We start from the raw sequence: 52,438 nt of genomic DNA on the forward strand, positions 1-52,438 counted from the left end.
TCTAAAGTCTATTGGATAATTTAAGAAATTATATTATATAAATATGATAATATTATTCGGTTTTATCTTTTTTATACCCCAGTATAAAGTTAAAAAAATTCAAAATTCATATAAATTTAATATATACTCGCTGAGTTTCACAAAATTCAGCTTGTAATTGTGTAATTTTCTATTTGCCAAATTTTTACTAAAAGAATTATGTCTAAAGGCCAAGGGCACTTTTTTGTACCCAATAAGCTAATGAAGTCCCTAACATAATAGCCGAAACAAAGATTATTTACATTCGGATTTGCATCTCATCCTCGCCCCTCTTTAATTTGTAATCTCATTCTCACATAAGTAATTGAGAAATGTTGCAACCAAATATAAAAAATCAACAAATTAATTCAGAAGTATTAAATTTCTTACAAGGTAATAGATAAATGTTACGATCAAATATAGAAAAATCATCCTGTACTTGATAACTCTAAATGAAAAAATGAGTTATATTTGTTAATTGTCCATGTATTTACCATAAACAACATGTTATGTCTTTATGTAGCAACATATCCATCGAACAGTGACTCTCTTTTTTTCGGTAAGTGCAAAGTAATAGCAAATTTAAGATTCTAATTATTTCCTGACAATAAATAACTTATATATATCTATAATATCTATAATATATATAAAAGTGGAAATGGATGGAGAAACATTAAGATTGCCAAAAATATCCATACTAAGTTTATGAATTGACAAAGATATCATTACGTATTTTAATTTGATTGGTTGAAAAGATAAATGCAATTTAATTTTGATTGGCATATTAATTTTCTATTTAAATCTAAATTCTACTGGATAAAATAAGAAATTATATTATACTATATAAGGTATATATAAAATATGGTAATAATATTCAGTTCCACCTTTCTTATAACTCAATATAAAGTTTAAAAAAAATTCAAAATCCATATAAAATTTGATGTATGATCATTGAATTTTCATAAATTTAGCCTTGAGATGTGTAATTTTCAATTTGTGTCAAATTTTACTAATACAAATTCTATTTAAAATGGCCAAGTGCACCTTTTTTGTACCCCTATAAGTCAATGAAGTCCTAATCTAATAGCCAAAATAAAGATCATTTCCGTCCCGATTTGAAACTCATTCTCACCCCTCTTTAATTTGTAACCTCATTAAAAATACTAGATTTCTCACAAAAGTAATTGAGAAATGTTGCAGCCAAAAATAGAAAATCAACATTTTGCTTAAGGAGTATTAAATTTCTTACAAGGTAATAAATAAACGTCACAATCAAATATAGAAAAATCAAAACGTGCTTGACAAATCTAAAGGAAAAAAATCAGCAATATCAATTAATTGTCCATAGATTTACCATAAGCAACATGTTATGCCTTTATGTAACAAATTATAGATCAAATAGCAACACTTTTTTTTTTCCCGCAAAGTGCAAAGCAATAGCAAATCTAAGACTCCCTTTATTTCGTGACAATAAATAATTTTTATATATCAATAATAACTATAATATATATAAAAGTGAGAATGGGAGGGGAACATTAGGATTCTCAAAAATGTCCCTACTAAGTTTATGTATTAACAAAAATATCATTTAAAGATTTTAATTTGATTGGTTAAAAAAACCGGAAATTTAATTTTGATTGATATATTAATTTTATATTTAAATCTAAAATTTATTGGATAAAATAAGAAATTATATTATATACTATATAAAGTATATAGAAAATAAGATAATACTATTCGTTTCTACATTTCTTATGACGCAATATAAAGTTAAAAAAAAATTTTAAAATCCATATAAAATTTAATATATAATTATTGAATTTCATAAAATTCAGGCTTTAGACGTATAATTTTCTATTTGTATCAAAATTTACTAATAAAAATTATGTCTAAAATGCTAAAGGACACTTTTTTGTACGCTAACAAGCCAATAAAGTCCTAGACTAACAGCCAAAATAAAGATCCTTTACATCCAGATTTGGACCTCACCCTTACCCCTCTTTAATTTGTTGCCTCATTAAAGAATACAAAATTTCTAGCAAAAGTAATTGTGATTTGTTGCTACGAAATATAAAAAATTAACATATTGATTAAGGAGTATTAAATTTCTTACAAGATAACAAATAAACATTGGAATCAAATAAAAAAGAATTAATTTGTATTTGACAACTCTAAATGAAAAAAACTCAGCTATAACAATTAATTGTCTATATATTTACTATAAACAATATGTTATGTCTTTATGTAGAAAACTATCCATTAAATAGTGACACTCTTCCGCCCACAAAGTGCAAAGTAATAAGAAATCTAACATTCCCTGTATTTGTCGATGATAAATAACTTTCATAGATATATAAGTGGGAATTGGTAGGTATATATTGAGATTATCGAAAACCACTCCATTTATATATATTATAAATATTATTATAATTTTGTCATGAAATTTGATTGTTAAATTATAATAATATTTTTTACTATAAATATGTCTAAAATCCGTATAAAATTTAATATATAATCATTAATTTTCATCAAACTTAATATGTACTTGACAATTTAATTTAATATAGAAAATCAACCTATTCATCGATGAGTATTAAATTTCTTATAATGTAATAGATAAATGTTCCAATCAAATATAAAAAAAATCAATTTGACTTGACAATTCTAAAGGAAAGAATCAGCTATATCAATTAATTATCCATATATGGGAAAATAATTTTTTAGTCCTTCAAATTTACCATAATTGTCTAAGTAGTCCCTCACATTTTATATAATATTTAAGTCATCCCTCACATTTGTCTCCGTCTGATTAAAAGGTCCCTCCATCCAGTTTAAATTGTTTTAGCCATTAAAATGAGGTAAAAAGACAAAAACACCCTTATGCTGATGTGGACAACTTCTTAATAAAGTTAGTCTCCTCCCCACATGAAGACTTCTCTCTCACAGACGCTCTCAATTTCTAGAAACTACAATGTACCATTCATCTCAGATTCTTTGTGTTTTCATTATTTCAAAGTGATTGCAAAATGAAAATGACCTCTTCGGTTGGCCAATTCGCAGGTGGGGGCTGTACTAGTTGGGTGTCCAATTGGCAGGTTCGATTCTGAATTGAACCAAACCAAAAAAAAAATACTGAAAAGATTTAATTTAATTGATTTCGTTTAATTTTAGCTATTTCTAACAGATGTTAGGCTTATTTTCTGCATTCAATTTTTGAGTTTTAACCAAAGTTTACTCACTACTAACCCTAAATGACTGATCTTAAGTATATTGCAATTTAACCCGGTGGATTCAATATAATATACTTTCTTCATCTATTTTTATTTCTTGTTCAATGTTTTTTATAATGATTAAAGAAACAATTAAATCTCATAAATTATAACAAAATACTCTTTAGTTTAACTAAATTACTTCTTATGTCACCTCGTTATTCCGATTTTAATTTTCACTCTTTTAATTTGTTACTATATTTTTAAATTATCCTAGTTGAAACCGCAAATTATATTTTTAAATGTGACAAATATTACGTAACAGAGATAGTAATTAGATGTGTATTTGTTATATTTTTAAATGTGACAAATATTTCGCAATAGAGATAGTAATTAGATGTGTATTTGTAAACTTTCTCTCTTCTCTTTTAAAATCTTAATTTCGATGTAAGTTCTTGTTTTACCTTTTTTCCCCCAAGAAGTTGGGTTTTTTTTTTTTATTCATTTCATACAAAGTTGAGGTGATAAATGATTGAAAAGTTAATTTTTGTGCAAATTATATATCTCAAAATAAGTTTAGGGGCAAATAAAATAATATTATTTTTGTATGAAATGAATAGTAACTTTTAAAGAGAAAACTATAGTAGTATTGACTTCAATTCGTTACTGTGTTTAGTAGATATAAGAATAAAATGAGAAAAAAAATTAATTAAATTATCCTCTATATCCTGTATAAGCAAGTCTTATCCTAATGTTTTTTTTTTTTTTTTAAGAAGAGTCTTATCCTAATGTTTAGATGTCACAAATAGTAATATATGTACAAAGCTGTTCAACCACATTTTAGCATGAAAAACTACTCTCCGTGTAAAAGAGCAATCTGAAAAAAAACAAACAAGAAAAAAAAAAAATCAACTACTACCATGAAAATGCTTTTGGCAAGCTACTTCTTCTTCGTGCTATTTTTACGACAACCTTCTTCTTCATCCCAAGGCACCATTAATCCCGGTCAATCCTAAAACAGAGTCACGAATAATGACTGTTTAACTTGTGTATTTCCCATTCATCTCAATAATCATATATACATATGTTACAGTTACAACAGATAAGCACAAGAGGTTTACAAGAGATAAAGCTAATCTAGCTGTGTACATATTTAAAAATAACTAACTTTTAGTCTTATCATTCTGTTCAATACTCCCCCGCAAGATGGAGGTACCATTGCGTACTCCTATCTTGTATCGATTTGAGATAAATGCTGATTTTGGCAATGGCTTTGTCAGTAAATCAGCCAACTGATCGTTAGTTGAAACATGGGATATCCGAAGTTTACCCTTCTGAACTAGATCCCGCACAAAATAGAGGTCAATCTCTATGTGTTTCATTCTCGAATGATAGACAGGATTTTGGCAAGCATAAGTGGTAGATATATTATCACAATACAGCACAGGTGTCGACACCACCGTCCCAAGTTCATGTAATAAAGAGCTTACCCAAACAACTTCAGATGCAGCTGCTGCCACTGCTCGATACTCAGCCTCTGTTGAAGAGCGAGCCACGGATTTCTGCTTTCTGGAAATCCAAGAAATAGGAACAGTTCCAAGATAGAGAACATAACCTGTTGTAGAATGTCTATCAGTAGGATCACCAGCCCAATCCGCATCAGAAAATGCATGAAAAGCAATAGAAGATTGGGGTGTGATCATAATGCCATAATCAATTGTACACTTAAGATACCTTAACAGCCTTTTAAGTGCTTCCCAATGTTGAGTAGTCGGACTTTGCATAAATTGGGACAACCGATTGACAGAAAAGCAAATGTCCGGTCTAGTCCAGGTTAAATACTGTAGTGCGCCAACTGTCTTTCTGAATTCGGTGGGATTAACTGCCAAAGAGTTGGAATCATTCTTTGTCAAACATGTTGATGGCGCAAACGGCGTAGAAATAGATTTTGCTCCATCCATGCCCGAAACAGTTAACAGTTTTTGGACATAATGATGTTGTGACATGAATAGACCACCACTTATATGCTGAATATCTATGCCCAAAAATAAACTCAACTGCTGTGGATCTTTGAGCGAAAACTTAGAGGACAACCGAGCTATGAACAACTTTATGAACTTATTACAATTGCCAGTAAGTAACAAGTCATCCACATACACAAGAAAGAAGCAAGTAAGATTGTCGTTTTTGTAAATGAAGAGGGAATGATCACTCTTTGACTGTTCAAAACCAAACTGTAACGCACACCCTCGTAGAGCTTCATACCACGCTCTTGGAGCTTGGCGAAGACCATATAGTGCCTTGACCAGTTTACACACATATGTAGGTTTTTCAGAATCCACAAATCCAGGAGGTTGTTGCATAAATACCTGCTCTTGCAATGGGCCATGAAGAAATGCATTATTAACGTCCAGTTGACAAATGTTCCAGTTATTCGAAACAGCCAAGGTGAGAACTATTCGAATTGTTGCTGGCTTCAATACTGGACTGAAAGTATCTCCAAAATCTACTCCTGGTCTCTGATTATATCCTTTAGCTACCAGACGCGCTTTATACTTTGCAATGGAGCCATCTGCATTTCGTTTCACCCGAAATATCCACTTGCAACCCACCAAATGTTGATAACTGCAAGAAGGAACAAGCTCCCAAGTGCCATTAGCCATTAAAGCATCAAATTCATTAGACATGGCCTTCCTCCATTCTGGAATTTTCAAAGCCTGGGTTACACATGTTGGTTCAATGGAAGGAGGCATAGGATGTTTGGTAACAGAATTGATAACTTTTGGCTTAAAAATATTATTCTGAGACCTTGTAACCATAGGATGAGTGCGAGCAAGTTGAGTAGTTTCAGTAGGAACAGAATTAAGAGAAGACAAAGTACCTGGAGTGGGCAATGGAGGAGCTGAACTCGAAGATGACACTGACTGAGAAGACGCAACCGAAGCAGACAATGGAGACGATTCAGATGAAATAGAAGCAACCAAAACAGGACTCGTTGTTGAACTTGTAGAAGCAACAGTAGACTCAGATGGAGAAATTAAATCGACGGAAGGAGTTAGGGATTCGACAATTTGGGGAATCGATGGAACCCGAGAATGAAAGGGAGAAATAATAAAGCCATCAGATGGAAACGACACTGTTTCAGGTTGCCCACCAGGTGTACCTAAGTCGTTAACTGAACAGGGCAACGGTTGATCACTGACACCAATTTTATCATTAAAATCATACCACATAGCAGCACCTGGTTCCTTTCTCCATAGCTTTTTACCAGGAAATTGATTTTCCACAAAAATCACATGCCTAGACACATACACCCTCTGACTTTGAGGTTCATAACACAAATAAGCACTTTGGCTCAAAGAATAGCCTATAAACACACACGGTGTGGACTTTGCTTCAAACTTAGTATGACTATACGGCCGAAGAAAAGGATAACACAGGCATCCGAAAATTTTAAGCTTAGCATAATTGGGTTGCTGGTTAAACAATTTGTGAAATGGTGAGGACATATTAATAATCGGTGTTGGTAGTCTATTAATAAGATAAGTAGCTGCTTGAAAGGCATAGGTCCAAAACTTAAATGGTAAGGCTGCAGATTGGAGTAAAGTAAGACCAGTTTCTACCAAGTGGCGATGACGTCTCTCTGCAGCTCCATTATGCTGCGGTGTGTGAGGTGGTGTCTTAAGATGACTAATTCCACTCTTCTGAAATATGGTTTTCAAAGCAATAAACTCACCACCGCCATCTGTATATACAGAAATAATTTTTGTTTTAAACATATTCTCAACTAAGCTTTGGAATACTGAAAATACATTTTCAACATCAGATTTTGCTTTCAAGGGGTAAAACCATATGTATTTAGTGTAGTGATCAACTAAAATTAAATAATAATTGAATCCATCAATTGACTTAACGGGAGCTGGCCCCCAAACATCTGAATACAATAATTCAAGAGGACGAGTACTACGAAGTGAGGAGACACCAAATGCGAGTCTATGACTCTTATTACACAAGCATGAATTGCAATCAAAACTAGAAGATGACGCTGATAAATTAAATTTGGACAAAACATAACGACAAACTCGAGCAGCAGGATGACCGAGGCGTTGATGCCAGACAAACGATGACCCACGAACAATGGAATGAGCAACTGGAGACCGATTTTTGGGAAGTGACGAAAGACGATAAAGAGAATTTTTAATTTGCCCCTTTGTGAGTATCTCCCCCGTGAACAGGTCCTTAACAAGAAAACAATCAAAGAAGAATTCAACCGAAACATTATTATTTAGACAGAAAGCAGAAACTGAAATCAAATTTTCTTTTGCACTGGGAACACACAAAACATTATCAAGAGAGCAATTTTTGAATGGAAAAGAAATTAACTGTGAACCAACATGTGTAATGCGTAAACCAGTACCATCAGTAAGATGGAGCTCATCCAAACCTTCATATGGAGCATGTAATGCCAGGTTCTGCAGATCATTAATTACATGGTGAGAGGCACCGGTATCCAGAATCCAGTTCTGAGGCTCTTGAGCAGCAGCATGATGAGCTCTAGGCATGGGAAAATTATCTTTGAAGTAATCTTTAGCACCAAAGCACTGTTTAGCTATATGACCAGGTCGTTCACAGATTTGGCAAACAACTCGTGAACCACCAGAACCCCTTTTATACCTTGTTGAATTTTCAGAATAATTTCGATGTCCATCAGAATTAGAATTTTCAGTCGAAACTCTGTGATTCTGTCCTTGAGAATTTTGTCGAAAGTTGGTTCTTTTCCGCACAAAATTGGCTGTGATGGGTGAGGAATCAAACGAGGGATCAACCTTTTTGAGATATAACTCATGAGCTTGGAGTTTGTCTTGAAGTTCTTCAAAGGAGATAACCGTATCGCGAGCTCTAACTGCCGCTGCAATATCACGATACTCAGATCCTACACCATTTAGAACATGAATTACCAAATCAATATCTGAAACTGGATTCCCAGAGAGTGCTAAATCTTCGGAAATAGCTTTCACCGATTGCAAATAATCAGAAATAGGACAAGACTCTCTCTTGAGATTGGTCAGCTTGTCTCTAAGAGAGAGAATCCTTGTAGCCGACTTATTGGCACAAGATGTTTGAATCTTTTCCCAGGCATCAGCTGCGGACTCAGCAGAAGAAACAATATGCATAGCGGAAAAGCTTGTTGCTGCAATAATGGCAGCCAAAACTAGTTGGTCTTGACAGATCCAAAACTCATAGTCTTTATTAATTTCATCTTTATCATTTGTACGAACAATTGGAGATGGACACTTAAGAGACCGATCAACGTATCCCATTAAGTTATGCCCTTTAAGAACAGGGAGAACCTGTGCACGCCAAGCAGGATAATTCTGCTGCGTCAATTTTAATGGAAATTGAGACGCACTGAAAGAAATAAGAGTTCTTCCAGAGGAGTGAGTGAGATTTGGAACATTGGATGAAGAAGCCATTAAAATGAGACAAATAACTTAGGTCCAAACCGAAAAATACGAAAAGTCTAAGAAAAACGAAAACCAGTGGGTTTTCGGCTCTGATACCATAAAACAGAGTCACAAATAATGACTGTTTAACTTGTGTATTTCCCATTCATCTCAATAATCATATATACATATGTTACAGTTACAACAGATAAGCACAAGAGGTTTACAAGAGATAAAGCTAATCTAGCTGTGTACATATTTAAAAATAACTAACTTTTAGTCTTATCATTCTGTTCAATAAATCCATCAAAGACGGTAAGACTCTAGTTTCAGCTGGTGGAAAGTTTGAGCTGGGATTTTTCGAACCAGAAAATTCAAAAAAGCGTTATTTAGGAATATGGTACAAAGATCCATCAGCTTATGCAGTAATTTGGGTAGCAAACAGAGAAACCCCACTTATTGATCGCTCAGGAGTTTTGCTTATCTCTAACCAAAGCCTTCTAATCATCTTAAATAGCAAAAATAACACAGTTTGGTCATCTAACAAAACAAGCAATGTCCAAAATCCAGTTGTGCAGCTTTTGGACTCGGGAAATTTAGTTGTCCAAGACAGGAATGGTACTAATTTGCTGTGGCAGAGTTTTGATTCTCCATGTGATACATTACTTCCTGGAATGAAAATAGGAAGGAATTTTTTAACTGGTCAAGAGACGTTCCTAACATCTTGGAAGAGTGAAGATAATCCTGGCCACGGCCAATTTTCATTCTGGATAGATCCTGCTGGATTTCGTCAGCTTGTTGTGAGAAATGGAACTTCTAAGCATTACAGACTTGGTTCGTGGAATGGCGTTCGATTTACAGGAACTCCCCAGTTGCCATCAAATTCTAATATCTTCACATATGAATTTGAATTGAATAAAAATGGAGTCTATTATAGTTATCAGGTTGAAGGTGCTCTATTGTCCAGGTTATTAATGAATCGATCGGGCTTCTTGGAGCGTTTTGTAAGAATACTCTTCCTTGGACAAATATATATTCTGCACCATTAGATGAATGTGATAAGTACTCAGTTTGTGGTGCTAATATGAAATGTAATATTATTGATAATTCTCATACATGTGATTGCTTAGAGGGCTTTATATTGGAATCTTCCAAAAATAGGAGCAATCACTGTGTTCGAAAAACTCCATTGTATTGCAAAAAGGGTTACGTTTTTCATAAGTATATAGGATTGAAGTTACCAGATACATCTGATTCTTAGTATGATATGAATATGACACTTGCAGAATGTAAAGAAATGTGTTCAAAAAACTGTTCTTGCACTGCATATGCAAATTCAAACATCATTGGAGATGGCAGTGGCTGCGTGCTATGGTTTGGTGAACTGATTGATATGAGATATTACACTCAAGGTGGTCAAGATATCAATATTAAAATGTCCTCTTCAAAACGATCAGGTACATAAAAAACTCTTTTTTTTCCTCTAATTCTTTCAACTTGGCTCCGGGGAGGATTCAAACTCGAAACTCACAGCACTGAATACAGTAAAATCGAGTCTGGGCTCATTGGTCCAAATCTTTCTTTCTACCAAAAAATTTGTCTGTTTCAAGAAAAGGAATTAGCTAGTAAGGTTAGTGCCATATTATCTCATGAATATACCCACTGAGAATACTTGATTTGCCAATATGTGATTATGAAGGTTATGAAGATGGAGAGGTAAAGGAAGACATGGAATTGCCAATATTTGATTTGCCTACAATAGCTAAAGCCACAGATAATTTTTCAACAAACTGGGGCAAGGTGGTTTTGGACCTGTCTACAAGGTAAAGTAACGATTTTCAACTGTTTAGGGCTACGTCCACGGGACAAACTCCGAATAATTCTTCTACTATTTTTCTCTCCCCTAGTTTTAGGAAACCTATCCTAAAACTAAAAAACTAGCTCGCTACATTTTTTCTCTTTCTGGTGTGTGCATTGTGAGGTGCATCTGCCTCTATTTATAGGCAGGATATGAGAGAATTTGAGAGAGCCGTGCATTACCAATGCACGGCACTCCTCTGTCAAATGGCATGCCAACCTTTGAAAAAAAAAAATAACACATTTTTTCCCTTTTTTTTTTTTCTTTTCATTTGTGTGTGGGTCCCACTTGAGTGGGCACCACCACAACAAATCTCCCCCTGCACACTCAAGTGGAGACGTTAGCCATCATCTCCCCTGCAGCTATAATATATTAGATCTGCCCACCATCTTGTACCGCCGCTACAACTTTACGGGACACGCCGCCCGACCTCCTTTTGTCGGGAAGACTTTCGACACAAGGCACCACCTGTAGATCTTTTTCTGGTCTTGGTCCTATTGTTACACAGCAACTCTTTGCACGCTTCAGTAATCTTGATTGCCACGAGACGGCTCCCCCTGCAAATGTGATTGGTTATCCTGAAAATCCATTTCATTGCAGTCCAGTGTTCCTTTTTAGAATTTAAAAGAAACCGACTCACTACTCCGACTGAGTGAGCAATATCTGGCCGTGTACAAACCACGGCATACATCAAGCTTCCAACTGCTGAAGCATATGGAATCTTTTCCATCTCTTCCTTCTCTCCATCCGTAGAAGGGCACTGTTTAGAACTCAATTTAAAGTGATTAGTAAGAAGATAACTAACCGCTTTAGCGTTTTCCATTCTAAACCTTTGCAGTACTTTCTCAATGTACTTCTCCTGTGACAACCATAATTTCTTGGCTCTTCTATCTTCATGCCAAGAATTTGCTTTGCTGGTCCTAAGTCTTTCATGAAAAAGACTTACTTAGCTGTATCTTCAAGCCATGAATTCTGACCAACAGTCACCATATCAACCACATAGAGCAAAAACAATGTAGTCATCATCAGAGAATAGAAACACAATGATCTGAAGTAGTATTTCCATAGCCATGCTCCCCCATAACAGACTCAAGCTTCTTGTACCACTGTCTCAGTGCTTGCTTCAAGCCATACAGGCTCTTCTTCAGTTTGCAAACACAATCCTCTTTATCTACGAAACCCTCTGACTGCTCCATGTATATTTCTTCTTCCAAATCTCCATGTAGGAAGGTAGTCTTTCCATCCATTTGCTCGATTTCCAGTTCAAAACTGGCAGCCATTCCAAGCACTTTTCGAATGGATGTCATTTTCACAACTGGTGAAAAGATCAAAATCAATACCCTTTCTTTGATTGAATCCTTTCACAACCAGTCTAACTTTGACTCGTGGTTGGGAGCTATGTTCTTCATGCTTGATCCTGAACACCCACTTGTTCTTCAAAGCTTTCTTGCCTTTAGGCAACTTCACCAGCTCAAATGTTTCATCCTTATGCAAGGATTTCATTTCATCTTGCATGGCTTCAATCCAGTTCCTCTTGTGTTCATTTCCCATAGCTTCTTCAAAGCTTTCACGTTCTCCCCAGTCAGTCGTCAGTACATACTCTTTGACTGGATATCTAGTAGATGGTTGTCAAACTCTACTAGATCTTCTTAATGTTTGAGAACCTTCCGGTGCTGGTAGCTGAACATGAACACCATAATCTTCATCTGGTGCATTCTGATTAGGAACTTCTGGATTTTCTAACTCTGGCACTTGTTCTTGTGGAACATTTTCTTCATCTCCAATTCGTCTGCGTTCTATTGGAGGAACTCTCTGTATGTCTGTTGAGTCTTCATCAGATCTATTGGCATTCTGCTTCAATATCTTCAATAGTCTGATCTTCAACAAATACAGCATCACGATTTCTTATAATCATCTTCTAGATTGGGTCATAAAACTTATAGCCAAATTGGTCTTGGCCATAGCCAATGAATACACACTGTCTAGTCTTGACATCAAGCTTCGACCGTTCATCCTTTGGGACATGTACGAAGGCTTTGCAATCAAACACCCGCAAATGATCATAGGAAACATCCTTTCCTAACCATACTCTCTTTGGAGTATCATACTGTAGAGGGAAACAGAGTGAACGGCGAACTGCTGTGAGTAACGCTTCACCCCAAATCTTTTAGACAACTTTGCATGTGAGAGTAAACATCTGACTCTCTCCATCAAAGTTCTGTTCATCCTCTCAGCCAAACCATTCACTTGCGGCGTCTTGGGAGGTGTCGTTTGATGTCGAATGCCATGCTCTTTGCAGAAAGCATCAAATGGCCCGGTGTATTCTCCACCATTATCTGTCCTGATACACTTCAGCTTCTTGCCTGTCTGTCTCTCAACCAGGTTTAGAAGACTTCAATGTGCATACCCAAGTCTTCCTAGAATGGTCATCGATAATTATCACAAAATATCGATTTCCACCATACGACATCGTCAATGGTCCACACAAATCTGAATGAATCAGATCTAATACATTCTTCATTCTAGAAGGAGGGGTAATCTTGAAAGCTACTCTGTTTAGCTTTCCCGTCATACAATCAGGACACTTGTCTAGGTGAACTTCATCCGATCTAGGTAGTACATTCCTTCTTGCTAGAGTTTTCTTACTCATGTGGCGTAGTTGTTTATGCCACAATTCAACTGTACTGTCATTCTCCGCTACACTCAAAGTGTCTTACATGCATCACGTACAGCTTTCGGTCTTTAGCTACCACAAATGAACCTTTTGTGAGCTTCCACTGACCATTTCTGAAGGTGCTACAGAAACCTTCATCATCAAATCTACCAACTGAGATTTGGACGCATGCTCAAAAACCCATTCCTCATCAGTCTTGTCTTCTGGTTTAGTTGAACTAAACACAGGCAAATGCATTTTAATTACCATAAGGAGATCTCTCATTTCTCCATATATGGTAATTCCCGCCATTTAGATTGATCATTTTGCTTGTCCATTTTGACTTGCGCAGAAAATCATCACCAACATAAACCGTATACGTGAACAGCAGTATATGTGAATAGTGACTATGAATAGTAACAGTACACTCAAATAGTAACTGTATACATGAATAGTAACTGTGCACGTGAATAGTACTATGCGTGAATAGTGCTGGGCTTACTTGAAACTCAGCAACAGTAACGCCAATAGTACTGTTCACCATCAACTTTGAGTTACTATTTTACTATTCATTACTAAGTCGATTCTGCAATATTTTTTCGAGCGGACAACACCAATGGACTCGTCGTAATTTTCTCTTCATCATGGTATATTTATTTTCAAAATATATCCACGGATCCGGTACCTCTATCTGATCAGCTGGACCTGCCGAAACCTTCGGCTCTGATACCATTTGTTAGGATACCGACAATAAAATTACGAAAATAATTAAGCAGTGGAAATATTAAAATGGGACACATAGAAATTTACGTGGTTCACCCTCAACTGTTTAGGGCTACGTCCACGAGACAAACTCCAAATAATTCTTCTACTATTAAAAATAATAGGTGCAAAAAGAGAGTAATACAAAATAGTGGCACACAAAGTATTTCCCAAAAACACCCCATAATATTTCCTCACTATTTTTCTCTCCCCTAGTTTTAGGAAACCCATCCTAAAACTAAAAAACTCGCTCGCTACATTTTTTCTCTTTCTGGTGTGTGCATTGTGAGGTGCATCTGCCTCTATTTATAGGCAGGATATGAGAGAATTTGAGAGAGCCGTGCATTACCAATGCACGGCACTCCTTTGTCAAATGGCATGCCAACCTTTGAATGGTTGGCTGCCAACCTTTGAAAAAAAAATAACACGTTTTTCCCCCTTTTTTTTTCTTTTTCTTTTCATTTGTGTGTGGGTCCCACTTGAGTGTACACCACCACAACAGATTTGAATATTAAATATGGTACATAACATATTATCTCTGCAACTACAAAGATCTTCAGTTTCTGTAACAATGGTTTTCAGGGTACATTGACTAATGGGCAAGAAATAGCATTGAAAAGGCTTTCAAAGAGTTCTGGAAAAGGGTTAACAGAGTTCAAAAATGAAGTTACTTTGATTGCAAAACTTCAGCACAGAAATCTTGTTAAACTTCTTGGCTGTTGCATTGAGAAAGATGAAAAAATGTTGATATATGAATTCATGCCGAACAAGAGCTTAGATTTTTTCATTTTCGGTTTGAACTTCTCTCTTGTCTATAATTACTATTTCACAACTTGTTTTATGTTAATCTAGTTAAACATTCTACTAATAGATGACAAATATATCAGATCAAATGAGAAGCAATTTTCTAGATTGGAAAAAGCGCTTTCACATTATTGGAGGAATTGCCGGAGGGCTTCTTTATCTTCATCAAGACTCTAGACTAAGGATTATACACAGAGATCTCAAAGCAAGCAATGTGTTATTGGATAAGGACATGAATCCCAAAATTTCTGACTTTGGTTTGGCTACAATATTTGGGGGAGACCAAACAGAGGCTAATACAAATAGAGTGGCAGGAACATAGTAAGTACACATCTGCACTTATTATTCATTTTCAGTTCTCCCCTGTTGGGAATTTCAAATTTAAGATAGCAAAAAATATAGTTCCATTACTATGTTTCACTTTGCAGTGGTTACATGTCGACGGAGTACGCAGTGGACGGGCTTTTCTCCATGAAATCAGACGTCTTCAGCTTTGGCGTATTAGTACTGGAGATAGTAAGTGGAAAGAAAAACAGAGGGTTCTTCCACCAAGAACACAACCACAATCTACTTGGACATGTAAGAACTTTTGCTGGCACAGTCACTCAATTACTAATTGGAATAAATTTTTAATCTTTATTGTTCTTGATTTTACAGGCATGGAAACTGTGGATAGAAGAGAGTTCAATGGAATTAGTTGATAGAAAGCTAGAATCTTTAGCCATGTCTGAAGTGTTACGATGCATTCAAGTGGGTCTTTTATGTGTTCAACAGCGTCCAGAAGACAGACCAAGCATGGCATCTGTAGTTGTAATGTTAAGCAGTGAGAGTTTATTGCCGAAACCGAAGCAGCCTGGCTTTTTCACAGAAAGGAATAAGCCTGAAGCAGATTCTTCATCCACCAACCATGGAACATCCTCAGTAAATGGGATGAGTACAACTCAGCTGCTGCCAAGGTAGAATATTAAAGAATATACAGTCTATCGGTTGAACTGTCTCAACATAATTTGCATACTAGAAAATTAAGGATTTAAGATTAAAAAAAATGTCAGTCTTATAAGTTAAGAACTTGAGGAAGGTATCGCATAGTCTTTATTGGTGGAATAAAGCTTTATTGCAAAATTTGTATAATTATTTTGCATAGTCTCAAAATGAGAACCTCCTTTATAACAGTTTTTTACTAAATTAATAATAATTTGACTATATATATTATTAATCTTAAAAATTAAAAAAGTTTTTTTTTTATCAGCAATGAGAATATTAAAAATTTATTAAAGGTAGTAATAGGACAAAACTTACCAAAACGGAGTAACTACTCCCAAGCCAACATGCTTACCCTATGCACCCGAATCCAAACTCGAAATTGACAAGAAAACCCAAAACAAATGGAGCAGAAGAACCACATTAAAAACATCTCCCAAGACAAGAGAAGAGTACTAAAAATGCTAGAACTGCTGATAGTACAAAGAGAGAAAATCCAAAAAAAAAAAAAAAAAAACAATGAAGTTAAATCCAATCTAAGAATGGACTTGAAGGAGAAACACCTTTCTTAGTTTAAAATCTGCAAAATGATTGTCATCGCTTGAAACAAAAACAAACTGAACCTGGTTGAGTTGAGACAAAATCTTATCAAACTTGTTAAACTTCTCCCACCATTTCCATGCCCTCATAATCTTCTGAATAATCCAGCACAAAGTATTTTTAGCATCAGACTTCACAATCAAAGGAAAATTCTTAACATTTGAATACTAATAAAACTCAATAGCTGAAAAGAAAGCAAGGAGTTCCCCCTTATTCGAATTCAAAATACCAACTGAGTGATAAAAAATACATTTAACTACTCTGTTGTCATACCTTAGCTCGCCTCTAACCCCTGCTGGACTCAACTTACGAGAAGAATTAGGATTTTTTCATGCTAAAAATATAAACAAATAAAAAAATATAAAATAAAAGATTATATTTTATTAATTTAATTTTTATATCATACTTGGAGATTTTTTTGGTAAATATCAAAAATGTATGTTATTTAAATGTTGCATTATTTGTTTAAACTAATAGAATATTTAAAAGCTTTTTTTAAAAAAAATTTTATGAGTCACATTATGATTAAAAAAATGATGGAAATAATTTTTTGTTTTTAATTTCATTTTTAATTGTAATTGAAGTTATAAAAGGTTGAAATTAGGATAAAATTGAAAAAAAATAATAAAATTCTGAGTATTCTAATATATTATGTCTTTTTTAAGATAAAAATATATGCATTAAATTTTCATTTCCCAAATCTTCGAAAATCTTACCATCTTTTTTACAACTACAACAAAGTCAATAAGGAAATGTCGACTTGCACACTGGTTTTCATTCCCCGTTATTTCAAATTCATGGATTGTTATAAGTAAACTAATTAATTCGGTTTGACCAAAATTAGTAATAGTAAAACTATTTTTCTAAGGAAGATTGATCTCAACATTGCAATAATCGGTTTGACCTAAATCCAAGAATACTTTCCAACAATTTCTCTAGTCTTTGCGAGCATTTATTAAGTTTTTTCAAGTAAGAGTAAAGTGTAATTTTTACGCTCAATTCAGTTCGATTTAATATCTTAAAAATTAGTTCCATTTTGATTTTAATAAAGAATAGAAAACTTTTTAATATGAGTCAGTTTGATTAAATCCAAAAGAAAAGTTGAAACATGCCACAAATAATTGAAAATGAATTGAATCATACCCTTTTGGTTTATATGCTGTTCGATTTCAGATTTTAGTCCATCAGAAAAATTTCATTCAGTTTAGTTCGCAATTTTTTTGAATTTTGAACTAAAACAAACAAGTGCTTATCTCTCTGCTACTAATTACTGGTTAGAAATTAGTTTAATTCATATTTTGGTGCTGCATTTGAAATTTTAAGTATTTCAGTTGTTAAGAAAACTTTAAAAGGTTTGAAAATGACTAAAACCTGCTCTGTTAGACTTGGAAATGAACTTATTTGGACAAGCCGAAATGGAATATTACGAACAAGGGCCGAGCTAGGACAATTATTTTGGGAAGTGAAACAAAATTTTTTTAAGCTTTTAGGGAAGCCAAATTAATTTTTCTATATTTTTAAATATTTAAAATGTAATTTTTCACGAGGGAAATTTTTCATGACGACTTGTAGTTTAACAAAATAAAATACCTAATTAATAAACTAAATCTAACTTTTAAGAAACGAAGACTTATCTATGCTTGTAGTATACAATCGGGAAAAAGAAAAAGACTATATATATATATATATATATATTAGTGAGAATAGGTGGACAACATTAATATTGTCAAAAATGCCTTTACTAAGTTTGACAAAAATATTATTAACGATTTAATTTGATTCGTTGAAAAACCAAAGGTAATTTTGATTGACATATTAATTTTCTATTTAAATCTAAATTATATTAAATAGTATATAAGATATATAAAAAATATGGTAATACTATTTAGTTACACATCTCTTATAACCAAATATAAAATTTAATATATAATCATTGACTTTCATAAAATCCAGCATGTAGATATGTAATTTTCTATTTGAGTCAAACTTACTAATAAAAATTATGTCTAAAATGGCTAAGAGCACTTTTTTTGTACCTGACAAGCTAATGACATCCTAACCTAATAGACAAAACAAAGATTCTTTTGCATGATTTGAATCTCACCCTCACCCCTCTTTAATTAGTAACCTCATTAAAAATACAAAATTTCTTATAGAAATAATTGAGAACTGCTACAACCAAATATAAAAATCAACATATTGATTAAGGAGTATTAAATTTCTTACAAGGTAATAGATAAATATTGCAATTAAGTATAGAAAAATCAACATGAAAACTCTTAAGAAAAAAAATAGTTATATCTATTAATTGTCCATATATTTACTATAAGCAACATATTATGTCTCTATGTAGCAACCTATGCATTCAACAGTGATTTTCTTCTTTGTGAAAAATGCAAAGCAGTAAAAATCTAAGACTATTTATTTCCTCGTGATAAATAACTTATATGTATATATATATATATAAGAGGAAATGGGTGGAGGAACATTAAGATGTTATGAATTAATCTCAAATAATTCCACAATAACCTAGATCGTGCAAACCACTAGATTCAACAAAATAGATTGAATAAGAAAAGGTTGCGTACCTGACATCGTTGTTCGTCGATCTTGATGTATAAAATTAGGTTTGCAGCCTTCCAGAGAATTGAAGAATCGATTTAGCGGAAGCAATACGAAAGGAACGTAAAACTGAATCGTATTCGACTCCTCTGGGGACCACGACCTTTATATACCTGTAGGGTTAGTACAATTCCTATTTCGGTCCTTTAACGAAATAGGAATTATATAATGGTCTCTACACTTAATATCTATAATTAGTTGATACCTCAATAGTCAATTATTCACAATCAAGACCACATTTGAAATTGACTTTACAATTGGACTGCTGTACATATTTAATTTTACATATTAAGCCCACAATAGAAAATTAAATCCAACAATCTCCCACTTGGGCGAACATATGTTAAATAAAATACATACACCAAAATGAGCTCAACAAACGCAGTCATACAAGGTATCCAAAAACAATCTCGTCCATTAGTTATATTGATAAAGAGCTGAAGAAACATTCGTCATAGATCTCATGACTAAGTTCATCATCAACTACATTACCAATACCCCTAAATGACACAGATTCATTATAGAAGTGTAGCATGAAAACTACATGTAATGTGATCATCATGTCTGTTTCCAACTGGTCACCAACAAAAGTGAGATCAAGCAAAACAATAATAATAATACAGAGTGTAACCATCAACCAAAATGAGTACTCAACAAAATTTCATAATAAAACATGTCCAAAATAAAATAGAGCATTCAAAAACATAATGTATGCATAAAGAGCAAACTCCCACTAAAACTAGACAGTCTCAAACAAAACGATACCCATATGAGCGGTGTGCTCATGGAAAACTTTCGGTATCACTGCCTTTGTAAGCGGATCCGCAATCATAGAGTTTGTTCCAATATGCTCTAAGGATATCTGTCCACTCTGTACCCTCTCCTTCACAGCCAAGAACTTAATCTCAATGTGTTTTGATCGAGAAGAGTTCCTGTTGTTGTTGGAGAATAAAACGGCTGACTTGCTGTCACAATACAACTTCAGTGGTCTTTCTATTCCACCTACTACACGCAGCCCAGTGACAAGGTTTTTCAGCCAAATAGCTTGATTGGATGCCTCATAAGATGCTACAAATTCAGCTTCCATGGTGGAGGTTGCCACTAGAGTTTGTTTCACACTCTTCCAAGAAATAGCACCGCCAGCCAATAGAAAAATGTAGCCAGATGTGGATTTTCTACTATCTTGGCATCCAGCGAAATCAGAATCAGTATACCCAATGATCTCAAGCTGATCTGATCTCCTATATGTGAGCATATGTCCCTTAGTCCTCTGAAGATATCTCATGACTCTTTTGGCTGCTTTCTAATGATCCATTCCTGGATTGCTGAGATATCTACCTAACATGCCAACTATAAAAGAAATGTCTGGACGAGTACAAACTTGAACATACATAAGACTTCCTACAGCTGACGCATAAGGAACCTTTTGCATTTCCTGAATTTCAAGTTCACTCTTTGGACATTGTTGATTACTAAATTTATCACCTTTTGCAATAGGGGTATCCAATGGTCTAGAATTCTGCATACTAAATCTCTTGAGCACTTTATCAATATAGCTCTTTTGTGATAATCCAAGAATACCTCGAGAACGGTCTCGATGTATCTGAATCCCTAAAACAAAAGAAGCTTCACCTAAATCTTTCATCTCAAAATGCTTTGAAAGAAAAACTTTGGTTTCATGTAGCAAGACTTTACAATTAGTAGTAAGAAGTATGTCATCCACATATAAGACCAAAAAGATAAACCTACTCCCACTGAACTTATGGTACACACAATTTTCAACAGTATTTGCCTCAAAGCCAAACGAGACAATTACTTGGTTGAATTTAAAGTACCATTGACGAGAAGCTTGCTTGAGTCCATAAATGGATTTCTTTAATTTGCATACCAGATGTTTTGGATCTCCAATTATAAAACTTTCTGGTTGCACCATATATATTGTTTCATCAATGTCGCCATTGAGAAACGCAGTCTTAACATCCATTTGATGAAGCTCAAGATCAAGATTTGCAACTAAGGCCATGATTGTCCTAAAAGAATCCTTCGAAGAAACTGGAGAGAAGGTTTCTTTATAGTCAATCCCTTCCTTTTGAGTAAAGCCTTTTGCTACAAGACGTGCTTTATATCTTTCCACATTACCTTGAGAATCCCTTTTGGTTTTAAATATCCATTTGCAACCAATGGGTTTCTTTCCTTCAGGTAATTGAACAAGATCCCAAACTTGATTGTCTTGCATAGACTTATACTCTTCGTTCATTGCCTCAATCCACTTATGAGAGTCAGAACTCTGCATGACATGATAGAAACTAACTGGATCATCATCTATCATGTCTACAGTATCCTCATGTTCCTGAAGAAACACTATATAATCATCTGGAATAGCACTTCTTCTCTCCCTAGTAGATCTCCTCAAAGGCATTTGAACAGGCTCTAATTCTTGAGGTTGTTGAATTTGTTCTTGAGGAAGAATAACATTGTCTTGAATTGGATCTTGAATAGCGACAGGAGCAACTGGAGTCTGTACGCTATCAGAAACAACAAAAGGAATGAGAACCGAATCATCCTTACTTGATTCCTCTTCAAAGACAATGTTTCTTTCTTTATTTCTCCCTCCAAGTCAACATCCTCAAAAAATGTTGCAATTCTCATTTCAAAAAAAGTTCTGGAAGTAGGATTATAAAACTTGTAACCCCTAGACCGCTCAGAATATCCAACAAAGTAGCTGCTGATAGTTTTGGAGTCTAGTTTTGTTTCATTCGGCTTGTAAGGCCTTGCTTCAGCTGGACATCCCCAAACATGAAGATGCTTTAGACTAGGCTTACGTCCAGTCCAAAGTTCATAAGGTGTTTTAGCAACTGCTTTAGATGGAATCCTATTGAGAAGATAAGCTGCTGTCTTTAACGCTTCACCCCACAGAGACTCTGGTAAAGTAGAATGACTAATCATACTCCTTACCATATCCATAAGAGTCCTATTACGTCTCTCAGATACACCATTCATGCTGGGAGTACCAGGCATTGTATATTGAGGGACAATTCCACATTCCTGTAGGAAAAGCGCAAAAGGTCCTGGACGTTGTTCGCCTGAACCGTCATATTTACCATAATATTCACCACCACGGTCAGATCGAACAGATTTAATCTTCTTTCCTAGTTGATTTTCAACTTCGGCTTTATAAGATTTAAACACGTCCAAAGACTCAGATTTTTCATGAATGAGATATAAGTAACCATAACGAGAATAGTCATCAATGAATGATATAAAATATCTTTGGCCATTTCTAGTTGCAATATGGAATGGACCGCAAATATCTGTATGAATCAGTTCTAAAACATTGGATGACCGAATGGCACCTAGTCTCTTTTGTTTAGTCTGTTTTCCTTTAATACACTCAATACAAGAATCCAAACCTGTGTAATCAAGTGTATCTAAGATACCATCAGAAACAAGACGCTCAATTCTTGATTTGGATACATGACCCAAACGTCTATGCCAAAGTACAGCTGAGTTATCAATATTCAACTTTCTTTTGGTACCTCTTGTAGTAACATGCAGGGATTCATGATAACTAGTATCAATGTCTAACATATATAGATTATCACATTCATTCAAGCAACCAGTACCCAAAACTTTTGAATTCATAGATAAAGTGAATATACTGTCTCCAAAAGAACAATGAAAACCAGATTTGTCCAAAAAGGAAACAGAAATCAAATTCCTTCTAAAAGAGGGAATAACAAAAGTATCTATAAGATCCAAAAAATAGCCAGTACTTAAACATAATCTAAAATGTCCAATTGCCTCTACTTCAACCAGATCGCCATTTCCCACATAGACGTATCTTTCACCGTCAGTTGGCTTTCTGTAGTTGAGGCAGCCCTGCAATGAAACACTTATATGAGCGGTAGCACCAGAATCCATCCAATAAGTGTTTTTAGGAGCTGAAGTTAAATTAACTTCACAACAGACTAAAACAAGGTACTTACCCCTCTTTGCAAGCCAAATAGCAAATTTAGGACAGTCCTTTCTCAAGTGATCCGTCTTTCCACAAAAGAAGCATTTTGGCACATAAGGCTTCTTTTGTACTGGATTTTCAGCAGTAGCAGCAGCAGGTTTCTCAATAGCCTTTTCAACAGTCTTTGCAAAAGGCCTCTTTCTTTTCTTGTTCTTGCCCTTCCCAGCTGAAGAAACAAAATGAGCACTCTCTCTTTTGTTAGAATTCATCTTTTCCTCCTCATCAACACAATGAGAAATGAGCTCGTTAAGAGTCCATTTATTCGGCTGACAATTATAGGAAGTCCTAATTTGTCCATACTGAGAAGGAAGAGAATTCATAACCATATGGACTAAAAGGTCATCTGGTAAAGCCATACCCAGCGCCTTCAGTCTCTTTGCAATCTGAGACATGCTAAGAATATGCTCCCGAACACCACCATTGCCAGCAAACTTCATGGAGGTTAATTTTCCTAAAAGTGTTCGCACTTCGGCTTTGTCATTCTTGACATAAGCCCTCTCCAGCTCGGCAAGATAGTTTTGAGCATTGTTCTTTTCAGCTGAGACAGAGTCTCGAACATGTTCTAAGACTCCTTTCTGCATGATCATCAGACCTAAGCGATTAGAACGCTCCCACTTCTCATACTGAACCCTTTGAACATCAGTGCTCGTATCAGTAAGAGGAGCAGGTTCGTCCATCCTGAATGCAAGATCCAAATCCATACAGCCCAGAAAGATCATAATGTCTGATTTCCAAGACTCAAAATTTGATCCCTCAAGTTTAGGGACACAATCAGGATTAAATGACATGTTAGCTGACATCAGAGAAAATAAACAAATAGATAAGTATAAGCTCACAATCCACAAATGAAACAATTCACATAAGTAGAGATTAAAAAATGGAAATAAGATACAGACACAACATTAATATTCTCATCTTTGGATGTAAAACATTAACTTGTAATTAGTATCTCAATGCAGCAATCAAATATTGATAACATAGTCCTGACAAATAATAAATCTTCCTTTGGGCCGATATATCATTGTCATGGAAAATAATCAAACAATTATCATATATTTATTGCCAAACATGTATTCAAAACTCAGCCAGATAGCAACCTTCCTTTGGGCCGATTAACTATCCGCAACGAATTCTAATACACCTGTCTAATATTCTAAAATAAATCAATTCAAGCAATAGAGGTCACTTTGGTGACTTATTGATCAAATCAATTTATTTTAACAAATATCAAACACAATAGGGACTTAATCACTCCAAAATTTAATCTCAAGTCGACAAATTAAATCATTTAATTGTAATTAAAACAAAACAATTGCAATTAAATGAATTGATTGTCTAAATATTTAATAATCTAAAATTATTTAGTCCAAAAAAAATTATAATCTAGTCTTTAAGTCACTAAATTTGAGACTAAATTATAAAATAGGACTAAATATATTTGAATAAATAAAGTTCAGGGTCTAATCGAAAGAAAACAGAAAATTAAAGCCTAATCTGGAGTTACAGAAAATTTAGGGCCTAATCTGAAATTACAGAAAATTTAGGGCCTAATCTGAAATTACAGAAAATTTAGGGACCTAATCTGAAGTTACAGAAAATTTAGGGACCTAATCTGAAGTTACAGAAAATTAAAGGACCTAATCTGAAGTTACAGAAAATTAAGGGACCAATATGAAATTACAGAAAATTAAGGGACTAATACGAAAAAAACATAAAATTAGGGATCTAATATGAAATTTTCCAGGGACCTAACTGTTATTTTCCATCCCTAACCTAAAAAACAAAACGATAAGGGACGGAAAATAACAGGTTCCAGCCCCTTTCCGCCGCCAACAATGGAGGTTTTTTTTTTTTTTTTTTTTTTTAACAAGATCCAGCCAGCAAAAAAAAAAAAAAAAAAAATATCAAACGAACAATTAATCGTTAATGGCGTTAGTTCAAAACCTCTTACCTGTTCTTGGGAATCCGAAGAACAGTGAGAACAAATATATATATATATATATATATATATATATATATATATATATATATATATTTTTTATTAAACAAAACCCTCAATCTATAAACAGTAGGGTAAACAAATAAATAAAAAAAAAAAATACGAAAAACCAATCTAAAATCTAGCAATTATGCACAAGGCTCTGATACCACTTGTTATGAATTAATCTCAAATAATTCCACAATAACCTAGATCGTGCAAACCACTAGATTCAACAAAATAGATTGAATAAGAAAAGGTTGCGTACCTGACATCGTTGTTCGTCGATCTTGATGTATAAAATTAGGTTTGCAGCCTTCCAGAGAATTGAAGAATCGATTTAGCGGAAGCAATACGAAAGGAACGTAAAACTGAATCGTATTCGACTCCTCTGGGGACCACGACCTTTATATACCTGTAGGGTTAGTACAATTCCTATTTCGGTCCTTTAACGAAATAGGAATTATATAATGGTCTCTACACTTAATATCTATAATTAGTTGATACCTCAATAGTCAATTATTCACAATCAAGACCACATTTGAAATTGACTTTACAATTGGACTGCTGTACATATTTAATTTTACATATTAAGCCCACAATAGAAAATTAAATCCAACATAAGATTGTCGAAAATATCTCTACTAAGTTTATAAATTGATGAAGATATTATTTTGGATTTTAATTTGATTGATTATAAAAGATAAAGATAATTTAATTTTAATTAGCATATTAATTTCCTATTTTAATCTAAAGTCTATTGGATAATTTAAGAAATTATATTATATACTATATAAGGTATATATAAATATGATAATATTATTCGGTTTTATCTTTTTTATAACCCAATATAAAGTTTAAAAAAAAATTCAACTTTCATATAAATTCAATATATAATCACTGAGTTTCATAAAATTCAGCTTGTAATTTTGTAATTTTCTATTTGCCAAATTTTTACTAAAAGAATTATGTCTAAAGGCCAAGGGCACTTTTTTGTACCCAATAAGCTAATGAAGTCCGAAACATAATAGCCAAAAACAAAGATTATTTACGTTCGGATTTGCATCTCATCCTCCTCTCTTTAATTTGTAATCTCATTCTCACATAAGTAATTGAGAAATGTTGCAACCAAATATAAAAAATCAACATATTGATTCAGAAGTATTAAATTTCTTACAAGGTAATAGATAAATGTTGCAATCAAATGTAGAAAAATCATCCTGTACTTGATAACTTTAAACGAAAAAATGAGCTATATTTGGTAATTGCCCATGTATTTACCATAAACAACATGTTATGTCTTTATGTAGCAACACATCCATCAAACAGTGACACTCTTTTTTCCGGAAAGTCCAAAGTAATAGAAAATTTAAAATTCTAATTATTTCCTGACAATAAATAACTTATATATATCTATAATATCTATAATAAATATAAAAGAGGAAATGGATGGAGAAACATTAAGATTGCCAAAAATATTCACACTAAATTTATGGATTGACAAAGATATCATTAAGAATTTTAATTTGATTGGTTGAAAAGATAAAGGCAATTTAATTTTGATTGGCATATTAATTTTCTATTTAAATCTAAATTCTACTGGATAAAATAAGAAATTATATTATACTATATAAGGTATATATAAAATATGGTAATACTATTCGGTTTCACCTTTCTTATAACTCAATATAAAGTTTTTAAAAAAATTCAAAATCCATATAAAATTTGATGTATGATCATTAAATTTTCATCATAAATTTTCATAAATTTAGCACTCGGTGGTGTTCCACGGCATCGGCGGCGGCGGTCCGACGAGCCTCCGACGAGGCACCAAGGGACAAAATTTTCCTCTCTTCACACGGATCGTGGAATCGCAGTCTGATTCTCAATCGGTACACTCTAAGACCTAGTTTCTCACTTTCGGTATAAATTTTAAAACTCGAATTAATTAATTAATGAATTTAATTGAGTATTTAAGTGAATTAAATTGAATATTGTTAAATATATTTCATGAACATTAATTATAACTATAAGGTTGATATTGAAATAAGAATTCCTAGCTAAAATTATGTAAGTTAATTTTCAAAATTTTAATAAATATTGCTAGAAGGAATTATAATTTATGGTATAGACAGATAATTAATTATAGAAGAATGTAAATTATTTGATATGCGGAGTATATATAGGTATGAAGTGGATTTGATAAATAAATAAATATTTACATGATTGATGAGTATGGTTATGGCTGATGGGAATTTAACGTGATTGAGAATGTGCCCGATGGATGGGCCGTGTGTGGATATGTCCGACATATAAAATTTGGATAGTCTAGTTTATAGAGGAAATGCTGCTAAATTTTTAGCAAGACTCTGAATAAAGAACTAAATTAGTTGTATCATTAATAAGTAATAACAACTAAAACTTTTAGTATTATTATTATTATTATTATTATTATTATTATTATTAGAAAATATTACTTACAAAGTAATTAGAAGTTTTATTTAAAGGTTATAAATTAGAATAAATAAATAAATAAGGAAACACTAAGCGATTGGTAACCAAAACTAATAAATAAATGTGAAATACATTTCTAGAATTAGAATCTTTATTTTAGAATTTTCTTTTATTTTAGAGGTTTATAAAGTTCCGAAATGTGAAGACAAAAGCTGGAAGCATGCAGTAGTAGAGATAGTCCTTTAAAGGACAATAAAGAACTGTGAGTAGTGTTAGATAATTCACATCATCCGCCTGCATCTTTGCATTCATGCATTCACGGCTAAATGTTATCATGCATTTGTTAAATTGCTATATTGTGCTGCACTATTGTTGTGATTAAAAATTTGCTTGATTAATTGTATTGTGATATTACTGTGCCTTATTTGTGTGGAATTGGGATGAAGTGGGTCACAATGGGTTTGTGAGAGCGGTCTATGAGACCGTTGGCCGTATGGGAGATCGGCGTCCCTTGTGCACCTGATGATATGATATGGATAATATGGATAAACTACAAGGTGGCCTCCTGTTGGTATGGAAAAGAAAAGAGAGACTGGAAAAAAAATGAGAGGGCTGGTCAAGTGAGGATTAGACTGGTCGGCCATGTATGGGGGATCGGCTCCCTGGTGCACATGTTATGAGAGGATGGCCATGTGGGAGGATGGCTCATTGGGGGTTTCGGTGACGCCACTGACTCATTTCCACATGATGTGATTATATGAAGATGATAATATTTGTGGTTGCTGCTGTATTGCCATTTGTGTGACAAACTGCTAATCGGAGGACTAAAACGATTTATTGTAGCATATGTGAAATGTATGGGGTCAGAGGGTTATCTAACCCTACTCATTCAGTTTGGCGCTCACCTCTGCCTACTATTTTTTTCAGGTAATAGGAAGAAAGAAAAGTCCTATGTAATTCAACTGAGTTGAAATAATATTTATGGAAGACCATTAATGATTGTAATAACGATGTAAATGTAAAAGACTGTAAATTATAGAGTTTCGCAATTGTATTCCAAATGGGTTGTGAATAGACAAATAAAGTATGTATGTTAATTATATAAGTAAGGTGCACTTTTGATATGTTTATGAAACAAAGTTGTTGGGTCCGAAGCCACAATTATATTTAGAATATGGATGAATTAATATAGGCTTACTATGAGCCGGAGGCCTCAAGCCCACCCAGGTCCTAGTGCCAGTCCGGCCCGCGGAAATAGGTCATGACAATAACAAACTATCCACCAAATAGCAACCCTTTTTTTTTCCCGCAAAGTGCAAAGCAATAGCAAATCTAAGACTCCCTTTATTTTGTGACAATAAATGATTTTTATTTATTAATAATAACTATAATATATATAAAAGTGAGAATGGGTGGGGAACATTAGGATTCTCAAAATTGTCCCTACTAAGTTTATGTATTAACAAAAATATCATTTAAAGATTTTAATTTGATTTGTTAAAAAAAAAAGTAATTTAATTTTGATTGATATATTAATTTCATATTTAAATCTAAAATTTATTGGATAAAATAAGAAATTATATATATATATATATATATATATATATATATATAGAAAAAATAAGATAATACTATTCATTTCTACATTTCTTATGACCCAATTTAAAGTTTTAAAAAAAAATTAAATCCATATAAAATTTAATATATAATTATTGAATTTCATAAAATTCAAGCTTTAGATGCATAACTTTCTATTTTGTATCAAAATTTACTAATAAAAACTATGTCTAAAATGTTAAAGGACACTTTTTTGCACGCTAACAAACCAATAAAGTCCTAGACTAACAGCCTAAATAAAGATCATTTACGCCCGGATTTGGACCTCACCCTTACCCCTCTTTAATTTGTTGCCTCATTAAAGAATACAAGATTTATCACAAAAGTTATTGTGATTTGTTGCTACCAAATATAAAAAATCAACATATTGATTGAGGAGTATTAAATTTCTTAGAAGATAACAAAAAAACGTTGCAATCAAATATAAAAGAATTAATTTGAATTTGACAACTCTAAATGAAAAAAATCAGCTATATCAATTAATTGTCTATATATTTACTATAAGCAATATGTTATGTCTTTATGTATGAAACTATTCATTAAACAATGACACTCTTCTGCCCGCAAAGTGCAAAGTAATAAGAATCTTAAATTCCATTTATTAGTTGATAATAAATAACTTTTATAGATATATAAGTGGGAATTGGTAGGGCTACATTGAGATTATCAAAAACTACTCCATTTACATATATTATAAATATTGTTATAATTTTATCATGAAAATTTGATTGTCAAATTATAATAATATTTTTTTATTATAAATATGTCTAAAATGCGTATAAAATTTAATATATAATCATTAATTTTCATCAAACTTAATATGTACTTGACAATTTAATTTAATATAGAAAATCAACCTATTGATCGAGGAGTATTAAATTTCTTATAATGTAATAGATAAACATTCTAATCAAATAAAAAAAAATCAATCTGACTTGACAATTCTAAAGGAAAGAATCAGTTATATCAATTAATTATCCATATATGGAAAAATAATTTTTTAGTCCCTCAAATTTGCCATAATTGTCTAAGTAGTCCCTCACATCTTATATAATATTTAAGTCATCTTTTACATTTGTCTCCGTCTAATTAAAAGGTCCCTCCATCCAGTTTAAATTGTTTTAGCTGTTAAAATGAGATAAAAAGACAAAAACACCCTTATGCTGATGTGGACAACTTCTTAGTGAAGTTAGTCTCCTCCCCAAATGAAAACTTACTCTCTCACGGACGCTCTCAATTTCTAGAAACTCGAATGTACCATTCATCTAAGATTCTTTGCGTTTTCATTATTTTGAAGTGATTGCAAAATGAAATCGTTGACTTATTTGAGGTTGCAGATGTACGATTCGAAGTCTCATTTCTCAAGTAACACTTGACCCATCTTATTTAGCGCTTACATGAGTTTTTGCCTCCATTTTGATATTTTTGCCTCCCTTTGAATAGTTACACATTTCTTATAACCAAATATAAAATTTAATATATAATCATTGACTTTCATAAAATCTAGCCTGAACATGTGTAATTTTCTATTTGAGTCAAACTTTACTAATAAAAATTATGTCTAAAATGGCTAAGAGCACTTTTTTTGTACCTAACAAGTTAATGACATCCTAACCTAATAGACAAAATAAAAATTCTTTACATTCGGATTTGAATCTCACCCTCACCCCTCTTTAATTAGTAACCTCATTAAAAATACAAAATTTCTTACAGAAATAATTGAGAACTGCTACAACCAAATATAAAAATCAACATATTGATTAAGGAGTATTAAATTTCTTACAAGGTAATAGATAAATATTGCAATCAAATATAGAAAAATCAACATGAAAACTCTTAAGAAAAAAAATAGTTATATCTATTAATTGTCCATATATTTACTATAAGTAACATATTATGTCTCTATGTAGTAACCTATCCATTAAACATTGATGTTCTTCTTTGTGAAAAATGCAAAGCAATAAAAATCTAAGACTATTTATTTCCTCGTGATAAATAACTTGTGTGTGTGTATATATATATATATATATATATATATATATATATATATATATAAGAGGAAATGGGTGGAGGAACATTAAGATTGTCAAAAATATCCCTACTAAGTTTATGAATTGATGAAGATATTATTTTGGATTTTAATTTGATTGATTGTAAAAGATAAAGATAATTTAATTTTAATTAACATATTAATTTCCTATTTTAATCTAAAGTCTATTGGATAATTTAAGAAATTATATTATATACTATATAAGGTATATATAAATATAATAATATTATTCGGTTTTATCTTTTTTATAACCCAATATAAAATTCATATAAATTTAATATATAATCACTGAGTTTCATAAAATTCAGCTTGTAATTGTGTAATTTTCTATTTGCCAAATTTTTCCTAAAAGAATTATGTCTAAAGGCCAAGGGCACTTTTTTGTACCCAATAAGCTAATGAAGTCCCAAACATAATAGCCAAAAACAAAGATTATTTACGTTCGGATTGCATCTCATCCTCACCTCTCTTTAATTTGTAATCTCATTCTCACATAAGTAATTGAGAAATGTTGCAACCAAATATAAAAAATCAACATATTGATCAGAAGTATTAAATTTCTTACAAGGTAATAGATAAATGTTGCAATCAAATATAGAAAAATCATCCTGTACTTGATAACTTTGAATGAAAAAATGAGCTATATTTGTTAATTGTCCATGTATTTACCATAAACAACATGTTTGTGAATACTCAAATTTTGAGGCTCAAAAAGCCTGTTTCCCTGGACTGCAAACAGTTCGACCGGACCGGAGGCCATTTCGGAAGTTCACTGAAAGTATGCCAATATGGTACTTGAAACGTCCGAAAAATTACGAGGCTCACGGAACTGGTCCCGGAATATTTTTTGGAGGTATGGAACTCCCGAAAAAGCCATCGGAACAAAAAGAAGAAAACTGGACAGGAGAGGGTGGCGCCCGGCGGCGGCGGCCGCCGGCCAAGGCGGCACCTGTCGCCTGCCACGGCGTCGGCGACCGCCGCCCGCGGCGGCTGCTGCTGCCGCCCACGGCACCAGCTGCCGCCCTCCACGGCGGCAGCTACCGCCCTCCAGTCCGTTTTTTCCTATAAATTCAACCCCGATTCTACAGTTTTCGGCACTCAGTCTGTGTTGACGGACGCTCTCTTCTCCCTTACGCTTCTTGCGGTTCTTTTACTGCTTTTCTGCATTTTAATTTAGCTTTTATTGCTTTCTTGCTTTGTTAATTGGTCACTTAATTGAACTAATTCTAATCAAAATTCCCCAAACGAGGAGCTTAACCTGGAATTTTCAAACTGAAGCTAAGAAGCGGCCGCCAATTAACTCAGGTAATAAACGAAACTCTGCCTGTCTATTTTCAGCATTTGCATAATTTCTCTTCTACTCCAATTCTGAATTAAATTGCTGCATAAATGCATTCACGTCATCATTTTGGCAAATAAACTGCCTCAATTAAATATGATTAAGCTTAAATGCCCGGTTAATTAATAATCGTGGTGTTAAAGCCTAAATCCGACAATATTGGCTAAAGTATCTGGTCAATTAATGACTATGGTATAATCGCCTTTATTTCGAACAGTCCGGCTTAAGTCCATTTAATCAATAATTGTGGCTAAATAGCCTTAATTAACCACATTTTTTTTGGCAATAAATTGCCTATATTGCAGTCCAATTGATCACTTTTGGCAAATAAATTGCCTATAAATAAGATTAACCATTTTTAGCGACAAATCGCTTAAATCGGAGCTTTGGCAAAACGCCTTGAATTAATCAATTTTTGGCAAACAAAAAGCCTTAAATCAATCATTTTGGCGACAATCGCCCAATCAACACTCTTGGCAAACAAATAAATCATTTTGGCTAAAAGTCTTCAAATAATCCCTTTTAGCAAATAAATTGCCTAAATCACATCAACTTTTGGCAACAGATTACCTAAATCAATCTTTTTGGCTAAAAGCCTTAAATCAACACTTTTGGCAACAAACGCCTAATCAAATCAATCAAATCTTTGGCAAAATGCCTAAACAAAATGCACGAAGCATACACACACTCATGCATTAAGCATACCCATTCAAAGCCCTTTGAAAAAAGGCCTATCGAACCACGTCAACTTTGATCTTCCATTCAAACGGAAGTATGTAGGCACGTTTGGGATTTAACCCCGAGCGGCAAGTCGAAATCCCTTAAACATTTCATTGGTCCAATTACATCATTCACCTTGCAAAGCACTCATTCATCGGTTAGTTCATCAACATGACATGGTCTCGGGATCCACCTCGAGTTCGTAGATTGTGCCTTAACCATTGGGATAATTAATCTAGTAATTAGGTTAATTAAAATTGGAGTCAACTTAGGGTTTTTTCCTAGTTTACCCTAAAATAATTAAATAAGGTGACGACTCACACATTCACGTGCATTTCTGCCCTTAGTCATATTCATTATATGCTGATGTTCGGGGTAGGGGTTCACAGTTTGGCGACTTCACTGGGGACTTATGTAATCATTTTGCATAAAGTGGACTACAATTGTTGCATCAACTAACCCGTCCTTCTTTAGGGTATTATTTTGGTTGTGCTTTGTTTTGCAGGGTACCCTAATATGAATCAAGTATTCTTTCTTTAAGAATACTTGATAAAGAAATTTGGACTTAATTATAAAATTTAATTAAAACATTTAAATTTGTTGATTTATTTGCACGATTGAGAATCTTTTTCTCCATCGCATAAAAAACGAATTTCAAATGAATTTCTTCTCTCTTGCTCAAACTTCTGAGTCTGGATAGCAAGTAGCGCTGATCGGCAGGTCTCTTTGATTATGTCGACGGACAGCCAAAGCGTCCTCCCTATTACCGCAAACCATCCCTAATCCTTTTGGGGGTGGCCCATGAGTCTGCGTACTGTTGGACCCACGCGAAACTCCTTGTTTCACATGTGGTTAGGTATATCCATGCTCAAGGTTCAAGGGTCCCTTTATAAGCCAATTCTCTATTTGTGTCATAGCCTATAGAACCTATCCTTTAGGGCTGTATGCACCCAATGATGTGAAGCATCTCATTAAAACGGATTATGACATGTTGTTGTGCGCATTCACAACATATCATAAACATTGAATAAACACAAAAGAACACAAAACATTCTTTTGCTTCTTTAGCCATGCACAGTTGGACAAAGAGTCGATCTACCTCACATTAGCTACCCTGATACACGAACCACTATACCCTAATCCAATTACCCTTATACTTACAGGTACCCACTGTTCGAGTGCCTGTCCAAGTTCCAGTCACACCTACAGTGCTATCGCCAACCTCACCAGCTCCACCAACCTGCACCAATGGCATCACTTGCTGACATCCAAAACCTCATAGAAAAACTCAAAGCCAGAATGGAGGCTAGAATGAATGAGGCATTAGCTGCCCAGAGAACTGCCCTAATAGCTGAACTAGGTAGTGGTAATGGAAATGGGGCTTCAGCTGGGGGAAATGATCCTGCTGCCTCCAATCAAGGACTTGGTGCTGCACCGACATCCTCAAACCCTGCCCTGGATGACATGCCCTCCAGAACTGCTTCCGAGCTGGAAGCTCAGAAAATGAGAGAGAAGCTGGAATTGTTGGAAAGGCCTATTACTGCCCTTAAGACACACAAGGAAGTGGTGGACATGGACTCCTTGTCCTTGTTCCCCGAAGCAAGACTACCAACAAAGTTCAAAACGCCCAACATGGACAAGTTTGATGGAACCACTTGTCCCAAAACGCACCTAAAAATGTATGTGGGTGCACTCAACCCGTTTGGACTGAACAGCGAGCTCCTTGCTCAGTTGTTTCAACAATCACTCACCGGCGCTGCTTTGAGGTGGTTTGTCAGCCTGGATCGGTCTAAAATGAAGACCTGGGAGGACATCTGCAATGCGTTTAATACGCAATATCATTATAACATAGAGGTGGACGTTACTCGAAGAGAGCTGGAAACCACCAAACAAAAGAACAATGAACCTTTTTCCTCTTTCCTTACGAGGTGGAGGGCCAAGGCAGCCCAAATGATCAACCGGCCTTCTGAGTAAGAACAGGTGGACATAATTATAAAGAACCTGCTGCCTGTCTACCAGCAACAATTGCAAATTCAGTACCTACCAACGTTCCAGTCGCTCATTGCCACTGCTACGAAGGTAGAGGATTTAATTCAAATGAGGCAACTGAAAGAAGACTCGGGAACCTCAAAATACAAGAAGCCTAGCCAAACTAGCGAAGTCCACGAAGTGGCAAGCATCACCCCCACAAATCCTTTACGTGTGGGAAATATGAGAAATGGCAGTCAGTCGAGAAGGACATATACTGATCTCAGGATGCCAATCCTTTTGGTATTTCTAGAGGCTGTCAAGGCAAATTACATCAAGCCTTTGGAAGCAAGGCCGCCACCCAACCCATTACCAAGGAACTACAGAGCTGACGAATACTGTGAGTACCATCAGGGTAACGGGCACAAGACTGAAGCATGCTGGACGCTTAAGAACCGCATCCAAGACCTAGTGGACAATGGTTCAATTATTCCAAGGAGTAAGCCAAACATTAGCACTAATCCCTTACCAAATCACGGGGTAAATGCTATTGTTTCTGACCAGGAATTGATCGATCCTTTCAAACTATTCCTAGAAATGAATGACATCTGTGTCCTAGACCTGAATGACTTATCTGAAGCGCCAGAGGCAATAACCGAGCTGGAGATAGAAGATCTCATGCAGCCCAGTCTCTTTGACGAGGTTGCAGTTATTACTAGTAATGATGGGAACCAAGACCTGCTGAGCCTGATAAAGCCGTACAAAGGGCCTCTCACCAACTGGTACGCCGAGGAGGAGCGCGCTGCTGATAAACCCCCTCCCGAGTCAAACCTAGAGTCAAAGTCTGTAATCAAGTCTTGTACTGAGTCTTAGTCTGACCCCGAGTCTGAAACCGAGTCAGAGTCCAGTTCCAGTTCTGAGTCGTCAGTGTCGGATTTAGAAAATCCAGACTTCAAATTTGATGTAATTTTTGAGGACGATTCCGTCCTAATCAATAAGAGCTTGCAAATTATTGGCTACCCAGCGTGTCTATCTTTCCAAGCATTTCCAAGCAAAAAAAATGAAAATCAAATAAAGGAAATAAAAAAATGAAAAAGAAAAAATAATAATTGGCAAAGAAGAAAATGAACATACATACATTGCATCTGACTATGTGAACAGGGAACAGGTCATTGAATGCTTGAAGAAGTTTGCCGATTGCTTCATGTGGAAGGCAAGTGACATCACGGGAATTGACCCGGCAATAGCGGTGCACAAGATTCCAGTATACCCTGAGGCTAAGCCGGTAAAACAGAAGCTAAGAAGGCTCAAAACAGAATGGTCCTTGAATATCAAGGAGAAAGTAGCTAAGCAACTGGAGAATAAGTTCATAGAACCCATTGCCTACCCGACGTGGTTAGCAAATATTGTGCCGGTGCCGAAGAAAGATGGCAAAGTCAGAATGTGTGTGGATTACCGGGATTTGAATAAAGCATGTCCGAAGGACGACTTTCCCCTGCCGCATATTGACTTGTTGGTGGACCGAATGGCTGGACACGAGATGGTCTCCTTGACCGAACTTGCTATCGGGTACAATCAAATAATGATGCATTCGCTAGACAAAGAGAAGACGGCCTTCATCACAGAATGGGGAACCTACTGCTACAGGGTTATGCCTTTTGGGCTCAAAAATGCCGGGGCAACCTATCAAAGAATGGCAACGACTATCTTCCATGACATGATTCACAAAGAAGTAGAAGTGTATGTGGACGATATGGTTGTTAAATCAAAAACAGCTAAAGAACATACAACAGCACTTGAGAAGTTCTTCCTTAGACTTCGAAAGTACAAATTAAAGCTCAACCTGGCGAAATGTCTGTTTGGAGCTACATCCGGAATATTTCTGGGGCATATGGTCAGTCGGAAGGGCATAGAGATTGACCCTTCAAAAGCCAAAGCCATTCTGGAAATGCCAGCACCGAAGACGGAAAAAGAAGTTCGGGGTTTCCTGGGAAGACTACAGTACATCAGCCGGTTCATCAATCAATTGGCCAATACTTGTGGTTCGATCTTCAAATTACTCAGGAAAGGAGTAGCCATCAAATGGAATGAGGATTGTCAGAAAGCTTTTGACCAAGTCAAGCAATATCTGTTATCCCCGCCAGTTTTACAGTCATCAAGGCTAGGAAAGCCTTTGCTATTGTACCTATCAGTGACAGAAGAAGCGATGGGTGCAATGCTAGCTCAACAAGCAGAAGATACAAGGGTAGAAAATGCCGTGTATTACCTCAGCAAAAGGATGCTAGACTACGAGCTAAAATACAATAAGATAGAGAAGTTGTGTCTGGCTCTAGTTTGGGCTTGTACAAAGCTGCAGCACTACCTCTCGTCCTACACCACATACGTTATTTCTGAATCGAACCCCTTGAAATTCCTTATGGAGAGGCCGGTTCTTGATTGTAAGATGGCTAAGTGGGTGTCGGTGCTCGCAGCCTATGACTTAAAATTTGTACAACGGAAGGCAGTGAAAGGTGGAGCCTTGGCTGATCAATTAGGAGAATTACCGGTCGAAGACCAAATGCCAGAGGTAGAATTTTCTGATGAAGACTTGTTGAGCTTGGAAAGTGAAGTCTGGGAAATGTACTTCGATGGGGCTTCCTGACAGCGTTTTTTTTTTTTCGCAAGTGTACGAAATCGCAACAAGTAATATAGAGTAAGAGAGTATCGTATCCACAGGGATTGTTTATCAAGTACCAAAATTATGTTAACCTATTATTATTTAGACGACGATAAGAGAGATTCACTGTAAATAGAATCTTAAAGTAAAAACAGAAGAGATCAAACATAAAATTTAAGTGAAAAGAAATCAGGGGATTAAGCTACTAGGGAATTTGATTTCACTTAATTCTATCCAGCTTATTCTATTAGTTCATTAATCAATTTTAATTGTTCAAGTAGGAGAAACAACCCTAAAGTCACTAACAAGCTCTCCCGATTTATTGTTAGCAATTCTAATCTAGTTTAATTACCTATCTTTAATAGTAAAATTAAACATAAATCAGATTATTAGGTTTTATGGTTGTTCTGCGAGTTCACAACTTAATAAGTTATTAACTTGTGAAAACCTCCCTTGAGTCAAATCATATAGCTTCCGCATCAAGTTATTATTCTCAAGTAAATTATTATCTTTTTCATATCAATAACCCTTCTCCCGAATGTAGTTATTGAAATAACCCAATCCAGGGGAAATTTTCTGCCTGGAAGCATTAAGCACAATAATAATTTATAACGAGAACAAAGAACAACAAATCTAATATTATAAACTGGAATCGAATTAAGTTACATCAAATCCCTAGTATAAGAGTTTAGCTGGACATAGTAATTAAATTAAACTCAATCATGCTTGGAACATTCATCATATTTAAAGATAATAATAAAAGAAAGAAACAAGATGAAAAGTTTAGAATGAAAACTGTATCACAACTATGTTGATGGCTTCCTTGAATCTTGGCACGATTATTTGATGCTTGAAATCTTCAAGAGAGAAGAAGAATTATGTAAAGAAATTGCCTAAAAACCGAGAGATCCTTTGCTATGAGAAGTTCCTCTCTTTATATAGAGTTCCTGAAGGCAAGTCTGATTCCTTTTAGGAAATAGAATCCTTATTTAATGCAAAATCCTTTATAGGAGATCATGACTGTTTAGACTTTTGATTTCTTCTTGATTAGGACTCCTTTTTCTCCTAGAATAGGTCCAGGTCTTGTTTAGTGTGTTTAGGAAACTCCCTGAAGTCGGCCCATATGAGAAAAGGCTTGATTTGCATATTAAATTTACGCTGGTTCCGCCTGTGCAGCACGGGCGTGCTTCCTGGCACGGGCTGGGTGTGCTTTAGTCTGGAAGTCTGGCCAGTGAAGCACGGGGCGTGCTAGGCAGCACGGGCTAGCGAAGCATTGAGGCACAGGCGTGCCACTTAGCACGGCAAGGGCGTGCTTTTCTCTGGAAGTCTGCCTAGAGCTGTCACGGGCGTGCTATGCTTGACACGCCCTGGTCCCATTATAGCACGGTCGTGCCTTTTGGCACACCCCGGCCGTGCTTTCTTCTGTCTCTTCTTTGGTTTCCTTGGCTTCTAGCACGGTTGTGCTTTTTAACACGGCCTGGGCGTGCTAAAGGCTAAGTGCCTTGTATTATAAAGTTCTTTTCTGCGCCAAATTTCTGCAATTTTCTCTTAGATCAAGCGGATTAAAGATCAAGGAAGCTTTTGAATATAATTATACTAAAAGTGATTTAAAATCAAATTAAAGCAATAAAAACTTACTAGAATTCAAATAAAAACTATATTAAAACACTATAGAATTAACATCTATCAAAATTCCTCAAACTTAAACCATTGCTTGTCCTCAAGCAACAAAACTAAAAGAAAATAATTTGACGACACTGGCTTACCATGGCTGGAGATGATCTCAATAAACTTTTCAAGATATCCTGATTAGTAAATAAGTGGATAGACTCAATTGTTCTCCATACTATTCACATTTAAGCTTGACTTTTATTTCTAGAAGGAAACACGTTCATTGAGTAAAATACAAGTTTAGAGAGATTATCAACACTAATACTTATTCAAATTATGATAAACAGGACATGAGTTATCTAAAGCATTTAAAGATAAGATAATTGATAAAAGTGGCATTCCCATATGCAGAATTAGTCATCCTTTCTCCACGATTTAAATGCATACGATTAAAAGATCAGAAGGTCTTTATTTTGGTTTGTAATGGGGCTTTCTTGGTGTAAATTTTGCTTAATCAAAGAAAGGGATGAAATGTAGTCAAAGAGTACAAAAGAATGTATAACATTCTAGATTCTATTTTAATTAAACTTTTTCTAGTTCTAGGGAGTGTTTTGTTTTGAAACTTTCTTACTAGCTAGAGGCATCTTGGACAAGATCTTTTCTTAATATTTTGGCATTTTTCTTCCTTGTCTTTTTCTATTTTTCTTGAATTCTTTTGATTGCTTTTCATGTGCCTCTTTCTTGATTCTTTCTTCTTTTCTTTATTTGCTAGTATTAATTGATGAATTCTCCCTCTTTTGTTGCTACATTCTAATTAACAATCGAATCTTTCAATCATACAATCCTTTGTACTTAGGGTAGGAAATTTGAATTTGGCTTTAATGGCTTGGTTTATTGAGGGTGAAGAAGAAAATTTTACGGTTTTAAGGCTTCAAGTTGGTTTCAAGAGTCATATTTTTAATTTAGGTGGTCTAGGCTTAAATATAGGTTTCAACAAAAACTGCCTAAATCATCTCTTTCAAAATGTAAACATTTAAATTTTTCGCCTTGAAGGGAGTTCTAATTTTTGTTCTAGGAATGCCGAGGTTTAAAATACTTTTAGAGTAAAACACACCTATACATCATAACTCTTAAAAAAAAATCAGTGTTTAAAAATCTAGAAACAAGTAATTTAGATCAATAAACATGTTTAAATCAAAATTTCAATTCAAAACTTAAATATGCTAGAATTGAGAATCAATTATGTTTGACACTTATTACTGGACATGAGCACCTTCAAGCTTGCTTGTAATCATTCCAACCATGTTAAACAAAACAAAAATATTTAGCTAAAATTCCCTTCCCCCAATTCAATTAATCACATTGTCCCCAATGTGAATAAATTCCCCAAACTTATTTGCATTGCTTACAAAGAAAGCAGTAAGAGAGAAGAGAAAAACTTACCAACATTGTATTGATCAATACAATAGAAAGGTTGTGTAATGTGTCTTAGCTAAAGAAGCAACTAAACATTAAGAACAAAAACTACTAAAAGGTTAGAAAAATCCCAATAACAAATAAATAAAACGAAAGTGAAAACAACCAACACAATGTATTAGAACAAAATAAACCGAAATAAAAGAGAAGTGAGAAATCAGTCAATTTTCTGGTGGTGGGGGTGGTTGCAGAAGCTGGAGGATGGTTTGGAGTTGGCTTTGCATGGTGTCCATCCTAGAGTCAAGACTGCCATTCATGATCTCAATGGACTGGAAACGGTCTGAGATCATTGTTTCCATCCCGTTAAGGCGCGTGTCAAAGAGGTCCATTCGAGACATCATCCTTGCAAGGACTTCATCATTTGACATGTTGGAGGTGCCTTGGAACGATGGACCAGCACCGGATGTACCTGCACCAAAAGAAGAAGTAAAAGGTGGAGGGATATCCTCCTCCATGTCATCACCGCCTGCTGCCTCGACTCCCGCCTCATTAGTATCGATATCTGGAGCACCCACTACTCGGTACGCATCTCCGACTTTTTCAACTAATTTCATGTGGATCATAACATCCAAATCTAGTCGGGTGCCCTTCCCCCCTCCAATACTATCATAAATTTGCCTAGCCGGGTTCCAAACCTGTAGATATCTAGCAATTCGGGTCACAAAACACCCCATCATTATAGCTCCTTTGTCGGCTCGAGCCACCTTTGCAAATCTCTGGCAGAGCCAGTACCCAACATTCAACAAGATTCCGTTTTCAATTGCCCATAGAAAATATAGCTCATTCAAACTTAAGACCCCATCACTTTCACTCCTTCCAAATATAGTATTCGACAAAAATTTATGCATGTACCGCAAGGAAGGTTTTTTCAATTTGGATGCCTTCGAATATCTAGGATTATAATTTACTTCACCTGTAAATTCTCGCCAAGTATTGCGTGCACTAAAATCACTAGATATTTGAATTTGACTATTTTCTATGGGGAATCCGAAAATTTGGCTAACCTCATTCACAGACAGTTCAAAATCCTGACTAAGAAGCCTAAAACGAATTTTGCTTGGTGGAGATGTAGGCAAAAACCGGATAAAAGAAGAATAAGAACTTAAAAATTCCAGAGTTAATGGAGCATAAACTAAGTCCTTCATTTCAAGAAACTGTCCCCACCCTATTCGCCTAAGAGGTTCTAACACAATATCTCTAAGACCCACTTGTGCTAAAGCAGTCTCATCAATAAATCTATTCGGTAAAATAGGCCGAAGAGATAATTTTGTGTACCTTTCTTGTTGAGCGGATGAAGCGAAATCGAACGGAAGTGCAGGAGGTGAAGGAGGTTGAGGATTCGTGGTGGATCGCGCAGTTGGGCGTTTTCGAGCGGCAACTGAGGATGCGGGTCTGCTACGTTTGTATCTAGGAGGCATGGTTGGAGATGATTATTTGGAAATTTGGTGTGGAGGGTGTTTGATTTGAGAGAGAAAGGAGAAAAAGAGAGAAAGTTTGAGAGAGAGGAGGTGACGGCTAGGGCGTGCGAGATGGAAAGTGGGGCGGTTGGAAGCGTGCTCTTTAAATAGGGGCGCCAATAAATGAGGGTGTCTGATCGTGGCACGGCCGTGCTGATAAGCACGGCCTGGGCGTGCTCTCCTCTAACCTGCAAAACGAAAGAAAGGGCTTACCTGGCACGGGCGTGCTGACAAGCACGCCATGGGCGTGCTCTTCTTTGACTCTTGTGCTGAAAAGGGTCTGTGGATAGCACAGGCGTGCGATAAGGCACGCTTTGGGCGTGCTTGTCTCTGACTCTCAAGTGTCTTTTCCCTTCTTCAGTAGCACGGGCGTGCCTCTTAGCACGGTTAGGGCGTGCTCTTCTCTGACCTTCAAGTGTGATTGACCCTTTTTAATGACACGGGCGTGCCAGTTAGCACGGGCGTGCTGCTGGGCATGCTTGGGCGTGCAAGATCCTCACCCCATGGCACGGGCGTGCTTCCTAGCACGGCTAGGGCGTGCTCTGTTCTGGATTTTTTTTTTTTTTTTTTTTTTTTTTTGAAACAAATAAAACATAATTCAAAACATATAAATGGAATCAAACATAAAACAAAACACATAAGAAAAATTAGATGGGTTGTCTCCCACAAGCACTTTTGTTTAACGTCGTTAAGTTCGACGCACTTATCCTAGTTTAGGCTAAGCAAGACCGATCGCACTCTTGATGGGTTCGAAGTTGTCATTATGATAGCTTCTCAGACGTTGAGCATTCACTTTGAAACTTCGATTTGTCTTACCATCCACTATTTCAATTGCACCGTGAGGAAAGATTTCCTTTATTGTGAATGGTCCAGACCATCTAGAGCGTAACTTACCAGGGAATAAACGGAGCCTAGAGTTATAGAGCAATACCTGCTGGCCTACCTTCAGATCCCTCATGATAATGCGCTTATCGTGCCATTGTTTGGTGCGATCTTTGTATATTTTGGCACTTTCATAAGCATGGAGGCGCATTTCATCCATCATGTTTAATTGTAACAGTCGCTTTTGACCAACTTCCTTTGCATTGAAGTTAAGAAATTGAATGGCCCAAAACGCCTTATGTTCTAACTCTACAGGAAGATGACAAGCCTTACCATACACCATGCGATATGGAGACATACCTATAGGTGTTTTGAATGCCGTTCTGTAGGCCCATAGAGCATCGTCTAGCTTTTTGGACCAATCCTTTCGTGATTGTCCAACAGTGGTTTCGAGGATCTTCTTGATTTCCCTGTTAGTTACTTCTACTTGTCCACTTGTTTGAGGATGATATGGAGTACCTACACGATGAGTGACACCATATTTTGCAAGAAGGGAATCTAAATACTTATTACAAAAATGCTTACCTCCGTCCGTGATTATTGCCCTAGGAGTACCATGCCTTGTAAAAATGTTTTTCTTGATGAAGCTCATTACACTTTTGGCATCGTTATTTGGAAGAGCAACAGCCTCTGCCCATTTTGACACATAATCCACCGCCACTAGAATGTATTGGTTTGAATATGATGGCGGAAAAGGTCCCATGAAGTCCAGACCCCATACGTCGAAGATTTCGACTTCAAGGATGCTATTTAGGGGCATCTCATGTCGCTTCGAAATATTACCTAACCTTTGACAACGATCACAAAGACGAACATAGTTATAAGCATCTTTAAAGAGATTAGGCCAATACAAACCACTTTCTAGTATACGCGCAGCTGTTTTGCTTGCTCCAAAGTGACCTCCACATTCCATTGAATGGCAAAATTTAAGGACACTTTCTATTTCAGTCTCTGGTATACATCTCCTGATTAGTTGATCACTGCAATACTTGAACAAAAATGGCTCCTCCCAATAGTAGAATTTGATATCATGAAAAAATTTCTTTCTCTGTTGGTAAGTAAAATTGGGAGGAGAAATTTTGCAAACAAGATAATTAACTATGTCCGCGTACCAGGGGGTTTGAGCATTTGCTACTAGAAGAAGTTGCTCATGAGGAAAGCTTTCATTGATTTGTAGCTCGCTTGTATCTTCTTCCCCCAATTCAAGTCTGGAAAGATGGTCAGCAACGAGGTTCTCGGTCCCCTTTTTGTCGCGAATTTCTAGGTCAAATTCTTGCAGTAAAAGTACCCAACGAATGAGTCTCGGCTTTGCATCTTTCTTTTCCAGCAAGTATTTGATGGCGGAGTGATCTGTGTAGACGATTGTTTTAGCTCCAATTAGATATGCCCTGAATTTGTCAAAAGCAAAAACAATAGCCAACAATTCTTTTTCCGTAGTTGCATAGTTTAATTGCGCATCATTCAATGTGCGACTTGCATAATAAATAACATGCAACTTCTTGTCTTTTCTTTGTCCAAGAACGGCTCCTACAGCATGATCACTAGCATCACACATAAGCTCGAAAGGTAAAGTCCAATCTGGCGTAGTGATGATCGGGGCTGAGATTAACTCCTTCTTTAATCTGTTAAAAGCATCTAAACATTCTTTATCAAAATCAAATGGAGCATCTTTAACTAACAAATTGCAAAGAGGTTTAGTGATTTTGGAGAAGTCTTTTATGAACCTCCTGTAAAACCCTGCATGCCCAAGAAAACTTCTTATACCTTTTACTGTGTTAGGAGGAGGTAGTTTCTCAATTACCTCAATTTTTTGCCTTGTCTACTTCAATTCCTTTTTGAGAGATTTTATGCCCTAAGACAATACCTTCACTCACCATGAAGTGACATTTTTCCCAATTTAACACAAGGTTAGTGTCTTCACATCGTTGCATTACTAGAGATAAATTATGAAGACATGCATCGAAGGAAGAACCAAACACAGAAAAGTCATCCATGAATACCTCAATAAATTTTTCCACCATATCAGAAAAAATGGACATCATGCACCTTTGAAAGGTTGCAGGGGCATTGCATAGCCCAAAAGGCATTCTCCTGTAGGCAAAAGTGCCATAAGGACAGGTGAATGTGGTTTTCTCTTGGTCTTCAGGGGCTATAGGTATTTGGAAGTACCCTGAGTAGCCATCTAGGAAACAATAGAAAGGATAACCTGCAAGTCTCTCAAGCATTTGATCAATAAAGGGAAGGGGAAAATGGTCCTTGCGTGTTGCTTTATTTAGTTTTCTATAGTCTATGCATACACGCCAACCTGTGACTGTTCTTGTGGGGATGAGTTCATTGTTTTCATTAGAGATAGCAGTCATACCTCCCTTCTTTGGAACAACTTGGACAGGACTTACCCAATTACTGTCTGAAATTGGATAAATGATACCGGCATCTAGGAGTTTGATGATTTCAGCCTTGACTACCTCCTTCATGTTAGGATTCAATCGCCTCTGGTGCTCGATTGAAGGTTTGTAGTCTTCTTCCATCAAGATCTTATGCATGCACACGCTTGGACTTATTCCTTGTAGATCCAAGATATGCCACCCTAATGCTTTCTTGTGCCTATTTAGAACCTGCAACAACCTTTTCTCTTGATCAAGTGTTAAGTGAGAAGAAATAATAACAGGAAAAGAATGGTTCTCACCCAAGAATGCATGTTTTAAATGAGGAGGAAGTTGTTTCAGTTCAGGCTTAGGAAATTCCTTTTCTTTTTCATTCAGGGTGCTTGGTTCATTAATGTTATTTTCGACATGCAAAGTGTTCTCCACACATTCATCAACAACATCAATTCTAAAACAGTCTCCATAGTCCATAGGAAGTTTACACGATTTAAGTACATCAAAAACAATTTCTTCCTGTCCAACTCTTAGAGTCAACTTACCCTCATAAACATCAATTAATGCTCTTGCAGTTGCAAGAAAAGGCCTTCCCAGAATTAGAGATCCTTCCCTGTCTTCATCAATGTCAAGAATAACAAAATCAACAGGAAAAATGAATGTACCTACCTTTACAAGCACGTCTTCTACAATTCCTCTAGGATATTTAATTGAACGATCTGCTAGTTGTAAGGACATCCTTGTTGGCTTGAGTTCTCCCATACCTAGCATCTTAAAAACTTCATAGGACATAAGATTGATGCTAGCACCTAAATCTGCCAAAGCTTTTTCAAAGTCAAGATTACCAATGTTACAAGGGATAGAAAAACTTCCTGGATCTTTTAACTTTGGAGGCAGTTTGTTTTGGATAATCGCACTGCACTCCTCGGTTAACATTACCGTTCCTTGATCATCAATTTTTCGTTTCTTGCTCAAGATATCTTTTAGGAATTTAGCATAGCTAGGCATTTGAGCAAGAGCTTCAGCAAAAGGAATATTGATTTGGAGCTTCTTAAACACATCCAGAAACTTAAGGAAGCTCTTGTCATCTTGTGCTTTCTTTAATCTTTGTGGAAAGGGAACAGGGGGAACATATGGTTTTACCTTTTCTTTTTCCTCTAAGTCAATGATAGGCACCTTTGTTTGTTCTTTTTTCTCTTTTTCTTTCCTTGGTGGTTCATCTAATTGTTTGCCACTTCTCAAGGTAATAGCCTGCACTTGTTCTTTTGGATTCTTTTCAGTGTTGCTAGGTAACGTACCTTGAGGTCGAGATGCCATTATGTTTGCAAATTGTCCCAATTGGATCTCCAAATTTCTTATTGCGGCCTGCTGAATTTTATGGTTCTCTCTAGTTTCATTCATGAACTCCATGTGTGATTTGGAAAGAGCAGTGAGGAGGTCGTCATGAGATTTCTTTTCCGGAGGATGGAAACCAGGTGGTGCATTCAAGGCATTGTTAGGATTACCATAAGATAGATTAGGATGATTCCTGAATCTGTTATCATATGAATTTGAATAAGGGTAATTCTTTCTTCCTTGATTCATCACATAGTTCACTTGCTCTAAAGTTTGTGGATTTAAAGAGTCCATAATGCATTCTCCAATTCCATGTTGTCCATTGCACCTATCACAAACTTGCATAACAGAATTTACAGGATAAGTGGTTAACATGTCCAATTTCCTTACCATGTTATCTACCTTGGCATTAAGTGCTGTAATAGCGTCTATTTCATAGACTCCTGCAGTTCTTCTCCTTTCGGTATTGTTTTGGTAATGGCTATTGCTTGCCATTTCCTCTATCAACTCATATGCTTCATCAATTCCTTTCTTTTCAAAGGATCCACCTGCAGCTGCATCTAAGGTAATTTTTATGTTAGGAGATAATGCATTATAGAACGTTTGTACCTGTAACCACTTGGGCAAACTGTGATGTGGGCACTTTCTTAACAAGTCTTTGAATCTTTCCCAAGCTTCATACAAGCTCTCTTGATCATGATGAGCGAATGTCATTATCTCATTGCGCAACTTGGTGGTTTTTGAGGATGGAAAGAATTTAGCTAGGAATTTTTGAGCTAATTCATCCCATGTTGTGAAACTTCCAGCGGGACACGATTGTAACCAAGATCTCGCTTTATCCCTAAGAGTGAATGGGAAAAGTCTTAATTTGATTGCATCTTCAGAAACACCGTTTTGCTTGAATGTGTCACAAATTTCCAAAAAATTGGTGATGTGAGCATTAGGATCTTCACTAGGCAAGCCCCCATATTGGATCGAGGTAGAGAGCATTTGGATGATTGCGGGTTTAATCTCAAAGTTGTTAGCTTCTACCCTGGGTCTAGTAATACTTGAGGTTGCCCCATTTAGATTAGGTGTTGTATAATCTCTCAAGGTACGGACCGGATGTTGAAGTGGTGGCCCAAGTAAGTTTTCATTCTCGTTTTCGATGTCGTCGGCCATGTTTGCTTCTTGTTCGGGTTTTATTTCACGTGTTTTTCTTGCAGCGTTGTGCCGACGACAAGTTCGTTCAATTTCCGGATCAAAGACTAGAGGTTCAGTCCTCCTCGATCTTCTTTGCATAAAACACCTGGAATGATTCTTAGAAGAAAATTAAATAAAAATAACAATAGGGTAATGGGGCTAAATTAACAATAGGGTAATTCGTATTGATATTGATATGCCAATCCCCGGCAACGGCGCCAAAAACTTGACAGCGTTTTTTTTTTTCGCAAGTGTACGAAATCGCAACAAGTAATATAGAGTAAGAGAGTATCGTATCCACAGGGATTGTTTATCAAGTACCAAAATTATGTTAACCTATTATTATTTAGACGACGATAAGAGAGATTCACTGTAAATAGAATCTTAAAGTAAAAACAGAAGAGATCAAACATAAAATTTAAGTGAAAAGAAATCAGGGGATTAAGCTACTAGGGAATTTGATTTCACTTAATTCTATCCAGCTTATTCTATTAGTTCATTAATCAATTTTAATTGTTCAAGTAGGAGAAACAACCCTAAAGTCACTAACAAGCTCTCCCGATTTATTGTTAGCAATTCTAATCTAGTTTAATTACCTATCTTTAATAGTAAAATTAAACATAAATCAGATTATTAGGTTTTATGGTTGTTCTGCGAGTTCACAACTTAATAAGTTATTAACTTGTGAAAACCTCCCTTGAGTCAAATCATATAGCTTCCGCATCAAGTTATTATTCTCAAGTAAATTATTATCTTTTTCATATCAATAACCCTTCTCCCGAATGTAGTTATTGAAATAACCCAATCCAGGGGAAATTTTCTGCCTGGAAGCATTAAGCACAATAATAATTTATAACGAGAACAAAGAACAACAAATCTAATATTATAAACTGGAATCGAATTAAGTTACATCAAATCCCTAGTATAAGAGTTTAGCTGGACATAGTAATTAAATTAAACTCAATCATGCTTGGAACATTCATCATATTTAAAGATAATAATAAAAGAAAGAAACAAGATGAAAAGTTTAGAATGAAAACTGTATCACAACTATGTTGATGGCTTCCTTGAATCTTGGCACGATTATTTGATGCTTGAAATCTTCAAGAGAGAAGAAGAATTATGTAAAGAAATTGCCTAAAAACCGAGAGATCCTTTGCTATGAGAAGTTCCTCTCTTTATATAGAGTTCCTGAAGGCAAGTCTGATTCCTTTTAGGAAATAGAATCCTTATTTAATGCAAAATCCTTTATAGGAGATCATGACTGTTTAGACTTTTGATTTCTTCTTGATTAGGACTCCTTTTTCTCCTAGAATAGGTCCAGGTCTTGTTTAGTGTGTTTAGGAAACTCCCTGAAGTCGGCCCATGTGAGAAAAGGCTTGATTTGCATATTAAATTTACGCTGGTTCCGCCTGTGCAGCACGGGCGTGCTTCCTGGCACGGGCTGGGTGTGCTTTAGTCTGGAAGTCTGGCCAGTGAAGCACGGGGCGTGCTAGGCAGCACGGGCTAGCGAAGCATTGAGGCACAGGCGTGCCACTTAGCACGGCAAGGGCGTGCTTTTCTCTGGAAGTCTGCCTAGAGCTGTCACGGGCGTGCTATGCTTGACACGCCCTGGTCCCATTATAGCACGGTCGTGCCTTTTGGCACACCCCGGCCGTGCTTTCTTCTGTCTCTTCTTTGGTTTCCTTGGCTTCTAGCACGGTTGTGCTTTTTAACACGGCCTGGGCGTGCTAAAGGCTAAGTGCCTTGTATTATAAAGTTCTTTTCTGCGCCAAATTTCTGCAATTTTCTCTTAGATCAAGCGGATTAAAGATCAAGGAAGCTTTTGAATATAATTATACTAAAAGTGATTTAAAATCAAATTAAAGCAATAAAAACTTACTAGAATTCAAATAAAAACTATATTAAAACACTATAGAATTAACATCTATCAAAATTCCTCAAACTTAAACCATTGCTTGTCCTCAAGCAACAAAACTAAAAGAAAATAATTTGACGACACTGGCTTACCATGGCTGGAGATGATCTCAATAAACTTTTCAAGATATCCTGATTAGTAAATAAGTGGATAGACTCAATTGTTCTCCATACTATTCACATTTAAGCTTGACTTTTATTTCTAGAAGGAAACACGTTCATTGAGTAAAATACAAGTTTAGAGAGATTATCAACACTAATACTTATTCAAATTATGATAAACAGGACATGAGTTATCTAAAGCATTTAAAGATAAGATAATTGATAAAAGTGGCATTCCCATATGCAGAATTAGTCATCCTTTCTCCACGATTTAAATGCATACGATTAAAAGATCAGAAGGTCTTTATTTTGGGTTGTAATGGGGCTTTCTTGGTGTAAATTTTGCTTAATCAAAGAAAGGGATGAAATGTAGTCAAAGAGTACAAAAGAATGTATAACATTCTAGATTCTATTTTAATTAAACTTTTTCTAGTTCTAGGGAGTGTTTTGTTTTGAAACTTTCTTACTAGCTAGAGGCATCTTGGACAAGATCTTTTCTTAATATTTTGGCATTTTTCTTCCTTGTCTTTTTCTATTTTTCTTGAATTCTTTTGATTGCTTTTCATGTGCCTCTTTCTTGATTCTTTCTTCTTTTCTTTATTTGCTAGTATTAATTGATGAATTCTCCCTCTTTTGTTGCTACATTCTAATTAACAATCGAATCTTTCAATCATACAATCCTTTGTACTTAGGGTAGGAAATTTGAATTTGGCTTTAATGGCTTGGTTTATTGAGGGTGAAGAAGAAAATTTTACGGTTTTAAGGCTTCAAGTTGGTTTCAAGAGTCATATTTTTAATTTAGGTGGTCTAGGCTTAAATATAGGTTTCAACAAAAACTGCCTAAATCATCTCTTTCAAAATGTAAACATTTAAATTTTTCGCCTTGAAGGGAGTTCTAATTTTTGTTCTAGGAATGCCGAGGTTTAAAATACTTTTAGAGTAAAACACACCTATACATCATAACTCTTAAAAAAAAATCAGTGTTTAAAAATCTAGAAACAAGTAATTTAGATCAATAAACATGTTTAAATCAAAATTTCAATTCAAAACTTAAATATGCTAGAATTGAGAATCAATTATGTTTGACACTTATTACTGGACATGAGCACCTTCAAGCTTGCTTGTAATCATTCCAACCATGTTAAACAAAACAAAAATATTTAGCTAAAATTCCCTTCCCCCAATTCAATTAATCACATTGTCCCCAATGTGAATAAATTCCCCAAACTTATTTGCATTGCTTACAAAGAAAGCAGTAAGAGAGAAGAGAAAAACTTACCAACATTGTATTGATCAATACAATAGAAAGGTTGTGTAATGTGTCTTAGCTAAAGAAGCAACTAAACATTAAGAACAAAAACTACTAAAAGGTTAGAAAAATCCCAATAACAAATAAATAAAACGAAAGTGAAAACAACCAACACAATGTATTAGAACAAAATAAACCGAAATAAAAGAGAAGTGAGAAATCAGTCAATTTTCTGGTGGTGGGGGTGGTTGCAGAAGCTGGAGGATGGTTTGGAGTTGGCTTTGCATGGTGTCCATCCTAGAGTCAAGACTGCCATTCATGATCTCAATGGACTGGAAACGGTCTGAGATCATTGTTTCCATCCCGTTAAGGCGCGTGTCAAAGAGGTCCATTCGAGACATCATCCTTGCAAGGACTTCATCATTTGACATGTTGGAGGTGCCTTGGAACGATGGACCAGCACCGGATGTACCTGCACCAAAAGAAGAAGTAAAAGGTGGAGGGATATCCTCCTCCATGTCATCACCGCCTGCTGCCTCGACTCCCGCCTCATTAGTATCGATATCTGGAGCACCCACTACTCGGTACGCATCTCCGACTTTTTCAACTAATTTCATGTGGATCATAACATCCAAATCTAGTCGGGTGCCCTTCCCCCCTCCAATACTATCATAAATTTGCCTAGCCGGGTTCCAAACCTGTAGATATCTAGCAATTCGGGTCACAAAACACCCCATCATTATAGCTCCTTTGTCGGCTCGAGCCACCTTTGCAAATCTCTGGCAGAGCCAGTACCCAACATTCAACAAGATTCCGTTTTCAATTGCCCATAGAAAATATAGCTCATTCAAACTTAAGACCCCATCACTTTCACTCCTTCCAAATATAGTATTCGACAAAAATTTATGCATGTACCGCAAGGAAGGTTTTTTCAATTTGGATGCCTTCGAATATCTAGGATTATAATTTACTTCACCTGTAAATTCTCGCCAAGTATTGCGTGCACTAAAATCACTAGATATTTGAATTTGACTATTTTCTGTGGGGAATCCGAAAATTTGGCTAACCTCATTCCCATTGCTTCACCCTGGCCCTTCGCAA

The 52,438-nt window shown here is 35.4% G+C and overlaps 1 protein-coding gene and 1 non-coding gene across 2 annotated transcripts; both read left to right on the forward strand.

The window, feature by feature from the left end:
- Positions 1-4,147: 4,147 nt before the first annotated feature.
- On the forward strand, positions 4,148-15,822 carry LOC105647072 (G-type lectin S-receptor-like serine/threonine-protein kinase At4g27290). Its single transcript, XM_089724448.1, is given in 9 exon segments — positions 4,148-4,235; positions 8,972-9,679; positions 9,682-10,239; positions 10,371-10,451; positions 10,454-10,494; positions 14,527-14,737; positions 14,832-15,069; positions 15,177-15,327; positions 15,406-15,822. Coding segments are annotated over 9 exon segments (2,379 nt in total). The 3' UTR covers positions 15,709-15,822.
- Positions 15,823-47,513: 31,691 nt separating this feature from the next.
- On the forward strand, positions 47,514-47,619 carry LOC149494874 (small nucleolar RNA R71). The gene has a single exon (XR_016321898.1). It is a non-coding gene; the product is annotated as a small nucleolar RNA R71 (small nucleolar RNA).
- Positions 47,620-52,438: the final 4,819 nt, after the last annotated feature.

Source organism: Jatropha curcas, chromosome 7 (genome assembly GCF_041381405.1).
Source record: "Jatropha curcas cultivar XTBG-Jc1 chromosome 7, XTBG_Jcur_1.0, whole genome shotgun sequence".
Classification (NCBI taxonomy): Eukaryota; Viridiplantae; Streptophyta; class Magnoliopsida; order Malpighiales; family Euphorbiaceae; genus Jatropha; species Jatropha curcas.